The 72,089-nt window shown below is 37.7% G+C and overlaps 2 protein-coding genes across 22 annotated transcripts; one reads left to right on the forward strand and one right to left on the reverse strand.

The window, feature by feature from the left end:
• The first annotated feature begins 19,056 nt into the window (after positions 1–19,056).
• LOC114322351 (phosphoinositide phospholipase C 4) lies at positions 19,057–43,827 on the forward strand. Of its 21 annotated transcripts, none has more exons than XM_082882712.1 (8): positions 19,102–19,298; positions 21,272–21,367; positions 21,461–21,506; positions 21,743–21,830; positions 22,339–22,389; positions 22,805–23,025; positions 23,152–23,269; positions 43,647–43,827. In XM_082882712.1, the coding sequence occupies exons 4-8, from the start codon at positions 21,768–21,770 to the stop codon at positions 43,698–43,700; spliced, it is 507 nt and encodes a 168-aa protein (XP_082738838.1). In that variant the 5' UTR covers positions 19,102–19,298; positions 21,272–21,367; positions 21,461–21,506; positions 21,743–21,767; the 3' UTR covers positions 43,701–43,827. The 21 variants fall into 21 exon arrangements, 20 of the variants coding, with proteins under 20 accessions (XP_082738830.1, XP_082738831.1, XP_082738835.1 ...); XM_082882700.1 differs by lacking the exon at positions 43,647–43,827 and adding an exon at positions 42,987–43,223 and having other exon boundaries at positions 19,103–19,298; XM_082882705.1 differs by lacking the exons at positions 21,461–21,506; positions 21,743–21,830 and adding an exon at positions 42,987–43,153 and having other exon boundaries at positions 19,069–19,298.
• A 10,465-nt stretch (positions 43,828–54,292) lies between these two features.
• LOC114322347 (7-deoxyloganetic acid glucosyl transferase) lies at positions 54,293–56,923 on the reverse strand. Its single transcript, XM_028269623.2, has 2 exons — positions 56,200–56,923; positions 54,293–56,025 (listed from the first exon to the last, which is right to left on the reverse strand). The coding sequence occupies exons 1-2, from the start codon at positions 56,738–56,740 to the stop codon at positions 55,088–55,090; spliced, it is 1,479 nt and encodes a 492-aa protein (XP_028125424.2). The 5' UTR covers positions 56,741–56,923; the 3' UTR covers positions 54,293–55,087.
• Between the last annotated feature and the right edge of the window lie 15,166 nt (positions 56,924–72,089).

Here is a 72,089-nt window from a genome sequence, read left to right on the forward strand (position 1 = left end):
TTATTCTGTATTCTACTTTATCTGATAAGCATACTGATATTTGCTCTGCAGTTGTGGGTCTACGCCTACTTTCCGAGACTCGCCCCAATGCCAGACGTGGAGACCCCTCTTGGCGTGCCATTCTCTTGCCGCTTCGACATTAGGTGTGTGCGGAGACCGCGGGAGTCTTTCATCTTCTTCCGCCGCTACTTTGACACCATCACCCCCGCGGAGGTATGTTTAACTTTAGAGTCTATTTAAACTTCGCTTTATACTGTATTTTCAATAACAGTAGATAACAAACTACATGCCATTTATAGATCACCTGGCAGCCTTGGGCTCCATTGCCAGCCGTGATGCGAGAGTGATTTGCCGGTGCAGAGGAGACTGCACGCTTCAGGATCTTGCTGGAGGGGCCGGACTGTCGGGCTTGGTACCTGGGTGAGCATTTCCTATGCCAGACCCTGGGTTTGCCAGAGCAGATAGTCCTGGTTCACCCTCCCGAGCATATGAGGAATACCGAGAGGTTCACCCCTGAGTAGATGGTCGACTACACGATCGGCTTGGATGCGATACGCTTCAGAGGCATAGGCGACTACTCAGAGTACGTTCAGACGTATATCATGCGGCCTTTGAGCAGTGGCTGTCGAGCTGAGAGAGAGAGGCCTGCGGCGCCGGCAGCTGGAGTGGGAGCATCGAGGGTGGCTCGGGTCCGTGGCAGGAGTGGAGCTCGGAGAGGGCGGGGCGCTAGTTGGCCAGCACTACCCACGACGATGACGTGCAGAGGGCGGGGTGGGGCGACTTACCAGATCCCCATTGCTCCTCCTTCGGCTGATCATGAGTTAGTCGGGTTCTATGGCTTGCCTCTGGTATGTACTACTGCATTTTGCATTCTGCACAGTCATTCCATTTCAATTCATTTGATATTCCACAGAATACTGAGACTTCTAACTCTTTTGTAGGCTTCCTCCGAGTACACTCGCCAGTCCCTGGAGTTGACCACTTCGGTGATGGGGATGCTTCAGCAGAGCCTCAACCTTCTGGCCATTTACAGTATTCCGGTATGTTCTTCTGACCACGGTCTCAAACCATACATAAACTGTTTCACATAATCTGATGTACAACTCAACACTTGATACACGGCCCTCATGGCGTCTGACACAGTGTAGCCCACAGACTGTTCACAGCACTACTCACGGCATTCATACACTGTACTCATACACTGCATTCTGCACTGATACACTGCTCACGGTATTCACACACTGTATTCATACACTGCATTATGCACTGATACACTGCTCACAGTATTCACACACTGTATTCATACACTGCATTCTGCACTGATACACTGCTCACAGTATTCACACACTGTATTCATACACTGCATTGTGCACTGATACACTGCTCACAGTATTCACACACTGTATTCATACACTGCATTCTGCACTGATACACTACTCACAGTATTCACACACTGTATTCATACACTGCATTCTGCACTGATATAGTGCTCACAGTATTCACACACTGTATTCATATACTGCATTCTGTAGCATACTGATGCGTTTGCCATTTGTACTTTTCAGCCTCCCTTCTAGCTTCCTACTATATGAGGTACTTCAGCTGGACTTTCTGCTCCTACCTGAGACGGTAGAGTATACCCCCGCACCAAAGCGGGGCGCACTCATATTAGGAGTAGCTCACGGGCACCAGTCCCCGATGACGATGAGTCCGAGGCGGAGACGAAGGCGGAGGCAGATGCGGAGTCATCTGAGGAGGAGACCGGAGATGGCACTGACTCAGGCTCAGATGACGGTGCTGATGACGATGCTCCTGGACCTTCGTCTAGGAAGAGAACGAGGACAGACCCTTTGGCCTGAGGCTACTTGACATTGATCCAGATTTTTGCTGCTCTTCTTCTTCTTCTTCTTCTTTTGTACTTTTCTTTTTTTGCTGGGTAGCTAGAGTACCTTGTACTGCCGCAGGCAGGTTTTGTTTTTGTCCAAAACTTTGTACTTGAAAAAGATGATGAAATGAAACAAAGCTTTTTATCTGAAAAAGTGTTACATTTTGGTACATTACATTACATCACATCACATAACAATGTAAATGGAATTGATCTCTTGTCTGAAAGTCAAATATTTGTATTGTAATAACCAGGTAACGAACCGGCCAATGGCAAAACAACTCATACAACCCACTGCTTAGTTTGAACACTCGGCCCATACTCTGCTGGGAATTAATCTGCATACAGGCCATTCTGTTTATTCTGTAGACGGCAAACCCTGAACAAACAGTCCAATCTGACAAGACGAAATACAAAGGTAGAATCGGCTGAAGTTGAAGCACACTCAGATGCCCCAAATTTTCCCTTTCTTCTTTTGCTTCACATAAATGTGGAGAATGGCACAGCACTCTGAGCACAACATGATTAAAATTTTTTGAGATTGAAAAAGGGTTTTTCAAACCGGGGTATTGAGCCTACAACTGAACACAGTAAAAAAGACTCAAATAGAAAGTACACGACCTAATCACAACGAGACACGCTCGGAAAAGACTCAAAACAAAAGTTGAGGTAAACAAAACAAAAGACACGACATACTGACGTGTTTACAAAAATGAGAAACCTTAAATCACGAGGAGCCAGTTCCTTTGGGCATTATTTCTCACCCTTTCTCATTTGTGATTCTCACATCACTCGGCTCTCAGGCTTGGTTTTTTTTTCTTTTTTTTTTCTTTTTTTTTAAAAACCCTTTTGCTCACTTTTCTCTCGACTTACACCTCTCCATTCTTTAATCTCTCATTTTCCATCCCTTCCCAGGGTGGTTAGTAGATGAATAGGAAGTTGTGGGTTCACGCCCAACACTATTAGCTCTCGACTATTTCCTCCCGGGACGTCTAGTCGATGTTCCGGATGGAGTATCTTGATCCATTCCAATTTGTGCTTCGCACTTGGCTCGATACCTCGTTGCTTGGAGGTTGTTGAGAGCTTTCAGCCCTTTACTGACAGCTTCAGTTGTGTCTTCTTCTGGCTAATAGAGTGCCCTTCTGGCAAGTATTGACAATCGGGGAAAAGACAGGGAGCCTGACTCAACTGTGCCCCTAATTCATCATGTTGACCATTTTTTGTTTTGGTTTTCTATTAAAACAGTTTTGACAAATATGAGAGTTAGATTAACATACTGGTTCGATTTTTTATTTGAAAACCATGCAAGTTAGGCTATGAGCACTGAAAATTTTCCTTTCTTGGGTCCAAGAAAATGGTCCAGTTTTGGAAAAGATAGAATAATTTTCGAGAAAATAGTTAACCTTAGTAAAAATTCTCAAAAACTATTTTTGCAAACGGTCAATGCTCAACGAGCACGGAAGTTACTCTCGAGATGCGCAACCTCGGATCGGAGGCAATGGAAAATTGTCCCTTGCTTGAAAAGAGCTGTACAGTAATGGAAAGTTTCCCCTGGTTTGAATGGCGACTCATGGCAACGGAAAGTTGTCCCTTGTCTGGATGACGCCGCAGCATTTTGTAAACCGTCCTCATTGGTGATCACGACCGAACTCTTGGAGACGAAGATGGTCAAAACCAATATATGGACACAGTCACTTTGAAAGCGTTGGTGGTTGGACTTCAGGATGAAGTTGCCTACGTATCCCAAACATAGGAATCAAGCCTACGTGGTTCACGGTGTCACAACCGAACTATCGGATTCAGAGAAGGCAAGGATGATCAAAACCATTACATGGACTAAATTGCTTTGAAAGTGTTGGGGGCTGGACTTCAGGATGAAGTTGCCTACGTATCCCAAACATGGGAATCAAGCCTTACGTAGTTTTGGTTAAGGTACACTCGGGTATTAACCTTCACTTTTTAGGCTCTAACTTTTGCCAAGGTGCCCGTTGCGGGTTTTCGACCTTGTGAGCTTTGTTCTTCTTTCCTTTTTCAATTCTTTTCTTTTCTCTTTTTTTCCTTTTTTTTTTTATATTTTTCCCTTTTCATTTCTTTTGCATTTTTTTTTCTTTTTTTTTTGTATTTTCTCTTGCTCTAACTTTTGCCTGGGTCGCCCTTCCGGGTTTTCGACCCAACGAGCCTCTCAAAGGGTAAAAGTGTAACAAGTCCATGCCAAATGGTTTTGAGATCCTGAAGTCATCTGAATCCAGGAAAATGACTGTTGTATTGATTTGCTGAAGGACTCATCTTCGGTTCATCGAGCACATCGGACATTTTTGCCCCTAGTTGGAGGGGTGCTTCTGTTTTAGTTTCACAAGCTTCTTCTAATGAGATCTGATCTTCTTGATCTGACTTTGGTGCCTCTTGTTCGAGGGCTGCTTCCAATCTGGTCACGCAGGCCTCTCTTGATGGTCGATCGTTGAACACTCCGAATTGTGGTTCAAGGTTTTAAAGCAAGGGCTTAAGTCTTGAGGCTGAGAGCGATCCTAAGCTGCATAATCTCAAGAGCGGTTCCACACAAGTCTTCGCAGGACCGCGCAAAACATTTTGTTTTTGAAAGTTTTTAAAGAAGCGACAAATCGCTTGCGCCGAAGATAGTATGGAACCAGTCTGGATCAAGCCAGGGTCCTTCTCAGTACTCACGCTAACAAGCATGATTTCAATCATTAAGGGCTTAGCACGCCTCTCTTTCTCTCAATTTGATCAAAGTTTTGCAAATCCCGAGGAATTCCTTCCCCTTTGTTTTCACCGCAGTGTTCAAAAAGGTTTTGAAAAACTTAGGTCAATGCAATGATTTTCAGGGCACAAGAGAGCAGGTGGAATGTACTGCTATTCCATTCAAATCCTCTGGCACAACTAGCTCAAAATAGCAGTAAGCACGGAAACATGATAGCCGCAGCTGTTTCATTCAGATTCCCTGGTTGCAATTGGCTCCACGGCAGAGACAGACTTAAAAGAAAGCAAAAGGGTAATTACAAAACAAAAAGGTGTTCAAGGCAACAACCACGAAATCACCCGACATTCTATACAATGGGACTGACTCGACGCGACAAGACAGTCCCTTAAGCAAAAGGACTAACTCAAAACAAAGAGACAGACTCAAAACAAGACCACCGAACTGACACAACACCTAAGTCAGAAACCACAAAAATTGGCATTCGCAGATGCTCAAAAGTGCGTGCCAGACGCCATATCCGAAATGCACCGAGCGCCGCCCGCAGGTGGTCCAACCCCTGATCACAAACTTGCAGTATCCTTGAAGTCCAATAGCTCAGTAGTGACAGACTTTGCTGAGGTAGGTGGGAGGATGACCTCATTGTCGATCAAATCTTGCACTTCATGACGAATGCAGAAACAACCATCGGTGCTGTGGCCGGACTGTTGGTGGTATGCGCAGTACAAGGTAGCATCATGTGAGAGAGGGAGATTCTTCGGGAGAGGCCGAGGCTCGAGGGGTTTAAGATGCCCTTTTTTAGCCAAAATTTGAAATGCCCTAGACAAAGGCATGTAGAGGGCGTGAAAGACTCTGCGCCCTCGAGGCAGGTACTTCGAAGTTTGAGGGTTCTTGCTAGACACACTAGCGAAAGGGTCGGCAGGCACTGCCTTGGCTTTCTGATCTTTTCCTGGTGCAGGGTTGGGAATGAAAGGAACTGTCTTGGCATGACGGGGCCTATCATGATTTTTCGCCTGGCTTGAACTACCTTCGGTTGGAGTGGGGAAAGCATCATCCATAGCTTTAGTCATGACTGCGAACACTTGCTGCTTATTCATTCCGTCGGCTTTCAAAGCCTCGACTACTCACAGCAGTTGTCCAACGGGATCAGCATCTGTTCCCACTTTGTTCTTACCTCTAGCCTCAGCCTGATCAAGGGTTTGGGTTACTACATCAGAGCGAAACTCGGTTGTTGTTGACACGTCATTGCTGTAGCTAGAGGCAACCTCTGGTTGGCTGAGCTCGATCACAATCTGCCCTAATAGCGGGGGCTCCTATGGTACAAAATTCCAAGCATATGATGTGGCTGGTGGCGAAGCTGACATTCCATAGGCTAGATCGGCCACGGATCTCTGGAGGTCGCCGATCATTCCCATTAACTCAAACGTGGTGGGCTCACGAGGCTGATACAACTGGAGGGTCCAGATCGGGTGTGCAGCAGGCGACCTGGGCGGATGCGGTACATCAACATTGGTCTCATCTTGTAAGATGATCCCTTTGTCTAGCGCGGCTGCCATTACCATAATTTCCTCTGAACTTTGGGGCATCGTAAGTCCGTTGAACTGAACGGTGACTGACGGATCAGATATCTGTCTTGCCTCAGCGAAGGAGAACACCAAGTCTCTGAACCCAAATCTCTGAACTGAAAGGGAAAACAAGCAGTAGTTCAGCCCAGACGGAACAAACATGACTGAATAACTATACTCTACTACTGATCACTGTTCCCCAAAATCGCTGTCTCAAAACTGAGTCTGATACCCGCAGATATAACTGATTCCCCAAAACACTGATACTGATGCCCTCAGGCCTGATACTCAAACTTGCAAACTGATATGCACATTCCTTGTAGAGATACACTCCTAAAAGCACATAGCAAGTAAATGAGAACCAAAACACCCCTATGTTGGGGTAGGGTTTCCCTGTCCTATTTTGTCAGGAGCTAGGGTTTCACTACGAACGTAGCGGTTTCAAACAACCTATAATCGAGTAAGCAACATGTCCTAGTTTGGAATGGTCACTACGGATTCCGAATATGCACTAGGTCGAATGGTCAAAAGGGTGCCCCGGTAAAAACCGGGGTTTGTGTTTCCATACTGGTAGAGCCCGCAACCGGTCAGCCTTATGGTCATGCCTTGACAAGGCAAGCCTCTGGCAAACCGTTCAGGAATAGCAGATGGCCAACATGGTGTCCTAGGCGCACCAATGCACATGCAATGCAAAGAAACACATAAATGTAGTCAAAACAAGATATCATGAGTTTGAGTCAAGCTCTCTAAAGTCCCCAGCAGAGTCGCCAGAAACTGTGGACGCGCCCTCGGGCTTTATGCCACCACAGTTCGGACTCCTTTTTGTGTCACGGTTCTTAGTCTGAACCAAAGAGTCCAAATTCGGCAAATCGTTTTGAGAAAACAGATTTTTAGAAAAGAAGTGCCAAACATGGACTGCTTTGCCAGATACAGAGTCGCCACCTAAATATTTTTTTAATGAGGGAATTTAGGAAACCCTGACTCGTTTGCCTAAGGCCACGTGTCCGTCATTACCAAAGTTGTCTTGGCTCGGGAACTTGGGTACGATTGGAGAAGGTCAGCTATGAGCACCCCCTCTTGCCCGATCCGAAGATCGGCCTCTACTAACCATGATATCCAATTTTGAAAACGTTATGTGTTCTTATTCCGGTTAATTAGCTAGAATTACTATGTGATGCGCACAGCAAAACAAGTATAGACTAGATCGCCTAATTTGGAACAAAGCATCGCATATCCGTTTGTTTGGAAAATGTTTTGAAATTTGCTACTCGCGAGTAGGCTAAAACACGGATTTTGATGAGTTGTTCCAACTCTAGCAATCCAACCTTCACCCACAGGCACTCAGGCAGTTCATATCACATAAGCATCTAGCCACATGGTAAGCATGCTGTCATGTTAACATTCACACTCGTGCGACATGCTAAAGCACAAGATACTTACAGTGTACTCCAAACCAAAACAAAGAACTCGTTAGCAATCAATGTATGATCCAAGTCCATGTTAAGTGCCTAATGCAACGCATACAGAATGCAATTAGGATAGGCTCGGCTAATCCTAGGATGGCATGTGAAATGCAACCATTTGATGCACATATTCAAGTTAGATTTGAAATGCTATGCAGTTAGTATGATGCGCCGAACCCGATGCATGCAATACTGATGAATGATGCACGCATGCATAGCATAAAGATGCTAAATTAAATATGCCCTAGTACTTACCATCAAAGCAGGTAAGTAAAAGGGAGAAAGAAGTGGTGGTTGGAGGACATACACACACGCACCCACACTTATTACAAATTTTCCCTCACTCGGAGGGACCGAAAGAATAATACATATTTAACTAACCTACAAGCCAATTAACTATTACAGACCAATTAAACTAGTTAAACAAATTAACTAATCTAATAAAACAGTAAACAGCCTTGGGGAGAGGGCCCAATGCAATGCGTGCTCGGCTTCGCTCGAAAGTCCACTGCCATGCACAAGTTGCCTCGGTCCACACTGTTTTCCTTCTCTGATCATTGCAAAATTCCCAAGGTGCACTCTATGAACCCTGTGGGATACCACCGGCCAAGGGAAATGGTCACCGGCCAAAGGAAATGATCACCGGCCACTGGTTAAGCTATCGGCCACCAATTGTTGGTCGGTCGGCACTAAAGATGGTCGGCCGGCCAAATCTTCCTGCAGAATCCTGTTTTGACAGCAGCAGAGGGCAAAACATGGCATGGCAATGCATTTCAAGCACATGTGTGCACCAACACATCCCTTATCATGTTTATGACTCAAAGGGACATGGTTCTCGGTTCTCAGACTGCCAATCGCGCATTTCGATGCGTGATGGCCCAAGAAACCAAGTTATGCACTTTGATTTCAAATGAAATGTACATAAACAAGCAAGGAGCTCAACCTGTATCATACTCAATTTAAGAGGCTAAGCATGCATGTCAATGCAATGCAACCTAGACGTATGAGCTAGTATGCAACATGAGCAATGCGAACAAGCATACAAGGCATGTGACGATCATGCTAACCAATAAGTATGCCAAATACAATGGGGATGTTCAAGCATGCAAGCAAGCATGTGACTTCATTCAATCATGCCACAACAAATGGAGCAAACATGTTAGACAACCTAAACATGTGACAACACACAAGTATGCAACAACACACAAGGTGAGTATGCAACAACATGTGAACTATGGACTTAAACTAATTTGGGCAGCTCTATACTAAGCCCAAAACAGTGGCCAATATGCTCAAGAATGAAGGCAAAATGACATGCAAACATGCATGCACACAAAGACCAACACCTAGGCATATAGAAACAACTCTTAAGCACACTTAAGAGGATTTAAACATGGACAAATGGCATGCATTATAAGCTCTAAAAGTCATGTTAGAGAAGGTGCCAAACCAATCTACAATGCAAGCTAGGCATGCCACCAAGCCCAAGGACTTAAACCATGGCCATATGACATATGAAGCAAATGACCAAAATGAACTAAAACAGTCCTAAATCATGCAAAAGTAAGCCCCCAAAACCACTTAGTTGTCATCTAAATGATCTAATCCTAGAGGCATACACAATGGCACAAACATGGAGCAAGAAACACCAACCTTTTAAAGCATGAAAGGGGCATCAAATGCAAGCATACGAGCATATCATGAGGACTGAAATGTCATAACAAGTGGTTCCAAACCACTAAAATGATGCAAGGATGGCATGCTAGAGGGGTCAATGCTTAAGGCATACAAGAGAGGTTACATGGTAGCTATACGAAGCAAAGCATGGACAACCCAAATGACCAAAAACAGACATTTAGCATGCTAAAACAAGCATAAATGCTTCACAAAGCTAAGCCAAAAGCATGCTAGAAACAAGGCTCAAAGCACAAGGCATGTTAAGGCAATTCATGGCATTACAGGACATGTATGCTAAGCAAGCATGGTGTACCTAAACCAACTCACAAAAATGCTATATCATGGCAAGATAGTCATAAAAAACAGTTAAGGCATGGCCAACATACACTTAAACAAGGTGCTCACTAATGAGGCTTAAATGGCCATTATTGAAGACAACAAGGAGAGGGGGTGGCCCTCTCCTTCTTAGGAACTTAAACCACCATCCTCACCACTGAAATCTTGAGGGATTTCAGTGGTGAGGAGGCCCAAACAAGGTGGTCCCGAAGCTCACGAAAATAGCACAAAAATAGGGCCTAACAAGGCCTATGAGGGGTCAAACAATCCCAAAGCTCAAAGGAATCTTAAACAACTATTTTAAGCAAGTAAAAACAAGACTTTTATATGTTATATACTAAGCTCGAAAATAGGTGCAAGGTAGGCAAAAGGGCTAAGCAAGAATGGGGAACAAAAGGAGTAAGTTCTTTCCCTTGTTGACCCTCTTCAAGAATGATACTCCAGCAGCTTCTTTAAGCTCAAAACCACCCAAAAACACCAATAACAGCCTTCTGGTCCCTCAGCAACCAAGAGAAGGTGCAGGACTAGGTGTTTGTGTGCAATAGTAAGACTAAACACACACACAAGGCAAAAAGAGAGATATAGAGATGGAATAGATACAAACTCAAACTCTAATCTCAGAGCTCCTCTGAAAATTTTTGTCCCCCAATGGAGGGAGAAGAGGCTCCCTCTTATAGACCATCCCTCTTGTAAAGCTTTCCAAACAAGCTAGTCAAGAGGGAGATCCCTCCATATACGTGTATGGAGGGGAGCAAAGTGTATGCCAGCTAGCACAGCTGGCATAAAAAAATCAGCAAAAGCAGATGCACAGTGGTCGGCCGGCCAAAAATGCAATTTGACCAAAATAGATGGCCGGTCGACCATCCAGAGTGCCGGTCGGCCAAACATTTGGCCGATGGCAACAAAACACAGCCGGTGGCCTCAAGCCATGGCCGGTGGAGTGTGGGGATGGCCAACAAGCCATTTCCTACCCTCCAAAGCAAAAACACAAGTGTTTGGTGCAAACCCAAACACAAAACAGTCGAGTCCAGAGATCCTGAGGCAAGGCGCGTAGCCGAGACCTCCGGGAACTCAAGACGAACACAAACAAGGATGATCACCGAGTGTTCAAGCGGTGACGTCCAAGTCTTGAGGACGGTAAAAAATGGGGTGTCTACACACAGGATTTGAAAATACTTGTATGCCATTTCCTTGTGTCAGCCCAGACCCACCAATGTGCATGGTTTTCCTGGTAGGCAAAGGTGTGCTCTGACTTATTAGTGGTCTAAGAGGAGCTTCGTACCATGATTGAGGCATAGGTGATGGTCTCTCATGATTTTGATTATTAGTTTGACCACTAGTTTGTTTATTATTTTCTCCGTTACTTTGCATGTTTATCTCGAGCCAATCCTTGCTAAAGTATATTTATGTTCTCTTCAGCCTGTCTTATGATAAGTGGTTGATAAGAGCTCATTCGATCCAAAAAGGATGTTGCCTATCTTTCCATTATATACATTAATTGCTATCCCATAACATCAACCAATCCTCCCTATGGATTCATTGGTTGGGTAAATAGAACAATGGAATGTCCAGTTTCATAGCCCAGTCCAATATTTTGGTGTGTTGCATATCCTGAAGTGCTGGTCTCTTCGACCACTTGTGTAAGATCACTTGAAGCAGGCACATCCATATGATGTGATACTACATTATCCTCTGGGTTTTGTGTGTCTAAATCTCATTCTACACCTTCTTCAAGGCCCTCATTTTCTCTTTGTTTCCTACATTTAGCCATTATAAGAAGTCCCACTAGGCGTGCCAAAAATATATGTTGACTTTTTTCCCTTTCGAAGGTTAGAAATGTAATTAAATGTGAAGCCCCTAAAATATGTATTCACTTTAAAGACCCTAATGTTTGAATTATTTTCTTAAAGCCCCTCGGTTATTTGAATTATTTCAGATCTTGTCGGTTAGCATTTTATTTTATATTTTTTAACAAAACAGGAATTTTTCTACCCAGATTAGGTTCCCTAACCTAATTTAATTTAATTCTACATGAGTAAGGTTCCAACACATGTATTTAACTCCAAGCCCTCACTCTTTATTTAAATTGAAAATTTACCCCAAAGACTAGTATTTGTACCTTTGTACCATGAGTACCATCCATCAAGATATATATATATATATATATGTATACACCTTGAGGAGTGTGTCCTAGAGCCTAAAATTGATAAATAAATAAAAAATAGCCCTTTCACCCTTCCCTAGGGCCGGCCATTCTAGGAGGAAGTGAGGATACAATTTTCTAAGTCTATCATCATGAAAATCTAGAAACTCACAAACCTAGTACCCTAGACCTAGGATGCTAATTCCAAAACTAGTTTCATTACAGCTAAATGTTGCCTAAACCTATGAGTAAGCCTTCCAAATCATCTCTATTCCTTTAAAACTTCAAACAAATCCTAACATTTCTATCCATTTCCAACTAATGGGCTTTTAGGACATTTTACATCAAAAATTGTCTATATATACCAACACCCCCCTAGCTTGGCAAGCACAAATAACACACTCACACACACTTTCAGCTAGAGAGAGGGAGGAGAGAAAGAAAGAGAAGTCTAGAGAAGAAGAGGGAGGAAGAAGAGAGCCTTCTTGTGCAAAGCTTAGTAGGTAAGCCACAAACACAACCTTCTCTTTCATTTTCCTTTTTTTCAATACATGTTTCTAAGGGTTCTAAATAATGTTTTCAGATCTGTTATTAATGAGTTCTTATGTTAAAAATGCTAAGGGTTGAGTATTGATTCCATCTCTCTTGTATTTTTCCCGTTTTGGCACAAAACCATCTTTTTTTTATACCAATCTCTCAACTTTCCAAGGGCACTCTTTCAAGAAAATTTTCTGAGTTAAATATATGTTAGTTAGCATGTTTTCTTCACAAAAGAAATGAAAACTTTCCCTTGGTGGAACCCTTTTCTCATAAAACTTCTTGTTTTGGGCATGGTACCTTAGAATCTGTTTTTTGCAGCCCACTTCCAAAAATTCCAGAAAAATGTATAAAATTATTCTAGACCTCTATTTTATGTCAAAATCTTCCTTGAGGAGTTATCTTTCAACTAAAATTGGTTTCATCGAAAAACATTAAGCGGTTTGCAAGAAAATCAAATTTTCGTAACGGTCGACAGATCTGGACAGAATCTGGATAGCGCTGGAATGTTTTCTAAATAACTTGAAATCTAGAAAAGCAATCCCATTTCCGAAATATGTTCTAGAAACTAGATCAAATTCTCTACGAGCCATAGGAAGGCTGAGTCCGGTGGAAGATCTAAAATAGTCCATTCATTTTAATCTTTATGTGATACTAAATCTGGAAATTGTGTTATGTGTGGATGTTTTATACCCTTGAGTTCATAAGATTGCTTATTAGCTTATGATCATATCTTGGCATGATATTATATGTGTTGTGGTTATGTTATTTACCTTTCTCATCTTAAGAATGCATGCTTGTATGGATATTATTGTCTTATAAGTTGGACTAACCTTGATTTAAAACATTTAACTCAACGGGAAACCTAATGGGGTGGGTATTGGGTTTTCGAGCACTTGAGTAATGAAAAGATGAGAATATGTGATATATGGATTGTTGGGATGCATTCCCTATTTGGAAGTTAAAGTCTTGTGCAAATGGTTTCGAGACCCTTGAACGGAGCAGTTGTATTCGGACCCTAGGTGGTTTGGTGTAAGGAGGGATTCGAGCAAGGCCCTATTTTACCGTCTCTTTTGAGGCCCTGCGGTTGGTGCTACGGGGTACATAACCGTTGGTAGGCATCCGAGGTTAGTTCTGCAACAAAACAACAAAAGAGGGGGCATACCGAATAATCAGCGTCCGATTCTTGTGGTTGGGAGGACGAAATCTCTTTGGGGGATTTCTAGTTTGCTAACATCTAACTTAACCCTTTATTTATTTATTTGAGTATCATGCTTTACTACTTGATGTTACAATTGTGATTGTGTATTGGACTGGGAAAAAGGGACGGAGTGTGTGTATGTTTACTAGGCATTCAAAGCTCACGGCGTATCATGCCAGGTGACGAAGAGGAACTCATAGCTGGAGACAACAAGCCTGAAACTTTCGAACACTTTTGGCTATCCTAGAAAAATTAGAAGTTTCTTATTGGATATTTTGTAATGACTCATGTGAAGACTTAAGCTTTCTTTTGGGATGTAATGTAATTGGACCATCTTTTGAATTAAATATATTGTGGTTGTTATGTACTTATATTCTATGTATGAACCTTATCGTTGCTTATGAGACCTTGTGTCAATACCTTTTAAGATCTGTCAAAAGTGTAGTGCGTTGCCTAAGAAAGCCGGACTTAGAAGGGAGGCTATTTTGACTCCTCCGGCGATCTGGGATCTTACTTGGTTGTTGACCATAGGACTCATTAGTGACTCTCCCTTGACTGCAAGCAATAGTGTAGAATCGGGGCGTCGCATTAAACGTGCCAACAAAGATCAATAAGCCTTTACAAAGATAGTTAATGCCAACCAATTAGTCAAATGATTGCTTCGAAGTTCTTTTAGCCTCAATGAAGAGGATTTTTACTGGTAGCTTATTTTAGGAGAAAATTTAGAAGACTAATCCCAAAAGTAAAAGAAAGAAGAAAAACAGTGTTAGAAATCAAATTTCATTAAGTAAACAAAAGTTTACAATTGTACCTTCACATTTTTACAACTTCGAAAGGGGTTACAACAACAAACTATCTTAGAACTACTTCTAGGAAATAGAAATGCAGTGTAGGAAAATATAGGATTAGAAAATAAAAGACTGGAAAGAAAAATGTAAAGTAAATAAACTGGTTTCTGGATATGGTTATGGGCCTTTCACTATTAGCCTTCTCTTCTATTTATAGGCTCTGATGATAACCGTCGAAGTGGCTGATCAAAGTGGGTGATGTCGAAGTGATCTCCATGATCACTGGACATGGCTTTGAACAGTTTGCTTCCACTATATCACTCTTGCGGTTGGGCTTCCCCTCCCGAATTTGAATTTAAATTGTAAACAATCATTTAGCTACGTTACCCTATTCATCTTAACTGTTCCAATGTCTCGCAGATCCATCGCCACTGATACAAGTTGCCATGTGTATGTTGATGACTGGAAGCCTTCACTAATATCCTAAATTACCCCTTATGGACCATGTGTCAGGCTGTGATTAATTTGTACTGTTAGACTTATTTATTTTGATGATTTATTTAATTATGTTTTTAAGTTATTTAGAAGGGAAAAATAGAATTAAAATTTATTTTGATGATTTATTTGAAAGAGAAAAATAGAATCAACATTTATTTTGATGATTTTATGTTTTAATTTATTTGAAAGAGAAAAATAGAATCAAAATTTATTTTGGTCCATTATTTCTTACCTAAAACTTTTATCCTAAATGTTAGAATTTATTTAATATTTGATTAAATCAGAGGTTCAAACAGCCCAAAACAAAGGTTCAAACAGCCGAGCACAGCAGTAGGCCAAAAGGTTCAAACAGCCCAGCATAGCAGCAGGCCAAAAGGTTCAAGTGGAAGATATTCAAATGAATATAACGGCTATAAACGGTTATAAATTCAAATGAATACAACGGCTATAAACGACTATAAGTTTCATTATATATACCAAAGTCTCTAATGTAAACAAGTTACAAAAAAAATCAAAAAATATTATTTGATCTATAATCACTCACATCTATTCTCTGAAAAAATTCTCTGAGAAGTGTTCTTCAATTTTTGTTTACATCCTATTTCAGAAATTATACACTGAGACATATAGCTTTAAGCCCATCTTTCTTGTGTGAGGTTTACAGAAAAACCAGAGCTTCATTTTTATATCTATTTTTAAGAGATAATTCTTGTAACTTTCTGTGAAAGCAAAAGCACATTCTTTTCAACCTTGTAAGAGTGTAGTACACTTAGTGTTCTTGACTTAGAAAGTCTGTGCAAAATCTGTGGAGGATTAAAAGGTTGCTAGCACCCTGTGAAGGTAGAGTATAGTGGAAAATCTCAAGTGAAGCTTGAGGAGTGAACGTAGGCCGAGTTGAAGTCGAACCACTATAAATTTGTTTGCCTCTCTCTCCCTTATCTCTTTATTTTATTTAAATTGCCATAACTATATTTCACATTTTCACTGTGCTAAAATCATTAGTTGGCGTAGTTGTTAGAACACTTGTTTTAATTATTTTTATTTCATTAACTATATTTATCTATTGTGCTAGTCATAATTTTTATTAGGGTATTATTATTTTTATTTGTAAAAACTTAATTCACCTCCTTCTTAGGTTATCTTTTGGGTAACAATTGGTATCAGAGCCTATACTCTTGTTTTAAATTTAACCATCTGGGAGTTTTGATCCATGGCAACCGTAGCTGAAGCACAAGCCACAAATAGGCCACCATTGTTTGATGGAAACAACTATAGTCATTGGAAGAATAAAATGGCCCTATACTTACAAGCCACTGATTATGCCATGTGAATTATTGTCACTAAAGGTCCAAAAATTCCTACCAAATTAGTAGACAATATTAGTGTATCTAAAACTGAAGATGAATGTGATAAAAGGGATCATAAATTATTGCAAGCCAATGCTAAAGCCAAACTTCCCCTTGTTTGTGGATTAGACTCTAAGGAGTATAATAGAATTTCAAGTTGTGATTCGACAAAAGAAATTTGGGACAAACTTGAGGTAACGTATGAAGGTACAAACCAAGTGAAAGAATCTCGTATTGACATGCTTGTTCATAGTTATGAATTGTTTAAAATGAACTCTGATGAATCTATTTCAAGTATGTTTACTAGATTTATTGAAATTGTAAACTTTTTGAAATCTCTTGGCAAAACTTATACTAACAGTGAGTTGGTGAGAAAAATTCTTAGGTGTTTACCAAAGAATTGGGAAGCAAAGGTCACGGCCATTATAGAAGCTGAAAATCTCTCCACACTTGGATTGAATGAGCTTATGGGTTCCCTTATGACTCATGAGATTACCATGAAAGGACATGAGGATATTGAAAATAAAAAGAAAAGTGGAATTGCATTCAAAGCCTCATCAAATGAAGAAGAACATGAAAACTCCAGTGATGATGAAAGCTATGCCATGTTTAGTAGAAATCTCAAAAAGCACTTCAAGAAAAACAATTATGGACAAAGAAGACCTTTCAAGAAAGAGTACAACAAAGATAACAAGAAAGAGCCTATTATTTGCTATAAGTGCAAAAATCCTGGACATATAAAGATGGATTGTCCAAAATTAAAGAATCATGGAAAAGATTACAAAAGAAACAAAAAGGCCATGGTTGCAGCTTGGGGAGAAAGTGAATATGAAAGCTCAAGTGATGAAATTGAAAATGAAGTAGCCAACTTAAGTCTCATGACTCTTGAAAATGAAGACTCTACTCAAGATGAGGCAACTACTCTTTATGAAGAACTTGAAAGTGCATTTCATGAACTACAAGATGAACTTAGAAAAGTTTGTGTCAAAAATAATGTGTTGAAGAAATCTGTTGCATCTTTATCTATTAATGTAGAAGTATTAAAGAAAGAAAAAAATTGTTTTGAAAAATGATTTTGATACTATCTCTAATGATAAAGCTATTTTAAAAAACAATGATGATGATTTAACAAAAACACTTGAAAATTTTGTAAAAGGTAGAGATAATCTCAACATGCTTCTTGGAAATCAAAGATGTGTTTTTGATAAAGCGGGTATTGGATATGACCCTATTAAGGAACAAAAGAATCTCAATACAATTTTTGAAAAGACACCTCTCATGACACACCCTCATATTACTTGTCATTATTGTAGAAAGAAAGGCCATTATATATCTTATTGTCCATTCAAAAAGAATATGAACATGGGAATTAAAAAGATTTGGATTATTAAGGGACCTAACAAAACTAACCAAGAAGGACCCAAGAAACTATCGGTACCAAAAATCAGCACTTGATTGTCATCTTGTAGGTTTGCTTTAAGTCTAAAGCTAAACAAAGGAAGTGGTACCTTGATAGTGGATGTTCCAGACACATAACCGGAGATAAATCATTCTTTACTAAACTATCATCGAAAGATGGAGGATTTGTTATTTTTGGAGACAACACTACTACAAAAATAGTTAAAGATCACACTTTGACAATATATATATATATATATATCACTTATATTGGAAGTGTGATAAAAAAAATTAAATTGATATTTTAATCACACTTAATTTGATTGAGTGTGATAATATTTATTTTTTATGTCACTTTTCAATTAAGTGTGATTATATATATATATATATATATTTTTAATCACACATTCTAATTAAAGTGTGATTATATATACACTACTACTTTTTAATCACATCTTTTAAATAAATGTTATTATATATATATATATATTTTTAATCACACATTCTAATTAAAGTGTGATTATTTATATATATTTTTAATCACACCTTCTAATTAAAGTGTGATTATATATACATTACAACTTTTTAATCACACTCCCAAATAAGTGTGATTGTATAAAATATTCCAATTTGATTTTTATATAAAATATACAATTCCCAAATTCGCGCGTCTGTTCTACCCATGAATGATAGAGGACGACTCTTTCCATTCCCAACAAGATTGAATTTCACAAGCATACAGGTCTCTTCTCCTTGCCTTCTATTCCCGGTCGAGAGGATTGGCTGGTACTTGAAGAAGGGTCGGTATGCTCAGTGGGTCGGAACTAGAGGTCTGGTTTTCATAGCCGTTGTACTTGAATACCTAGCTACTGAAGTAACTCTCTCTCTCTCTCTTCTCCTTGCCTTCTATTCCTGGTCGGGAGGATTGGCTGGTACTTGAAGAAGGGTCGCTATGCTCAATGGGTCGGAACTAGAGGTCTGGTTTTCATAGCCGTTGTACTTGAATACCTAGCTACTGAAGTAACTCTCTCTCTCTCTCTCTCTCCCTCTCTCTCTCTCTCTTCAATACAACAAAATTGAGTTTTTACAGTTTCACATCAACAACATACAGTAAATGCAAGCTGTAATTTTTCACTTTTACGACTTACTTTTTTTGCATGTCATAAATAATTTCCCAACCACAACGTGTCTATTGCTTAGGTCGTAAATGCTAATAACGATGATTTTTTTACGACTTGCAATGTCAGCCGTAAATAATAAAACTTTCTATGACGTACATATGGTATGCCGTTAATACATCAACTATACACGACACGCGTACACTAACTGTTAAAAATATTGAACATTTCACGGCGCACAAAAAGCCAGCCGTTAAAAATTTCACTTTCCACGACATACAAAAAACTAGCCGTTTAAAATATTGTATTTTTCATGACACGCAAATGCTGTCGTGAAAGGTACAACCGAAAAAAAAAATAGCGCCAAAATAAAAATTTCGAAGCGCCAAACACCCAAAAACAAAATATTTAAAAATAAAAAATCAAAATCAAAAGCCCCAGCTCCCAACATCTATCTATACCTAACGGTTCTAATCATAAAGGAAGAACAAAGAACACGATTCAAAGAGGGAAAACGAGAAGAGAGGGAGAAGATAGAAGGGTTCAAAAGGGAAGGGAAGGGTTTCAATCTCTCTTTCTGGACACTTTGACGGTACGGAAAGACTGGTTTGGCGGCGGTAACGATTGACGGTACGCACTCATTTCATCTCTTTTCTTCTCCCTCAAACATCTGCATACCTAAACGATTATCAAGCATAAGCTTATAATCACTCCTTTTGATGAGGCTAAGGCTGTGAATGGCAAGAACGATCTCGCAGTGGAGGTGGTCGGCGTAGATGAGGTAGGTAGGGGCGTGGTTGTGGGTTTGTCGGGGTTGAGGCAGTTAAGGGGAACTAGGGGTGCCTCTCTGTCTCTCTCTCTCTCTCTCTCTCTCTCTATATATATATATATATGTATGTATATGATTGTTTTCAGATTTTGATGATTCTGATCTTTTCTACTAAAGGGGTTTCGTCTAGGGCTAAGGATGTAGTTAGGGATTCGAAATCACCAGCGTTATTGGTTTTAGGGCAAACGGAATCGGGTTTGAGCTTAGATCAAGGGGAATCGGTAATTTCCTCTGAGGAGGTTCATTCGATTAGTGTTAACAGATTGACGATGGGGCGTGAAGGGAGTCTTAGCCCTAGTTCAGGGTCGTTCGCTGCTTTGGTGGTGTGTTGGCCATTTGTATAAGTGAAGGAGTCCACCTTATTATAAGGAAAATAGATTATTCTTCCCATGACATTTTGTTGATGCATATTTACTCAGAAGTCTCTTGAAATTAGATGAAATTGTCCTAACTGATGGTTTCTCCTTTGCAACTAATATTCCTCTTTAACTGTACCCTTTTCTTAATACGACAAGCAAATCAAGGCCATTTGAGTACTTGAGGCTGACTAGCTTAGGCGTCATTGGTGCTTTGGTGAAGGTGCTTCATTATGCTGATATTAATTTTTACATCTTATGAATAATCTTGCTTTTTTTTTTCATATACTTCTATTTGTGGAGGTAATACATTCCTTGAAATAGAGTGGCAACTATATATGTTAGTAAGGAGTCCCTCTGCAGATAGCAACTTGTTTTCAAATTATAAAATTGAAAAACAAAATAATATACATAAAGAATTAAAATCTAATTCATGTCTATAAAAACAAATAATAAAACAAATCCATAGCTAGCATGAGTTTTATGGGCATGATCTTATCTCTTGAATGTTCCCTAAAGACAGAAATATTTTTGAAGAAGTTAATAAGCTGTTTAAAATGAATTTGCATATTCTCTCAATTCCAACCAATGGTAATTATTATTCTAACAATTTTAATTAATATACATTTCCTTAGAAATTCAAACTGGTTCATAATTTCAAGGAATGCATTATGTTATCTAGATGTTGGTTTTAGTTTTTATTCTCTTCCTTTTATTTATATATTTATTTTTGATCAGCAACAAAATGGAACTTTTATTAAAAAGAAGAATAAGAAAGAGATGCAAACAAAGGTGGACAAGGAGTCCTCAAAACAGAAAATAATAGAAGGAAAATCCCAGAAAAAAACAAATAAATAAGAGTCTGAGTCGCACACTGTATTCTCTTCCTTTTATGCGGGCACATATTAATTTAAATATACCTATGTAAAAAGTTTGGAAAAGAAATACTGCAGACTCTGTTTTTGATGGGCATCTGCATATATTGGAAGCCATTTGCAGCCAACATTATAGATTGCTTCTATGACCTTGAGGAGACCTATGATGAATTTTTTACCAAAACAGAGGTGTTGAATTTCTCTTTGATATTTGTTTCAACTGCTTTCTTTTTCTTCTCCCTTTTTCCCAAATTTTGAACCCATAAATTGTGACAATTTAAAGCAGCAAACAGCTGCCTAATCACACACAATATGTAATGGAGAAATTTTTATGTGTAGTATGCCTCTTTCACTTTGCTCGCAATAATCTCCTCCCTCTCTCATTGAAAAGGGAAGTTACATTCTTCGGAAGCTCGTGGTGTCCCTAATAACTAAGCTCTTGTTCATGAATCATTAAGTTTTATTTATTTATTTATTTATTTATTTGGGTGATTTGAATATCATGAAAATCAGAACTTGTGTTTTTTTTCTTTTTTCTATTAGGTTGATGATACAGAAGTTATTAGCTTCCTTCTCTCAACAGAAATAATTCCACTATGCCTGCGGACGATGGAGATGGGCAGTGAACTATCAAAAACAGTTAAGCGCACCTGAATCCATTGTATTAATTTTTTTTTCCCCAATGAATACCACCAATAATTTCACTGTTTCTTTTCTCACTATCTATTGCAGATTCATGTCTATTTTCTATCTGAATGTATTGCTAGCTATAGCCTAGGTATGCCTAAAGCTGATATGAGGCTAATGATTCAAAATTCCTCTTTCTTTTCGTAAAGTACTTTTTCAGATAATAAAAAACAACTTAATTTTTTATAGCTAGCATTTTTTATGGCTAAAAATTAACTTAATTTTTCGTAAAGTATCTTTTGCATTTTCTTTTCCGAAGAAGTTCAATATGTTTTCTAACTCTAAGAATGTTTGATTTGTTTCATTTTGGTGGCACATCCTACATAGAAAAATAGTGGCGCAGGTTCCCTGAATGTTTTTTAGTTTCATTGCAAATGCAACTGGTCATAGGATGTGGTTTGTTTCTAAGAAAATGGTGAGCTCTACGAATTATGTTGGGTTTTAGGATTATATACTATTGCTACCGTTGGTGATACCTTACAAAATGAATTGTAATTGTAGATATTGATGACTCTAGGCCTGGTAGAGGCTGCCTTATAGTTCCATGGTACCTTGTTATTGTAACATCAATACTCCCAGTTTATATCCTCTGTAGTTTGATAAAACACATTAATTTTTCCTAGCAGGTTGCAACATTCATTATTCAAAAAATTCTATTGGATGATGTGGACTTGTAATTAATGATAAGAGATTACGGATATTTTTGAATGGATATAAATTTCAAATCAAGCAATTTGAGATTACTTGAACCATGGGCATAGGCTATCGTGCAAAGCACGGTGCCTCGCAACTAGTACATATATTAAACTATATAGTAGTATTTCAGACTTTTGTAATATGTTGTTTTGTCTTCATATATAGCAAGATTTTGGATAGAAAGATATTTCACAAAAGTTTTAAAACAAATTAATTACAACTTGTAGGAGCCAAGCAAAGGGACAAATGGCAAGAAACATTCTCATAGAGAAATGCAGGTAACCTTGCACATTTCTCATGCTTGTACTTTTGGTTGCTTGCTTTTCTATTCAAGCTTTTGTCATTATTGCATATGGATCCCATCATCTATTAAATTTGAGTAAACAAACACTTCATAGGGTAAGCAAAACAGTGCAAGTGGTGAACATAGGGTGCACAGAGGTGGTGCTTGGAAGAATTCCCTTCACCAGAAGCCTTAAAGCATTGAATTATTGTTTCAACCAAACCACCAATAGAATATCAGGAAAGGAGTCACCAGACCTTGCAGCTTAGCTGGATCCTGATGACAAGATGAGCTTAGAAATAAATTTATTTCATCAGCTTATAATCTACAAATGAAATTTACTTCATTCTGTTATAATTTCTAAGGTTCTCAATTACTTTAACATGTTAAAATTTTGTTATGGTTAATAGGACGACATCGATCAGGATGATGAAGGCAATGATGACTGTGAGCAGAAATCATGCCAGCTAGGAGCACGTCAATACAAGCATCCGATTGCAATTCATGCTGGGAAACCAAAGAATGGATTGAAAGAGGCTTTGAGGGCTGGAATTGGAAAAATTAAACGTCTTAGTTTGTGTGAAACAACACTTGAAAAGGCAACAAAATCTTATGGAATTGACCTTGTGAGGTAGTCACTGAAGTTCTATGTGCTTGCTACCTCTAAGAATTATCTTAAAACATTTATATTTTTACTCCAGTGAGTGATTAGATCTCTACTGTTTTTTATTAATCTTTTCTTTCTTGTCTCCCTTAGGTTCACACAGAAGAATATTCTGAGGGTATACCCAAAGTGGACCCGAGTCACCTCCTCAAATTTCAATCCACTTACTGGATGGATGCATGAAGCTCAGATGGTTGCATTTAATCTGCAGGTTAGTTTTGAAGTCTTATGTCTTCATAAAATCATGTTATTCATGTTTTTTTGGTGAGCTTTGGTAATATTTTCTCTATTTCTTAATCTTGTGTGGTTTGATTAGTTAATGATGTAGAATGCAAGTTCAGTTAAAAAATGGCTTAAATATATGGAGTGGGAAAATATTACTTTTTAGGATTGATTTCTAGTTTTTTATTCTATTTTTGCTATTGACATCTATGTAAAGCTTGTATTATACACTATGGTCTCTGGATAGCTTGGAATTTTTCTAATTCTATCTTTTTCATTTTGTTAGTTCAATTTCATCCTCTTACAATGTAATGTAACAGCATTGAAAATAAAAAATAAAAAATGACTACATTGCAGCTTCTAGTAGTAGCATAATATTACATAGAATGTCAAATTTGAGTCACATGACGTGATTTGTTTAATGTTAATATTCTTATAGAGGTTAATATTCAACCAATATCTTGGGAATCTGGGAAATTCGTTTGTTTGTTTCTTTTCTCTTTATTTTTTGCTTTCCTTATATATAGATTTGACAGCAAGTCAAATGCAGGGTTCAAATTTGATGCCAGAGAATAGATACATATCCTTATAAATAGATAGATCCAACTAATTCTCTTTATTTACTGTTTCAATAGTTAGCATGTCGCAAAGATAGCTTATGAGAATCAATTTGTGATGAGTACTCAAGAAATTATGAAATTTCTTGAAAATCAGTTAAAAGCTGCACAGAGTCCTGTTGAACTCATGTTAAAATTGTGAATTTAATAAACGCTATTTTTAGACACTAAAAACAAATAAACATAATACAATGAACTAATCAAATATACGTCTTTAATTTTACACAGTGTATATAGCGATCCCGGTTTTACCCCGACCTTTATTGTGTTCCGAACTCGGGTTCCGTGATTGTATATTGTTGTCTATGTCTTGTTTCCTCCCTTTAATTCTTTGAATTTGAGTTTTGGGACTTGTTGGGCGAGTTTGGAACAGGTTGGTTGCTTTTTGATACAAATGGTTGTAGCCCAGAACTTGGTCCTTCCGCTCGAGTAGGGACTGTGTCTGCAGAAAATACTGGGAGAGCGTATTTCACGCTCGAGCGCAGGGTTTCACACTCGAGAGGGAGTCTGTGTCTTACGCTCGAGCGGGACTTTCCACGCTCGAACGGACCATGTTATAACAGATCGTGAAACTGACATTTCAGGTCATTTTTCTGCTTCCTCTCTCTCTCTCTAAAAGTCTCCAAAATACAAATCTAGAGCCTTTGTCTCTAGAAAACCATCTTCTTTCTTTGATTTCTCCAAATCCATAGGGATTTTGGCCATAGTTCCTTCATCAAAATTATGTAACTTCTGGAAGGTTTCGTTGTGTGCGGTGGAGATAGAGTTTCATCGTCATTGATTTTGGGGGTTTCAACTCTTTTCTTCTTCTACACTTGATGTAGGGATTTTCTACACTCTAATATGGTTTTTAGCTTAGTTATTTGCTATTGTGTATAGATGACGAGATATTTGGTTGTGGTTTGGACAAATCTAGGATTTGGATGAGAAATGAAAAGAGGGGTTTTTGATGAATATGAGGCAAATGAATATGAGGCTTGAATATATGATTATGCTATGCCAAAATAGTTGATTTTGGTGTTTGGGTTGATGTAGACCGCCTGAAATTCGCTCCGCGCGCGAGGGCGCGAATTGTGGTTCTAGCTACTACAGTTCGGACTCCTGTCATGATTCTGAATCTAATCTCACAAAGTGCAATGCAAGACTGATAAATCACCAAAGAGTCCAAATCCGGAAAATCATTTTGGAAAATTGATTTTAATCAAAAAGCACCAAACATGGACTGTTTTGCCAAATTTCAGAGTCGCCACCTAAATATTTTGTTTTTGAGAAATTTAGGAAACCCTGACTCGTGCCAAAGGCCACGTGTCCGTCATCACCAAAGTTGCCTCGGCTCGGGAACTTGGGTACGAGGGGGGAAGGTCATGAAATGAGCACCCCCGCTCGCCCGATTAAAGGATCGGCCTCTACTAAGCATGATATAATGTTTTTAAAAACACATGCGTTCTTATTTTGATTATTTAGCTAACTTACTATGTGATGTGCACAGCATACAAGTATAGACTTAATCACACGGATTGAAACAAAAAAACTCATGCTTGTTTTTTTTTGAAAATGGTTTGAAAATGCTACTCGTAAGTAGGCTAAAACGCGGATTTGCCACCCTCAAGTTGGCTTAGAAAAACATGATTTTGCCACTTCAAGTGGGCCTAAAACTCACAATCATCGAGTTGTTCCAATTCAGGCAATCAAGCCTCCACCCACAGGCATTCAAGCAGTTATAGCAATTAAGCACATAGCCTCATGGAAAGCATGCTAAATATGGCAACACTTACACGCATGCAAGGATGCTAAAGCATAAACACTTACCTAGTACTCCGAGCTAAAACAAAAGCTAGTTAGTAATCAATGCATGATCCTAGCTATGTCAACAATGCCTAATGCAACACATGCAAAAATGCAACTAGATAGGCTCGGCTATTCTAAGATGTCATGTGAATGCAACTAGATAACATATATTCAACTTGGCATTGAAATACGATGCAGTTTGTGTGATGCGCCAAGCCCGGTGCATATAAGATAGATGAATGGTTACACGTATGCAAGCATAAGGTATGCTAATTGAAATGTGCCCTAAATTAACCATCGAAAGCTGATAAGTTAAAGGGAGAAAGAAATGGGGTTGGAAGACATGCATCACACACACACACTTATTACAACATTTGCCATCTCGACGGAGGGTCCGAAAGAATAAGCTAAGCTAGCTACATTAAGCTAAGCTACTTAACTAATCTAATAATCTAATTAGACTAATTATTACACAACACAAATTGAATAACTAGTTACAACTAATTATTACAATGCTCTAATTAATTAACAAATTAATTAAGTTACAAAACCAACTAAGTGAGAAAAAGAAACTAAATTAGGCTGCCACAGCTCTGCCTCGGAATAATGAATGATGCATGCTCGGTTGGCTTCACTCGGAAATTCATTACCATGCCCCCAATTGCCTCTGTTTGCATTTGGTTTGATTTCAGAACACTACACAAACTCCAGAATGCTTTTTCTCTAACGCAGGGATCTCCTGGTGGGCTGCCGACTAAAAAAGGGTGGTGTAGACCACCTGTAGACCAGAAAAACTAGCTATAGATCAGAAAAAGTGGTCGGCCAGCTACGTTTACTGGTTTGTCGACCAGAAATTTTGCCAAACTCCAGTTTTGCTGCAGCAGAGAATAAGACGGGGCATGGCAGTGTATTTGCAAGATATGTGTGCACAACCACCCTCCCTATCATTTCTCAAGCTCAAGGAAGTGCGATACTCGACTCTCGGGCCATCAACCGAGCATCGCAATGCACGATGGCCGAGAAGCCAAGTTTGCACAATTCAATGTCAATGAATGCACAAATAACACATAAGGGCCTCCATCTCTATTATGCTTGATCAAGAGGGTCGGCGACTAAGAAATGAGCCGCGTTTCATCACTTCAAGTATGAAACACCCTCGTTTCTCGTGTTTGGATTAACAACCGATCAAAACACAATCCAATGCAATAACACTCCAAACATAATGCAATGCAACAACATGCAAACAGGATGCGATTTAACAACATGCAAACAACATGCGATTCAACAATGTTAATGTGGCATGCATAAGGTTCTATCACATAAACAATGCATGCAAGACATGTTCGGAGGCTAAAGCATCAAAGCAAATAAAGAGCATCATACAAGAGGCATGCTATACAATGCTCAATGGACTTAAACCAACCCCACATAAACCTCATGCATGCCTAAACAATGGCCAAAATGTGTTGAAACTTAAACACAAGAAGCAAGAAAAGCATGCTCAACTCATGGCTCGCAAGCGAGGTACAAAACTCAATCCTCAAACGCATTGAAAGAGTGATAAACATGAGAGTATAACAAGTCCATATGCTCTGAAATTATGTTCCAAATGATGCCAAATCATGCACATATCACAAATGAAGCATGCTAGGGGGCTCAAAGCTTAAGGCTAGCAAAGGCACTTGCACCATAGCCATATCAAGCAAGCCCCAAAGGGCCAAGGTGACTCAAAACAGTCTCAAGGCAGGTCAAAACAATGCCAAAACATGCATGGAATAGGGCTAACACGTGCTAGAATGTGAGGCATAAAGCATGATGCATGTAAGGCCAAAGAGGGGGATTACACTACACCTACCAAAACCAGGCATGAGATGACTTCATCAACAAAAATTAGAGTTGTAACATGGTAAAATAAGACCAAAAACACACTGAGATGGTAACCCAAAAAGCTTAGGCAAGCATGCATGCCAATTGGCTCATGATTGAGGCATAAAGCATAACCCTCCAAAAACATTGAAAGAGTGAAGCATGGGAGAGTATGACCACACTACACACACTGAAATCATGTTAGACATGAGGCCAAAGCATGCAAATAACTCAAGCAAGCCATGCTAGAGACTATGAAACTCAAAGCTAGTGAGCAAGATTGCACTATGGCTATACAAAGCAAGGCATGCATGACCAAAAACACTTAAAACAGAGCTTAAGCATGGCAAAACATGAGTAAAAGTTTGCTAGAGTGGAGCCAAAAACATGCTAAAATTGTGGTCCAAAGCATGATGTATGTTAAGGCAATAGGGAGGATTGCACTACAAGGTTATGAAGCATGCAAGAGTCAATCAAACCGACCCAAAACAGAGCTATATCATGCTAAAATAATACCAAAAAAATGCTGAGATGGAGCCTCAAGGAGGCTAGCATGATGGATCAAAGCATTGAGCACACAAGGCTAAATGGCAAGATTACACTACAAGTATAAAAAGCATGCATGGGATAACCAATCCAAGCCAAAACAGAGTTATGCCATGCTGAAATAGGGCCAAAAATAGGCTGAAAACAAGCCAACACTTACTAGAAAAACAAGCTCAAACATGAGGCCATCAACACAAGCAACCAAGACATAAGGAGAGGGGATGACCCCCTCCTATTTGGGGCCTCAAAACACACTTTCCACCACTGAAATTCCTCTGGAATTCAGTGGTGAAAAGGCCAAACAAAGGTGATCTCAAAGGCCTAAAGAGGTGGCTCAAAACAAGGCAAAACAAGGCACAAAAGGGGGGTAGACCACCCCCAACACCAAAGAGGCCTCAAACAAACACTTTAAGCACTTAAAAACTAAAGTTTTTTCAATTGAAAGTTATGCCAAAAGAAGCATGCAAAGGTGGCCCAAACTAAGACAAAAACAAGTCTTAAAGGGGGTATATGCTTACCCTTGAAGAACCACAGCAAGAACAACCACTTCTCTGAGCTCAAACCAGCTTTTGAGACCAAGCAAGACCCTCAGGTACCTCAGCAACAAGATAGTGGTGTTTCACTAGGTGCTTTAGTGCAAAAGTGAAGAAAAATCGCTTTAAGGCACAAATAACACAAATATATAGAGAGAGGGATATGCATATCTCTATGTAAATTTTTTTAACCCTAGAAATGGAGAGAGAGCCTCCCTTTTATAGAAATCCAAGTCTCAAGCTTGTTCAACAAGCTAGAAGGTTGGTGCAATCCCTCCATACACGTGTATGGAGGATGCCTTCTGTGCCCAACAGCTGGCACAACTGGGAAGGAAAATATCTGCAGGAAATGCAGGATGGCCGCCGACCAGTTAAAGTGGTCGGCCGACCACCTCCTCTAGTCGACCAACCAGAAAAAGTGGTCTACAGGGACAAAAACTGGTCAGCAAGGGAGAGGGAGGGTCTGCACAGAGAGTAGAAGGTGGTGGCAGGCTGCCGACCACCTTAGATGGTCCACAGACCTCAACCCTAGCTAGCCGACCACTAGAAGTGGTCTACAGGGACAAAAAAGTGGTCTACAGGGGGAAAAACTGGTCTACACCCCTGTTCCACTCTTTAGGCAAAGGATACCAAGGTTTGGTTCAAAAACAAACCAAAAATGAAGCAAGACAAGAGTCCAGAAGGCGAGGCACCCAGCCGGAGGCCCCGAAAATTAGTCTACGGATACAAAAGGGGGCATATGAGAGGGAAATGTAGTCTACGGCTACAAAAAGTGGCCTACAGGCCTCTGTTTCCCTCTAGGCAAAGGCAGCAAGGCATGGTCCAAAAATCGGGCCAAGAGGAGAAAGTTAAGAGGTCCTGAGACAAGGCGCTCGGCCGAAGGCTCCGGAAACTCAAAACGAGCACAAACATGGGTAATCATCGAGTGCTCAATCAATGACGTCTGAGTCTTAGGGTCGGTCAAAAATGGGGTGTCTATAGTTGCCCCTCTTTAACAGAACTCGGAAGTCATGAAATGACGGGAGTGAATGTCAAAGCCTAGAGACGATTCATTTTTGACAAGGTTGAAGACTTAGACAAACAGGCAAGATAACAAAGAGATGCGCCGGCAGGCAGGGGCAAAATGCAAATAACATGCACAATGAAGAACATAACTTATGATCATGCAAAGAAAGCTGTAATGAAGCATTTATGCAAAATAAATACATTATTTTAAGCGAAAGTTATGCAAAGAAACGCTACAGCAAACTCGTACATAAGCAAGTAAACACGAACCAAACTACATCTCATGTAGAAAGGATGTAAGAAAATTATACAATTCTCATTGCATCTCACGCGGAGAAGGCTAAAATCGACTATCGGGAACACCCAAAGTCTCAGACGAAACACCTCCTAGCGTATCAAACGCGAAAGGAGAGGGACTACGCAAGAAAGCGCAGCCATCCAAACGTGTGTCAAACACGAGAGGAGAAAGGTACGTCCAAACGCAAGTCAAACGCGAGTGGAGAAGGGTAACCAAAAGAGTTCGAGGGAACAGGAATGATCTCACCCAGAGTTCCTCTGACTGAAACACATACAACGTCGTCTGGTTGTGCCAGCTTCAAATGAACCGTACATACAATATCGTGCCTGCACAAAAGAAACTTTGACAGGTACAATGTAGTAGGAACACATGATCAACGCTATATCAAGATACAATTTCAACACAAGATAAACACGTGCACATATGATGCCAATGGAAAGGTGCATAACAATGCATGGGAGATGTACATAACAATGCAAGTGAAACGGTGCATAATAATGCAAGTGGATCGGTGCATAACAATGCAAGTAGAACGGTGCATAACAATGCAAGTAGAACGTACGTGACAACGCAAGTGAAGAGGTGCATAACAATGCAACTGAAGCGTGCATAACAATGCAAGTAGAACATGCATGACAACGCAAGTGAAGAGGTGCATAACAATGCAACTGAAGCGTACATAACAATGCAAGTGAAAAGGGTGCATAACAATGCAAGTAAAGCGTGCATAACAATGCAACTGGAGTGTGTATAACAATGCAAGTAAAGTATGCATAACAATACAATTGGAGTGTGCATAACAATGCAAGTAGAACGGTGCATGACAATGCAACTGAAAAGGTGCATAACAATACAACTGGAACGTGCGTGACAACGCAAGTGAAGAGGTGCATAACAATGCAACTGAAGTGTGCAAAACAATGCAACTGGAACTGTGCATAACAATGCAACTGGGACATGCATAACAATGCAAGTAAATTGTGCATAACAATACAACTGGAGTGTGCATAACAATGCAAGTAGAACGGTGCATGACAATGCAACTGAAAAGGTGTATAACAATGCAACTGGAACGTGCATGACAACGCAAGTGAAGAGGTGCATAACAGTGCAACTGAAGTATGCATAACAATGCAAGTGAAAAGGGTGCATAACAATGCAAGTAAAGCGTGCATAACAATGCAACTGGAGTGTGCATAGCAATGCAAGTAAAGTGTGTATAACAATACAACTAGAGTGTGCATAACAATGCAAGTAGAACGGTGCATGACAATGCAACTGAAAAGGTGCATAACAATGCAACTGGAACGTGCGTGACAACGCAAGTGAAGAGGTGCATAACAATGCAATTGAAGCGTGCATAACAATGCAAGCAAAGCATGCATAACAATGCAACTAGAATCGTGCATAACAATGCAACTGGAGTGTGCATAACAATGCAACTAAAAGTGTGCATAACAATGCAAATGGAGCGTGCATAACAATGCAACTAGAAGAGTGCATAACAATGTAGGTGTAACGTGCATAACAATGCAAAAGAAGTGTGCATAACAATGCAGGTGTAACGTGCATAACAATGCAAGTGAAGCGTGCATAACAATGCAGGTGTAACGTGCATAACAATGCAAGTGAAGTGTGCATAACATATTTTGTGCACAATAATCAATGCATATTCGATGCAATATGCTCAGTGAAAAAATGCGCATCTTGGCAAGACTGATTCAGTTGTGACCTCTGATTTATCTCTCGGAGGGGTTACAATGTATTTCAAAAGGATACACCTCGTGCATGCTAACTGACAATGAGCTACGCATCGAAGACATGAGTTGAAACTTCCACAGAAACATTTTGAGCTAAAAAGTGGATTCTTTTTGCCTTTTCTTGATTATACTTCCAAACCGCAGTTACTACCTTTCCTTCCTGGCCATGTTCACAATTTTTCCTATTTTCCAACGGGGTGACAGACTAGGTTGGTTCAGTATCCAGAATTAAGGTGCATACCCGCTACCTTAACCTATGGGGCTTCCATACAGATTTCAAGCTGGGGATTCACTCCTGGTATTTAAACCAAACTTTAGTCTCGGAAATCCCGAACCTTTGCATTCTAGGCATCAGCCATCCAAACTCTAGTTTCCACCGTCACAGTTGGTCTCCTAGGAACTCATTGCAAACGCAACCAAGATGCCTCTGACAAGGACTGGTACTCATGGATAGCACTTCTGATCGCCATTTTGGCATTAAAGCAGGCTTGAACTTGAGCTTGAGGTAGAGACACACTCATTCTTTGGAGCATTGACAAGGCCTAAGAAGATACATCCAGAGTAAAATCACGGAATTTTTTGAAGTTGAAACACACTCAGATGCTCCAAGTTTTCCATATTTTCTTTTGTTTCGCAGTCCGGAACCTATATAGTTTCAGATAGGTCCTTGTTCTACTGTTCTCACATGACCTGGGTTGAACCTTGCTGTTTTATGAAAGAACAAATCCTGTTTTATACATATATGGAGAACAGCACAGCACTCTGAGCACAAAACGATTTATTTTTAAAATTGGAATTGAGAATGAGTTTTTGATCGGGTATTGAGCCAACGACTAACCATAGCAAAAATGACTTAACAACGGAAAACAAATGTAAAACAACCTAAACACATCTATTGACGCCCGAAACGACTCAAAACAAGAATCAAGACAAACAAAAACACAACAAAACACAAGACTCAAATGTGTTCCAAAGGCGAGAGACCTCTCGATTGACGGGGAGCCCACAGCTTCTTCGAGTACTATTTCCCACCCTTTCTCATTTGTGATTCTCTCATCACTCTGGCACTTAATCTTTAGTTTTCTGAAAAAGCTATTTTCTCACTTTTTCTCTCAGTGCGCATCTCTCTATTCTTCAATCTCTCTTCTTTTTATCCCTCCCCTGGGTGGTTGATGGATAAATAGGAAGTTGCGGGCTTTTGCCCCTAGCATTCCACTAGATTCTTCTTCTTCTGCTCACAATAGTGAACTTTCCCACAGAGGGGTTGCGCTACAACTAGGTGTGTAGCAAATATGCAGCTGACATCGGTTGATGACGCCCTTGGCTAGTTCGGATGTAAGCAGACCTTTTCGAATAAAGGAGAATATCCTGCTCCTTTTCCAGTTTGTGCTTCGCACTTAACTTGATACCTCACTGCTCAGAGGATGAGAGAGCTTTCGACTCTTTGCTATTTGTTTCAATTGTGCCCTTTTCTGGCTGGTAGAGTGTCCTTTCTGGCAAGTAGAGTGCCATTTTTGGCAAGTATGTTGACAATGGGGAAAAGACAGAACACCTGACTCAACTGTGCCCCTAGTTCATCAATTTGACCATTTTTGGGTTTTGACTTTCTACTAAAACAATTTTGACCAATATGAGAGTTAGATTAACATACTTGTTCGATTTTTTGATTTAAAATCATGCAAGTTGGGTTATGAGCACTGAAAATTTTCCTTTTTGGGTCCAAGATATGGTCCAGTTTTTGGGAAAAAAAAGAGCAAATTTTCGAGAAAATTAGTCAACTTTATTAAAAATTCTTAAAACTTGTTTTTACAAATGACCACTGCTCGACCAACGTAGAATTTACTCTTGAGACGCACAACCTCAGATCCAAAACAATGAAAAATTGCCCCTTGTCTGAATGACACGGCACGACACCAAATCTAGCAACGAAAAGTTGTCCCTTGTTTGAATGGCAACTCACGGCAACGGAAAGTTACCCATTGTCTGAATAGCGCCGCAACATACTATAACCCGCTCTCATGATGAAGTTCACAACCGAACTCTTGGATAAAGAAGCAACAAAGATGACCCGTTCAATCTCATGGACAGGACAGTTGAATTTGAAGTGTTTTACAGCTGGACTTCAGAATGAAGTTGCCTACGTATCCTAAACATGGGAATCAAGCTTGACGTAGTTCCAGGTTAAGGTACACTCATGTATTAACCTCTCCTTTTACGCTCTAACTTTTGCCAAGGCCGCCCTTTCTAGGTTTTCAACCTTGCGAGCTCTGTTTTTCTTTTCTTTTCATTTCTTTTCAATCTTTTCTTTTCTTTTTATTTCTTTTCATCTTTTCTTTTTTTGTTCTTTTCTTTTCTTTTCTTTTTCTTTTTCTTTTTGTTGCTCTAACTTTTGCCTAGGTCACCCTGTCGGGTTTTCGGCCCAGCGAGCCTCTCAAGGGTAAAAGTGTAGCTTTGTCCATGTTGACTGGTTGTAGGATCTTGAAGCCATCTAAATCCAGGAGAATGGATGCTATTCACTGATGATGTAGGAGTCCATCGAATTGGGGGCTGAATTTGCCCCTAGTGTTGCGAATAAGAACTCGATTTTCCTTTAGCAATACTTTCTTCTTCCAGCTGCGGGAATTTGGCTTTCTTGCCAGTCTTTATTGGTTTGCGGAATGACTCATCTTTTGAATCTTCAAGCAAATTTGACCTTTTGTTGTCCCTAGTTCAAGGGGTACTTTTCATTCAGCTTTGCAAGCTTCCTTTGATCACATCTGACTATCTTGCCTTTAGTTCGAGGGCTGCTTCAAATCTGGCCATACAAGCCTCATTTGTGGTTGACCGTTGAACATTCTGAGTCCAAGTTTAAGGTTTGAAAGCAAAAGGGGTTGACTTTCGAGGTTGAGAGCGATTCCCATGCTGTACAATCTCAAGATCAATTCCACGCATGTCTTCGCAGGACCACGCAAAGTATTTTTTTTGAAATCCTTTAAGGAAGCGACTAATCGCTCGCGAAGACAGTGTAGAACCAATCTGGATCAAGCCAAGATCCTTCTCAGTACTCACATTAAGAAACATGATCTCATTCATTAAGGGCTTAGCATGCCTCTCTTTCTCTCAGTTGATCAAATTTTTGCAAATTCCGAGGAATTTCTTTCTCTTTGTTTTTACCACAGTGTTAGAAAAAAAGTTTTGAAAAACTTGGGTCAATGTAATGATTTCAAGGCACAAAAAAGACATAATTTTGGTCAAATACTGCCATCTCATTCAAAACTTCTGGCACAACTGGCTCCAAGGCAGAAACAGACACGAAAGGGTGAAAATCACTGTTGTTTCATTCAGATCTTCTGGCACAACTGGCTCCATGTCAGAAACAGACTCAAAAGAAAGAGTGTAAAAAACAAACACAAAAAGACAGTGATGGCCGAGGTAACACCCCCGAAATCACGCAACTCCGACACAACAGGACTGACTCGATACAACAAGACAGACGCAACTGACTCAGTTCAAAAAGACTGACTTAATACATCACAACAAGACTGACCCAATACCCAAGTCAGAAAGTAAAATAGATAGCATTCGCAAAATGCTCAAAACAGTGCGTGCCATACGCCACATCCGGAGTAAACTGGGTGCCATCCACAAGTGGTTCATCCCCCCGATCACATCACATTATCGCCCCAAGTGCACTGATCCAGTGCCGATCGATTTTGCAGAGCCTGGTGCGATGATGACCTTGTTATCAATCAGATCTTGTATTTCATGATGAAAATGAAAGCAACTGTCAATGCCATGACTGGTTTGTTGATGGAAGGCACAGTACTTCACCAGATCATGTTTAATTTGAAGGGGATCCGGAAGAGGCCGAGGCTCAAGGGGTTTGAGATGGCCTTGCTCTATAAGGATTTGGAAAGCTTTGGACAAAGCCATGTAGAGAGGATTGAAGAACCTGTGGCCTCGGGGTTGATGGCTTGAGGTTTGCACAGTCGTGTTGGATGTACCAGCAAAAGGGTTGGTAGGTGCTGACTGGGCTTGATGATCTCTGACAGATGTAGGATTGAAGTTGAGAGGGGTGTTTCTGGGTCGACATCCATTTTCGTTGTTTGCCGCTTGATTCAGGATGCGCTCATCGTGAGTAGCAAAAGTGTCATCCACAATTTTTGCAACAACTGCGAGCACTTGCTGTTTGTTTAGTCCTTCTGCTTTCAAAGCCTCAATAGCCTATTGAAGATGTTCATAGGGACCAGTGTCTACCCTGGCCTTTCTCTTGCTATTTGCCTCCACTTTGCCAAGGGATTGGCCTTCTTCAAATGCAGCCCGTCCCAAGATTGGGAAGCCTTTTGACATGAAATTCCCGATAGCCGATGTGGTTAATGATGGAGCCAAAACTCCAAAAGCTAAATCCGCCACTGTTCTCTGAAGATCTTCAATCATTCTCATCAGCTCAGAAGTAGTGGGTTCACAGGTTTGAGATAATTGGGGTTCCAAGACTGGATGTGGGGTAGGTGCCCCAGATGGGTGTTGCATTCCAGCATCGGTCTTACCCTGCATGGCAATTCCCTGGTTTAATGCTGCAACCATGGCCATAACTTCTTCCGAACTCTGTGCCATCACGGTCTGCTAAGTTTGCACAAAAGTGATGTGATTGGCGACTGTCGGATCGGATGAACCAGTGAGCCCTGACTGGCTTTTCTTTGCCTTGCCTCAGCGAAGGAACACTGGTTGCCCTTGAATTGAATCTCTGACCTGACAAAGTCTATCAACACAAGTTCAGTGTACTCGGGGGATATTGGAGCCTTCCAAAGCTATGGTTCCAAGACTACCTTGCAAAAGAGAAAACAGACAGCATCTCAGCCTGATTTCACTAGAACAAATACGAGCATAGCTGAATAACTGTGCTCCCTATAGAATTCGGCCTAAAAGTCTGCCTGTAAACTGATACCCTCAGGCCTACTCAGACTTGCAACTGATACATACCATCTGGTAGAGACACACTCTAACGGCACATATCAAGCAAGTGAGAGTCAAAACACCCTTATAGTGGGGTCGAATTTCCTTGCCCTATTTTGTTAGGAGCTAGGGTTTCACTATGTACACAGTGGTTTCAAACAATCTACATTCGGGTAAGCAACCTATCCTAGTTTGGAATGGTCACTATGGCTTCCGATATGCACTAGGTCGAATGGTCAAAAAGGGTGCCTCGGTAACAACCGAGGTTTGTGTTCCCATCGTGGCAGAGCCCGTAACCGGTCAGCCTTATGGCACGCTTTTCCAAGCAAGCCTCCAGAAAACTATTCAGGAATAGCAGATGGTAAACACCGTGACTTAGGCGCACCTATGCAAATGCAATGCAAAGAAACACATAAGTGTAGACAAAACAACATATCATGAGTTCGAGTCAAGTTCTCTAAATCCCCAGCAGAGTCGCCAAAAACTGTAGACCGCCCGAACTCCGCTCCACACGCAAGGGCACAAATTGTGGTTCTAGCTACTACAGTTCGGACTCCTGTCACGGTTCTGAATCTAATCTCAGAAAGTGCAATGTAAGAATGATAAATCACCAAAGAGTCCAAATCCGGCAAATCGTTTTGGAAAATCGATTTTAATCAAAAAGCACCAAACATGGACTGCTTTGCCAGATTTCAGAGTCGTCACCTAAATATTTTATTTTTGAGAAATTTAGGAAACCCTGACTCGTGCCAAAGGCCACGTGTCTGTCATCACCAAAGTTGCCTCGGCTCGGGAACTTGGGTACGAGGGGGAAAGGTCATGAAATGAGCACCCCCGCTCGCCCCATCAAAGGATCGGCCTCTACTAAGCATGATATTATGTTTTTGAAAACACAAACGTTCTTATTCTGATTATTTAGCTAACTTACTATGTGATACGCACAGCATACAAGTATAGACTTAATCACACGGATTGGAACAAAACAACTCATGTTTGTTTTTTTTTAAAGTGGTTTGAAAATGCTACTCGCAAGTAGGCTAAGATGTGGATTTGCCACCCGCAAGTTGGCTTAGAAAAACATGATTTTGCCATTTCAAGTGGGCTTAAAACTCACAATCATCGAGTTGTTCCAATTCAGGCAATCAAGTCTTCATCCACAGGCATTCAAGCAGTTATAGCAGTTAAGCACATAGCCTCATGGCAAGCATGCTAAATATGGCAACACTTACACGCATGCAAGGATGCTAAAGTATAAACACTTACCTAGTACTCCGAGCCAAAACAAAGGCTAGTTAGTAATCAATGCATGATCCTAGCTATGTCAACAATGCCTAATGCAACACATGCAAAAATGCAACTAGATAGGCTCGGCTATTCTAAGATGTCATGTGAATGCAACTAGATAACATGTATTCAACTTGGTATTGAAATACGATGCAGTTTGTATGATGCGCTGAGCCGGTGCATGTAAGACAGATGAATAGATGCACGCATGTAAGCAAAAGGTATGCTAATCGAAATGTGCCCTAAACTAACCATCGAAAGCTGATAAGTAAAAGGGAGAAAGAAATGGGTTTGGAAGACATGCATCACACACACGCACACTTATTACAACATTTGCCCTCTCGACGGGGGGTCCGAAAGAATAAGCTAAGCTAGCTATACTAAGCTAAGCTACTTAACTAATCTAATAATCTAATTAGACTAATTATTACACAACACAAATTGAATACCTAGCTACAACTAATTATTACAATACTCTAATTAATTAACAAATTAATTAAGTTACAAAACCAACTAAGTGAGAAAAAGAAGCTAAATTAGGCTGCCACAGCTCTGCCTCGAAATAATGAATGATGCATGCTCGGTCGGCTTCGCTCAAAACTCCATTACCATGCCCCCAGTTGTCTCTGTTTGCATTTGGTTTGATTTCAGAACACTGCACAAACTCCAGAATGCTTTTTCTCCAACACAGGGACCTCCTGGTGGGCTGCCGACCAAAAAAGGGTGGTGTAGACCACCTGTAGACCAGAAAACCTGGCAGTAGACCAGAAAAAGTGGTCGGCTAGATACTTTTACTGGTCTGCCGACCAAAATTTTTTCCAAACTCTAGTTTTGCTGCAACAGAGAACAAAAAGGGGCATGACAGTGTATTTGCAAGATATATGTGCACAACCACTCTCCCTATCATTTCTCAAGCTCAAGGGAGTGCGGTACTCGACTCTCGGGCCACCAATCGAGCATCGCAATGCACGATGGCCGAGAAGCCAAGTTTGCATAATTCAATGTCAATGAATGCACAAATAACACATAAGGGCCTCCACCTCTATCATGCTTGATCAAGAAGGTCAGCGACCGAGAAAAGAGGCTCGTTTCATTACTTCAAGTATGAAATGCCCCTCGTTTCTCGTGTTTGGATTAACAACCAATCCAAACACAATGCAATGCAACAACACTCCCAACACAATGCAATGCAACAACATGCAAACACAATGCAATGCAACAATATGCATGCAAGATGCAATGCAACAACATGCAAACAATATGCAATGCAACAACATGCAAACAACATGCGATTCAACAACATGCAAACAACATGCGATTCAACAACATGCAAACAACATGCGATTCAACAATGTTAATGTGGCATGCACAAGGTTCTATCACATGAACAATGCATGCAAGACATGTTCGGAGGCTAAAGCATCAAAGCAAGTAAAGAGCATCATACAAGAGGCAGGCAATACAATGCTCAATGGACTTAAACCAACCTCACATAAACCTCATGCATGCCCAAACAATGGCCAAAAGGTGCTGAAACTTAAACACAAGAAGCAAGAAAAGCATGCTCAACTCATGGCTCGCAAGCAAGTCACATAACTCAAACCTCAAACGCATTGAAAGAGTGATAAACATGAGAGTATAACAAGTCCATATGCTCTGAAATTATGTTCCAAATGATGCCAAATCATGCACATATCACAAATGAAGCATGCTAGGGGGCTCAAAGCTTAAGGCTATCAAAGGCACTTGCACCATAGCCATATCAAGCAAGCCCCAAAGGGCCAAGGTGACTCAAAACAGTTCTAAGGCAGGTCAAAACAATGCCAAAACATGCATGGAATAGAGCTAACACGTGCTAGAATGTGAAGCAAAAAGCATGATGCATGTAAGGCCAAAGAGGGGGATTACACTACACCTACCAAAACCAAGCATGAGATGACTTCACCAACAAAAATCAGAGTTGTAACATGGCAAAATAAGACCAAAAACACACTGAAATGGTAACCCAAAAAGCTTAGGCAAGCATGCATGCCAATTGGCTCATGATTGAGGCATAAAGCATAACCCTCCAAAAGCATTGAAAGAGTGAAGCATGAGAGAGTATGGCCACACTACACACACTGAAATCATGTTAGACATGAGGCCAAAGCATGCAAATAACTAAAGTAAGCCATGCTAGAGACTATGAAACTCAAAGCTAGTGAGCAAGATTGCACTATGGCTATACAAAGCAAGGCATGCATGACCAAAAACACTTAAAATAGAGCTTAAACATGGAAAAACATGAGTAAAAGCTTGCTAGAGTGGAGCCAAAAACATGCTAAAATGGTGGTCCAAAGCATGATGCATGTTAAGGCAATAGGGAGGATTGCACTACAAGGTTATAAAGCATGCAAGAGTCAATCAAACCGACCCAAAATAGAGCTATATCATGCTAAAATAACACCAAAAAAATGCTAAGATGGAGCCTCAAGGAGGCTAGAATGATGGATCAAAGCATTGAGCACACAAGGCTAAATGGCAAGATTACACTACAAGTATAAAAATCATGCATGGGGTAACCAAACGAAGCCAAAATAGAGTTATGACATGCTGAAATAGGGCCAAAAATAGGCTGAAAACAAGCCAACACTTACTAGAAAAACAAGCTCAAACATGAGGCCATCAACACAAGCAACCAAGACACAAGGAGAGGGGATGACCCCCTCCTATTTGGGGCCTCAAAACACACTTTTCACCACTGAAATTTCTCTAGAATTCAGTGGTGAAGAGGCCAAACAAAGGTGATCTCAAAGGCCTAAAGAGGTGGCTCAAAACAAGGCAAAACAAGGCACAAAATGGGAGTAGACCACCCCCAACACCAAAGAGGTCTCAAACAAAACTTTAAGCACTTAAAAAATAAAGTTTTTTTAGTTAAAAGTTAAGCCAAAAGAAGCAGGCAAAGGTGGCCCAAACTAAGACAAAAACAAGTCTAAAAGGAGGTATATGCTTACCCTTGAAGAACCACAGCAAGAACAACCACTTCTCTGAGCTCAAACCAGCTTTTGAGTCCAAGCAAGACCCTCAGGTACCTCAACAACAAGATTTTGGTGTTTCACTAGGTGCTTTAGTGCAAAAGTGTGAAGAAAAATCACTTTATGGCACAAACAACACAAATATAGAGAGAGAGGGAGAAATATAGAGAGAGAGGGATATGTATATCTCTATGCAAATTTTCTGAACCCTAGAAATGGAGAGAGAGCCTCCCTCTTATAGAAATCCAAGTCTCAAGCTTGTTCAACAAGCTAGAAGCTTGGTGCAATCCCTCCATACACGTGTATAGAGGATGCCTTTTGTGCCCAACAGCTGGCACAGTTGGCAAGGAAAATATCTGCAAAAAATGCAGGATGGCCGCCAACCAGTTAAAGTGGTCGGCCAACCATCTCCTCTAGTCAACCGACCAGAAAAAATGGTCTACAGGGACAAAAATTGGTCGACAAGGGAGATGGATGGTCTACACAAAGAGTAGAAGGTGGTGGCAAGCTGCCGACCACCTTAGATGGTCCACAGACCACCAACCCTAGTTGGCCGACCACTAGAAGTGGTCTACAGGGACAAAAAAGTGGTCTACAGGGGGAAATACTGGTCTATACCCTTGTTCCACTCTCCAGGCAAAGGATACCAAGGTTTGGTTCAAAAACAAACCAAAAAGGAAGCAAGACAAGAGTCTGGAAGGTGAGGCACCCAGCAGAAGGCCCCGAAAACTAGTCTACGGGTACAAAATGGGGCCTACGAGAGGGAAAGGTAGTCTACAGCTACAAAAAGTGGCCTACAGGCCTCTGTTTCCCTTTAGGCAAAGGCAACAAGGCATGGTCCAAAAATCGGGCCAAGAGGAGAAAGTTAGGAGGTCCCGAGACAATGCGTTCGGTTGAAGGCTCTGGAAACTCAAAACGAGCGCAAACATGCGCAATCATCGAGCGCTCAATCGATGACGTCTGAGTCTTAGGGTCGGTCAAAAATGGGGTGTCTACAGTTGATATTTGGAAAGAGGGGGATTTTGCCCTAATTTTGATTAAATCATTATTTTGCATAAATAATTGGGATTAACATTGAAATGTGAAATTGGAAGGTTGTGGTTATACATGGTGATATTGGATATGTATTATCTCACCTATATAAGTTTTGAATAAAATATTTTGTTTTGAGATTGAACATCTCTTATTGGGCTATCGGTGGAGGATAACTATGATTGTTGTAGAAATTGCATGAGGATTAGGCGATTTAATGTTAATCCATTGTTGGTGTCATTGAATATGACTATGTTATAAATTCATTGTATATGTATGTTTATTGGGAGAAGAAAGGGGATGTACTCCATATGTGGTTAGGTTTATGAATACATTACATATGTATATTTGTTTGGAAAGAGAAAAGGGATGGACTCCATTTTAAAGCAAGTTAGCCAGAGTGTCCTGGGTGAAAGACCTAAAATTTCATATATAAATGGGTGTCGGTTCCTTCAGATGAAATATCCGTAAAATGGCAAGTTTGAAGTGTTTATGCGTGTTTTGCATAATTGGAAAACCATTGAATTGTAGTCTCATGTTGGTTGTTGAAAGATAATAAATTTAACTCATGAATTGAGTAGCATATATGGGGGTGTTTGGCAAGAAAAAAAATAGCCTAGTTTAGGCTAAAATTCACAAAAAGACAAAATAGGCTAAAATAGCTAATAAGACAAAATATCACATCAAACCCATAATCATTTCACTTTTTCTCTCACAAACATCACATCCAATCATAAAAAAATTCAATCATCTTCCCAAATACAAAAATTTTAGCCTACTGAAATAGCCAAAAATTAAAATAGCCTACTAAAATAGCAACTTCCCAAACGAAGCCATGAATTGGAAATGAATTGATGGAAAAATGGAATAAGATTGGCTTTAGTGGCATATGGATATGCAGGCCTTGTAGATGCTTCCATATCGGTATTGTTTATGTACGTGGTATTTATACCTTTGCTAAACCTCATAAATTGTGTTAGATTTTTTCAACTAGGCTGTTGGCTCACCCTATACGGGAATATCATTTTCAGGTGCGAATGAGATGTTTCCTTCAAGGCAATAGCGTGGATGGATTTTCAGGAAGCAAGAGCTTCTTAATTATGTCTTGTGGTGTGTATGTTGGTATTTGTGAAGCCAAGGGCTTAAGATGTAATGAGCGAGACTCAATTTGTGTAACCAAGCAATGACTTAGAAAGATGTAAGTCTACATGACATTTAATTGGTTGTTAAATAGTAAACTCTGATGTATGAAAGTATGTTCTTTCTCATATTTATTTCATATATGAGTTATCTTTATTGTATTATTTTGGGGGCGTTACAGTGTAGGCTCATTCTTGGACACAATATTTTTTTTTTGTGTGTGCGACTAGGTAGTGGAACTCTTTGAAGAAAAGTGTGAGGTGTTCCCTATTTGTAAATTATTTTGTTAAATAATTAAGTCCAAATTTTACTATAACTAAGTTGTTGGTTATAGTAAAATTTCTGTTGAACTTGTAATTTCTGTGGGTAAGGTGACATTTTGTTTTTATATGCTTCATGTCATGCTAGAAGTATTTAATGTTAAGACATGTGAAGGGGTGTGATCAGTCAGACTTTGTCTTTTGTAAGACAAGAACAGTCTCTACAAAAATAGTTAGTTTATTCATATGCTTCTATCCGTTTCCGAATTAATTTCTGTTTTTATTTTTCAGGTCAGAAATTTCTTGGAGAGGTGCAAAATATGGTCAAAGAATTTAAGAACTTAGTTTTTTAAGTTTTTTCATTTTTTAATATATGTAAGCACAGTTTAAAACTTTTTATTTAATTCATTTGTATCTATTTTGAAACATATTTAACTTTCATTTATGAAATATATGACGTTATTCCATTCAATATATGGTTGTGATTCAAAATATAGTATATAGTGTGTATTGCATTCTTCAAATGCGCGTACTAAAATAATATTAATTATTCTTTAAATAAATATTAATCACGGGTTTTATTAGATATTAATCATACCTAAAATATGTGATCTAAATATTTATTATCACATGTTTTATTAGTTATTAATCACATTTAAAAGATGTGATCTAAATGTTATTAATCACACTTAAAAGATGTGATCTAAATATTTTTAATCACACTTAAAAGGTGTGATCTAAATGTTATTAATCACACTTAAAAGGTGTAATTAGAAATGACCCCTTTTAATCACACTTCCAAACATCACACTTTAATAAAACTTAAAATGTGTGATTAAATAACATAAATCACACAAAAAAAGTGTGATCTTTATCTATTTTTGTAGTAGTGCAACAAGAAAGGAAAAATCATCGGTATTGGTAGCATCGGTATTTTTCCTAACCCTTCTATTGAAAATATTTTACTTGTTGATGGACTTAAGTATAACCTACTTAGTATTAGTCAATTATGTGATAAAGGTAATTGAGTTATTTTTGATAAATCACATTGCACAATTGAAAGCACGAATGATCATAAAGCTTTATTCGTTGGTAATCGTCACGATAATGTTTATGTTTTTCATCTCAATGATCTCTATGCTAGTGATGTTAAATGTCTATATGTTAATAATGAAAATAGTTGGTTATGGCATAGAAGGCTTGGTCATGCTCATATGGATTTAATTGCTAAACTTTTGAGAAAGGATTTGGTCATTGGACTTCCAAAAATTAAATTTGAAAAAGATCATCTTTGTGGTGCTTGTCAACAAGGAAACCAAACTAAAACATCGTTTAAATCAAAATATCACATTTTCACAACTAGACCTTTACAACTACTGCATATGGATTTATTTGGTCCCTCAAGGACATCTAGTCTAGATGGTAAAGATTATTGTCTTGTTATTGTTGATGATTATTCAAGATTTACATTGGTTATGTTTTTAGCACACAAAGATGAAACATTTTCTTCTTTCACAAAACTCTGTTGTAGAATTCAAAATGAAAAAGGCTTTCTTATTACTAATATTCGAACCGACCATGGTAGAGAACTTGAAAATGAGAAACTTGAATTGTTTTGTGATGAGCATGGTATTTGACATAATTTTTCAACACCTAGAATCCCTCAACAACATGGTAGTAGAAAGGAAGAATAGAACTTTAGAAGAGATGAGCAGAACAATGCTTTGCGAAAATAATCTTCCTAAATATTTTTGGGTCGAAGCCGTTCACACCGCATGCTATATTTTAAATCGTGCATTAATTAGACATATTCTCAAAAAGACTCCTTATGAACTTTGGCATGATAGAAAGCCCAACATTAGTCACTTGCATGTTTTTGGTTGTAAATGTTTTGTGCATAATAATGGCAAGGATAACTTAGGTAAATTTGATTCAAAATCTGATGAAGCAATTTTTCGTGGCTATTCCTTAACTAGCAAAACTTATCGTGTTTTTAATAAAAGAACTCTTGTTGTGGAAGAATCTATACATGTGGCATTTGATGAAACTAACATCTTTGCTCAAAAACAAATTGTCAGTGATAATATAGATTTGGAACCAAATCTGGAAGATTCAAGTATCTACAAAGAAGAGAACCAACCATGTTAGTTGAACAAAGAGGTTGAACAGCCTATTCTCCCACCTCAAGAAGAAGGAGGAAATAATGATGATTTGTCAAGAGAATGGAAGTTTGTTCATAATCACCTCAAGGATTTAATCCTAGGTGACTCTACAAAAGGTATTGAAACTCAATCTTCACTTAGAAACATTTGTAGTAACTTGGCTTTTCTCTCATAGATTGAGCCTAAAAACTTTCAAGAAGCCGAATTCGATGAACATTGGATAATAGTTATGCATGAAGAGCTTAACCAATTTGAGAGAAACAAAGTGTGGGAACTTGTGCCAAAACCTAAAGATCATACCATTATCGGAACCAAATGGATCTTTCGAAACAAACTTGATAAATCCGGCACAATTATAAGAAACAAGGCTAGACTTGTTGCACAAGGATACAATCAAGAAAAAGGTATTGATTTCGATGAAACTTTTGCTCCGGTTGCTAGATTAGAAGCCATTCGCATGTTGCTTGCATTTGCATGTTTTAGAGATTTTAAACTTTATCAAATGGATGTAAAAAGTGCTTTTCTTAATGGTTTTATAAATGAGGAAGTTTATGTTAAACAATCCCAGGTTTTGAAGATCATGCTTTTCCAAATCATGTTTTTAAACTATCAAAAGTTTTATATGGTTTGAAACAAGCACCTCGTGCATGGTATGAACGATTAAGTAAATTTTTTATTGAAAATAATTTTTCTAGAGGAATGATTGACACAACACTTTTTGTTAAAACTAAAAATGATAGTTTACTTATTGTGCAAATATATGTGGATGACATTATATTTGGTGTTATTAATGAAACCTTGTAAGGAATTTGCTAAGTGTATGCAAGTTGAGTTTGAGACGAGCATGATGGGGGAGCTAAATTATTTCCTTGGGCTTCAAATCAAACAATGTAAGGAAGGAATTGTTATCAACCAAGCTAAGTATAAAAAAGAACTACTCAAAAAGTTTGGTATGTATGACTCAAAAATAGCTGGAACACCTATGAGCACATCCATTAAGCTAGACAAGGATGAAAAAGGGGAAGTCCATTAATCAAACAAAATATCGAGGTATAATCGGCTCACTTCTTTATTTAACCGCAAGTAGACCCGATATTATGTTTAGCGTTTGTATGTGTGCTAGATATCAATCAAATCCAAATGAATCATATTTTAGTGCTGTTAAAAGAATTTTTAGATATATTGTTGGTACTCAAAATTTGGGACTTTTTTATCCTAGAGGTGTTGCTTTTGATTTCATTAGTTACTCGGATGGCGACTTTGCTGGATGCAAGCTCGATAGAAAAAGCACCAGTGGCACTTGTCACTTTCTTGGTAACTCATTAGTATCTTGGTTTAGCAAAAAGCAAAATTATGCTGCTTAATCAACGACCGAAGCTGAATATATAGCTTCCGGAAGGTGTTGTTCCCAAATACTTTGGATGAAACAACAATTCGAGGACTTTGATTTGCATTATGATCATATCCCTATTAAAGTGATAATACTAGCTCCATCAATTTAAGTAAAAATCCGGTTCAACACTCACGAATAAAACATACTAAAATTCGACATCATTTTTTAAGAGATCATGTTCAAAAATGGGATATTGTACTTGAATTTGTAAACACTGACAAACAATTGACGGATATTTTCACAAAACCCCTAAGCGAGGATCGCTTCAATTTTATTCGTGGCGAGCTTGGAATGTTGATTTCTACTTAAAAAGTTTTATTGTGACTGTGAAACTTGAATTTTTGTTAAAATGATATATGTGTATTACTACATTGATATGGAAACATTTTATCAGTTAAATGCTCTCAAGTCCTTCATATAGTTATTCTCCTTAATAGTTTGTTATTCTCAACTGCGTAATTTTTTTTGGGTTCTGCATCTTGAGGTAAAATTAACTTTCCATACATTATTTTTTTTATACCCCCATGGTATTTTTTTTGTGTTACCATTCCAGCAACACCAACGTCCCATTAAGTTTAATTTCTGCTGGTATTATTGTATTTAATTTAATTTTTTTTATTGCTATTAGGCTTAATATCTTTTACTTTTTTTAATTTATTTTTTGTTGTTTTACTACTAGGCTTCATTTCCTTTATTATTTTTTTTTCTTTTTTTCTTTTCATTATTTTTTATTTTTTTTGTTGTTTTGCCCTGAGACTTAATTTTGATTTTTTTTTCTGCACTTTACTTTATTCTTCAAGTGATTACATTAAACATAAAATAAAAAAAAAACACCCTTCATTTTTTTACGATCATACGCCGATCAAAATAAACATATTTACATAAAATAAAAAAAAAAACCCTTCATTTTTTTTACGGCCATACGACGATCTTACTTACTCGCCTCTTCCATCATTTTCTTCTTCTTTTTATCACATTGGGCGACCTTTGACGCCCTTGCCCCCGTGCTTTCGTCGAGAGCGATGACTCCTCACTGACTATCAAAGGCCAAGAACGACGTTGCTCCAAATCGGACCATGGAATTGGTCTTCCGTTTAAGCTCTTTATTTTCAGCCTTCAGTGTACCTATATCTGCTCGTGCATCCTTGTACATGCGCTGGAGCTGAGAGAGTTGGGCGTTGACTTGATGGAGCTCACTCGTCCTGTTCTACAATCGGTAAGCCAATTTTGTGACTGCAGTCACCGTCTCCATACAGGACGTTAGTGTGAAATGATTGGCTTGAATGCTTGATTGAGCTGCCATTATTTGCTCAATCGACATCATAGGAAGGTTGGGAAGAGTAGGAGCCGGGGCACTCGGCCCAGCAGTGCTTACGGGATCATTCAGGTCCGGAAAGAGAGTAAAGGGATGGGACAAGGCCATGTAGTAGACAAGAGCGATGCAATCGACTGGAGGGTAGTTTTTGGCAGCCTTTCTGCTCTGATCAGACTCTCTGTTCTATCTCTCTCACGAAGTAGAAAAAAGGGCTGGAAGCGAACGAGGAAGAAGAAGGAGACTGAGTGATTAAGAAAAAGACGGAGGAGAAGAAGAAGACAAGAGGGAGCGAGAGTTGAGGCAACTGATTAACCCGTCTCGCTTTTGTCGGTTGGCTGACGCAAAAGTGAGGCCGCGTGTCCGACGCGATTTTCGACGAAAAACAGAGACGCGAGCGAATCTTATATATATATATATATATATATGTTTTGATTATCTATTCTTTGATGTCATTTATCACTATCATTTTCCTCCACCGCCTCTAGATTCTGACCCTTGATTTCATTTTGATAATGTCACAGGGAGAGAAATTATATGATGTTATGTATTATGGTATTATTTGAAAACTAATCTGATGATTATGTGTTTATAGTTTGATATCTTAGTCTCATATCATGTCTCTAATTAAAGCTTATTTATTACACATGTGTTAACCTATATATTTAGAAATGAATTCAAGGAGCATGACTTGAGAGAGAGCTTTTCTTACTCCCAAATCAAATCAAATCAAAACATCATTGTGTGCCATCATCAAAAAAGGGGAGATTGTTAGACTTATTTATTTTGATAATTTATTTAATTATGTTTTTAATTTATTTGGAAGAGAAAAATAGAATCAAAATTTATTTTGATGATTTATTTGAAAGAGAAGAATAGAATCAACATTTATTTTGTCCCATTATTTCTTACCTAAAACTTTTATCCTAAATGTTGTTAGAATGTATTTAATATTTGATTAAATCAGAGATTCAAACAGCCCAAAACAAAGGTTCAAACAGCCCAGCACAGCAGTAGGCCAAAAGGTTCAAACAGCCCAACACAGCAGCAGGCCAAAAGGTTCAAGTGGAAGATATTCAAATTAGTAATGATGGAGTGAAATATATTCAAATTAGGAACGATGGAGTGGAAGATATTCAAATGATGCAATGACTATAAACGGCTATAAATTCAAATGAATACAACGGCTATAAACGGCTATAAGTTTCATTATATATACCAAAGCCTCTAATGTAAACAAGTTACAAAAAAAAAAAAAAAAAAAAAGAAAATATTCTTTAATCTATAATCACTCACATCTATTCTCTGAAAAAATTCTCTGAAAAGTGTTCTTTAATTTTTGTTTACATCCTTTTTCAGAAATTATACACTAAGACGTATAGCTTTAAGCCCATCTTTCCTGTGTGAGGTTTACAGAAAAATCAGAGTTTCATTTTTATATCTATCTTTGAGAGATAATTCTTGTACCTTTCTGTGAAAGCAAAAACACCTTCTTTTCAACCTTGTAAGAGTGTAGTACACTCAGTGTTCTTGACTTAGAAAGTCTATGTAAAATCTGTAAAGGGTTGCTCCATCCGTGAAAAGGTTGCTAGCACCCTGTGAAGCTAGAGTATAGTGGAAAATCTCAAGTGAAACTTGAGGAGTGGACGTAGGTCGAGTTGAAGCCAAACCACTATAAATTTATTTGCCTCTCTCTCCCTTATCTCTTTATTTTATTTAAATTGCCATAACTATATTTCACATTTTCACTGTACTAAAATCATTAACTGACGTAGTTGTTAGAACACTTGTTTTAATTATTTTTATTTCATTAACTATATTTATCTATTGTGCTATTCATAATTTTTATTAGGGTATTATTATTTTTATTTGTAAAACCTAATTCACCCCCTCTTATGTTGTCTTTTGGGTAACATGTACAAAATATATCGCCAACACTACCATACACACCTTTTGCCGGTAGGCTACTCTCACCCACTTCATCTATTGTAACAATGCTTTCTTGAGATAGACTGAAAAAGCTAGGAACTCTTTTGGAGAATAAATGTATATCAGTTGTGATTGAGAGCTCTAAAGGAGTAGCTCTAATGAGCTGGCATGGAGTAAAAAAAAATACATCACATCAACAGTGAGTGAGACCCACTGCCCACTTATTAGAACTGGCTTTAAAGCTAAAGAATTAAAGCTCTAAAGCATTTTTCAATATATATGATTTCTTTCTTTTTGTATGGTAAGTCAAGTCAAAAAGTATTTTTAAAAATTTTAAATATTTTTTTTTATTAAAATTAGAAAACCAACCAATCTACAAACACGATATTTATTAATATTTTTTACTTATTTATGACAAGACGATGTGACTTGATTAAAGAATCTTCATATTAGAGAAAATAACATCTATAGATCCACTGCCTTAGAGCATCTCCAATAGAGTTGCCAAATGAGCTGCCAAAGCTATAATTTGAGAAGAATGAAAAAAATGGGGTCTCTAATGGCATGCTATTCCTCTTGCCAAATATAGCATATGCCATTTCTGCTGTCAAATTTTGGCAAGAGTTTTGGCATTTGCCAAACATGCCACATCATCAAAGATTAACAGAATTTTGGCTCCAAATTCACAAATTCATCTGTTTTTGTTCTTCACCACAAATCCACAAATTCACAAATTAAAAAACAGAATCCCATAACTGTATGCAAAATCACAAAACTCATAACAAATTTTCACAATTTTCACAACTCTCATAAAAAAAATTAAAAAACAGAATGATCAGTGAACCCAATTTTCACAAATCTAATAACAAATTTTAGTGAATAACAAATCTGAAACAAAATTTACCTGGATCCTAGCAACCCTTGATGAGAAAATGATGATCCTAGCTGGATCGATGATGGATGGTGGTTCTACGGTGAATTGGTCAGCATCTATCAAAACTCCCAAGTTTGTGCTAAAGGAATGGGCAGAGACCCACAAAATCCCACTCTTCTCAAGCCTTAAATATCTTTCTACCATGGATGTAGTGTGTGAAAGAATCGGTTTTACGAAGAAATGCATTTAGGAAAGGTTTCAAAATCAAATCCTCTGTAAAGGATGTGAAAAACTTGGTTTGGACATCGAGGGATAGGGATAGGGGCATGATCTAGTGGTGGTTCTGGGGAAGGAGAGAGAGAGAGAGAGAGAGAGAGACGACTTTGGAGTGGAAACAGGGGGAGAAAGAGAATCGATGAGTGTGAGTGAGAGAAAGGGGGTCGGTGATGAGGAATGAAGAGGGAATCAGTGAGCATGAGTGAGAGAAAATGAGTCAATTAGTTTGCACCGTTAGAGAGTCGGATGAAGATGGAGAGAGAGAGAGAGAGAGAGAGAGAGAGAGAGATGTTACGAGTTTTGATGGGCGGTTGATCAAAATGGAGATGGAGAGAAAGAGAGTAAAGGTGATCAATTTAGATCCAAAGATTTCAGATGATCAATTTCAATTGTTGGATTATGAAAACATCCAACGATGGAAAAAATCTTGGAATTTTGAATTTTCTCACAACGGCTCCTTTTCCTATTTCTTATTTTTTTATATAGAACACTATTATCTCAATGCTATAAATGAATGTAGTTAATATTTTTATTTTTATTTATTTTTTTAATTTTGTAGTGATATATGAACGGTGGGGTGAATTATATATATATATATATTTTTCTAATTTTTCAATTTTTTTTTTCAATTTTTATATTTGTCTAGTCGGGAATAATATAAATATATAATTTTTTTTTTATAAATAGTTAAAAAAGGTTACAAAAGACAAAAAAAAAATAAAAAAAAAATAAAATCATAAAAAAACATATATCCAAAGAATACCTACAAATTTGGAAAAAAAGTTAGTTGAGATTTGCCAAAATAGCAAATGATAATTGGAGCACCATTGCTATAATTTGGCAAAATAGCACTATTTATTACCAAATTATAGCAATAGCAATAACAATGACAATATAGTAATAATCATTAGAGATGCTCTTATGAAAGAGACAGTAAGAAATATAATATACAATAATATTTAGTACCTCTAATTTTTTTGAATGGTTCAAATGTATCAAAACGATGTCATTTTAAAGATAAAACAATGTTATTTTATTATATTCGAGTCATTCAAATCACACAAATTCAAATTATCAATTATTTTTCTATAATATAATTCTAATACACAAAACGTCAAATAATCTTTTATGGAACCAGGAAATATATATTATTTCTACCATTAGCAGCGTCTGGGAAATAACCTCTTATTGTGCATCGTCAACACCGATTAATTTGAACAAGTCCACTCTTCTTAATTCGATACAACCTTGAGGGGTGTTTGTTTTGGAAAGATTGGGCATGTGATTAGATTATTAGTTTGGATCGGTTAATAATTTGTTATTTGTTTCAAAAGTTTTGTTCCGGTTAATAGTCCATATTTGTGGGACTATGCTATTCCATGGGGGTGGGATAGAAACCTGTGGGGACATAATTTTTGAATGACAACACGTGGCCGAGGTGTCACCGAAGTGCCAGCCGAGGTGCCACGTGTCCTGATCATGACGCCGAGGTAATCTTGGCTAGGCCGAGGTTATCTGTGAGAATACCGGAATCCGAGATAAAACGGATAAGGGACAAGAGTCCTAGAATGAGAGAAGACTACAGTTTGGGAAAAGATGAGACTCTTAGAGAGTTTATCCTAATTCTATTGGGAGTCCAAGATTAACAGTAATCATAAGTTCATTAGAGCTAGGCTTCTATTGGGACTAGGATTGTGTTGACTATAAAAGAGAGGCACCCCCATGGGTCTAAGGTGTGCTTTTAGTATTCTGTCTAGTAAGTTAAGCATTATTGGTTATCTTTGAGAGATATTGAGTACTGACTTGATCGTCGGAGTGTCCCCGGGTGGACGAGCCACCGCTGGAAACTCTTCTTTCTGTTGCAGGTCGTTCGGGCTTAATCTATTCTACTGGTGCTCTCCAGCTGGGTACCTGTTTGGCAATATGGTCAGAAAATCACCCACACAAAACCATAGGATAACTCATCCCATGGGATTAGCTAATAAAATTACATTTTTGCCCTCTGATATTTAATTATATATTATATTTAGTAAAATTCAATAAAATTTAAATGTCTCAATTTAAAAATAAAATAATTTTATTTAAGGAAAATTTACCCATAAGTCCTAGTTTCTGAAAAGTTGAACCATTTAGTCCTAAAAGTTTTCTTATGCACCATTTAGTCCCATTTGCACATCAATCTAATGTTTGAAACATTAATCTGATATTCGAAATCTAATGTTCGAAACATTAATCTGATGTTTGAAACATTGTAATGGGACCTTTCAGTCTATAAGAAAACTTTTAGGACTAAACAGTGTATAAGTTATTAATTTGGGATTTATTGGTGCATCCCCCTTTATTTAATTTTTATTTTCATTTTATTTATTTATTTAGAATAATTTTTTATAGATATTTTATTGATGTTTTATTTTAAAATTTTGTTTACATTTTATTTAATTTTATTATTTAAATTTTAATAGATGTTTTATTTTATTTCATTATTTAATTATTATTATTATTTAAAATAAATTTATTTAAAATTTTAATAAAAAAATAACATATATTTTTATTGATATTTAATTTTTTAAAAATAAATTTATTTAATTGTGCAAAAAATAAAATAAAATAAATTTTTATTTAATTTAGCTAAAAATAATTAAAATATTAAAACTATGTTTAATATTGCTATTACTTAATAAATAATTGAAAATGATAAAATAATCATTTGAGCATTTATCCTTTTCCATAATATCCCAAACAAATATTGAATTCACTAATCCGTTTGGGAAGTGGGTTGACTTTTTGGCTTTTTCACTTTTTGGCTATTTTAGCCTGGGACTAAAAAACCTGGTTTGGAAGGGCTTTTTGGCTTTTTTGAATTTTTTTTGTGAGAGAGGAGTGTAATGATTATGGATTGGATTTGATGTTTTATTTTTTGTGGCTAAAATAGCCTATTTTGTTTTTTGTGGCTATTTTAGCCCCTAACTCACCAAAACCAACTTCCCAAACTAAAAATAGTTAAATCTAGACATCTAATCCCATGACTAAACAAATATAAAATACAAATTCAGCCCAACCAAATACACCGGAGACAATGTATCTCAAGCCTAATAATCCGATGAATTACAATCCCTCCTTATCTAATCCGTCCAAACAAAATGTTGTAATGAATCATGGAAGCGGGTTTGAGAGTTTGACTTTTTAAATAATATTTTAATTTTTTATGAAAGAATAATATAAAAAATAAAAATAAAAATTTGATAATTTATAATAATTTTAAAAAATTTTAACTATAAATCTTGATTTCCAAACAAGGCCTAGAAACAGGCTAAAAATTATTTTTAAAAAATCAAAAAATAAGCAAATCTTTCGTGTATCACTAAAAAAAAATTTAAATATCACATCAAATTTTTTTATTTACTTATTAAAAACAGTTTTTTTTTTTTTTTTTCCGGCAGCATTAACTAAAAACAAATACTATAAAAGAAATTAAAAAAAAAAAACACTAAAAATAGTCACAAAAAGATATAACTTAGCCTGACAAAACCAACTATATATAACTTAGCATTTGTTTGGCCAAAATTAAAATTAGATTTTTTTATGAAAATAATCATAAAAAGATAAAATAAATTTTTTAACCAAATAAAATATAATTTCATATCTAAATTATAATCATTTTATTTTTTTCTCACAAAAATTAAAAAACTTATTACAAACAAGATTTTTTAACCTCAAACCAAAAAAATAAAAAAACTAAAAAATCGACTCCCATATGAAACCAACCCTTGTTAAGCTGTGGGACGCTTACGATTGGCAGCTCATAGATCTTATATCCTCAATCAAACGGTCCAAATTAACAGAGGAGAATCCACCTTTGCTCACAGATTGTCTGGCCAAATTAGCCATCCGTTCGGCCGACCTCGAAAACTCCTCCTTCCTGACGTCCATCACGTCGTTGACCATCTTCTCAACAATGACTCTATCGCAGGTGTCCTTCATGTCCAACCCAAGCTTCCAAACCTCCCCAACAAACCTACTATTGATCTGTTGATCCACAAAGTATGGCCAACAAATCATAGGCACTCCCTCGAACACACTCTCCAGTGTCGAGTTCCATCCACTGTGAGTCAGAAATGCCCCAACAGATGGGTGTCCCAGGACCTCTTCTTGCGGTGCCCAACCCACTATGTACCCTCTCTTCTTGGCCTCCTCCCGGAGCTCCGTCGGAATCTGACTCTCCCACTCTTTTCCGGCCATGGAGTCCGGCCGTATGACCCATAAGAAGCGCTTCCCGCTGTTGACCAGGCCGACCCAGAACTCCACCAGCTGCTCCTCTGTTATTGTCACAAGGCTTCCGAAGCTAACGTAGACCACCGATTTTGGTGGCTGCTCGTCCAACCAGGTTAAGCAGGTTCGATCTTCTGGCCGGAAGCTGCTTGAGGAGAAGGAGGATACGGGGGTTGTGTCGGCTGCCAGTCGGGCTTTGAGGTGGGCGTGGAGTGGTCCGATGGTGTAGAGATTTGGGCAGAGAGTGCGTATCTGAGAGAGCAAGGGTCCTTCCAGGTCTTCAAATGTGTTGAGTATGAGGCCGTCAGCTCGAGGGACTTGATGTCTCTCCGTCATGAAGAGTCGGATGCTTGGGTCATCCGGGTCGCCGCTCCGACAGAAGCTCGGAAGATCTCGACGCCGGAGAACACCTTCCATGCCCGGCACGCTCGTTATCAGCACATCCAACTCATTTTCTACAGTTAATTTCCATACATATGTATAAATTCTCTGAGTAAACCTAAGTGGATAATAGTTCGTTCAAAAAAAAAAAAAAAAAAGAAGTGTATAATAGTTATAGGATTGGGGGATTTTGATTTGCCATGTAATGAAGAATATCATAGAATGTGTAAAACATATAGGAGGAGTACCTTGGAAAGGAAATTCTCCAGATTGAAGGAGGATGGGAAGGCAGAAGAAAATCCAGAGAGCACAAGGGCTGAGAGTACGGCAGCAAACGATGGGAAGACCAATCTCTTTAGCAACATCAATGGTAAAACTCAAGATTCCATCTGCTATAATGAAAGTGACGGGAGGACGAGGAGCAATCGCGGAAGCTGGGAGCAGAAGCATCTGTCGAAAAAGAGGCTTGGTAACAGCTTGGAAAGCATTGAACATCTCCATGAATTGGTCACCCAATCGAGGGTGGTCTTCGGGAAGGCCATCGGAGATGGAGTCCAAATGGAATCCGGGATAGCGACTGAAATGGTATTGGATGTTGGTGAAACGGAGGAGACGACCGCGGATGTGGTTGGTGACCAGGAAGGTGACGTGGAGTCCGGATAGGCATAGAAGCTCTGCTAGCTTCAGCATGGAGTTAACAGGCCCCTGGAAGGGTAGGGGGAATATGAGTACATGAGGAGGAGAATGGAGTGCCTGTTGCTGCTGCGGCTGCTGCTGCTGATCCTCCATTGTCCCTGCTGCTGGATACTAGCTGCTCTTCCTCCCCAGTTCTTGTTTTTTGACAAGTTTACAATATCAGCAATGCTGATATCACGAAAATCTATTCATAAAAATAATTAATCCCACTGGCCACTGCAACCTAATCCCACTTCCAAATAAAGAATAGTAAATGATTGATCCTCTCTCTCACCTAAACGTGTCCACTACTCGACCCTCACAAAAGAAGTGAAGAGTGAGTTTTGAAATTTTTTTTGATTTGTTTAGTTGTATATTTTAAGAATTTTGTTTTTTTAGAGTTTAGGATGATTTGATATTTTTAGAAAATTTGAGTAAATGTGTGTGAGAGAAAAAGTGATTGAGAAGGAGAGAAGAGAGAGAAAAAGTAATTGATTGATGTGTAAGAGAGAGAAAGTGGTTTTGAAATTTTTTTGAGAAAAACTCAAACCAAACAATTTAAATTTTTTTTTTTTTTTTTCTAAAATTCATCTCCCAAATACAAACCAAACATACTTACAAACTTTTGTTTTTATTTTCTTTACTTTTAACAATATAATAAATATTATAAATTTTGTAAGGGATAAGCTTGTCTGTGGATTGAAAGTGAACTAGACTGTCGTTTCATAAAAACCAAAGAACTAGACTGGGCTATTCAGGCACGTATGTAATTTAAATCGTTTATTTTTTAAATTATAATATATAAATTATTTATAAAAAAATTAATTGGATTCGATAACTGTAATCACATCAATTTATTACATTTATTTTTTAAAAAATCATAATTTAATTTTTAAATAATATTTATCTCTTTTTTTTAATAAATAAATGTGATAAATTAATATTATTAATAGATTCCGTACTGAAGTTTCATTACTGCATGACTATTTTATAGGGGTGCAACTCGGGCGGGCTCAACCCGAGCAACCCGAGCCCAGCCCGAGTTTTTTTAGGGCTTGGGTAACTATATCTTGTAATCTGGGCGGGCTTGGGCAGATTTTTGATGCCCGAATTGCAATTCGGGCCGGGCTTGGGCAGAACCAATGGCCAACCCGAGCAACCCGAACCCGAATTCAATTTAATACATTATATAAATTATATAATATATAATATATATATAATTTAATAAATTATGTAATATATATAAATTAAGTAAAAGAGTTAGTCTTAATTTTTATTTATTTATTTATTTTTGGTTAGCCTTCTATTAAGTAAAAGAGTTAGTCTTAATTTTTATTTTTTATTTTTTTTGGGTTAGTTTTCTACCATTAGATTAGCATCTTTTATGTCTACCCTTAGATCTACCTACAGGTTTCTGAACTCGGGCAATTCGGGCAACCCGAGTTCAAAATACAAAGCTTGGGCCGGGCTTGGGCAACAATGTTCGGGTTCATGGTCGGGCTTGGGCGGGCTTGGGCAGTGCCAAATACAATTCGGGTCGGGCTTGGGCAGACCCCCAACCCGACCGAACCCGCCCGAGTTGCACCCCTACTATTTTATGAGCATTGTTTTTGAAGTCAAAAAATTAAATTTACGTTTCAATTTTAATGATATAATAATCAATTAAAATATCTAACATAACACACTCTTTTATATCTTTTATAATCATCAATTAATAATATTACTTACAAATTATTGGGTCTAAAAAATAAATTTAAAAGAATGAGTTTATATATCATTTTTCTTTTTTATATTTTTTAGAACATTGCTATTCAAATTCAAAAATTAGACCCACTTAGTTTGTAAGTTATTGCTATTCAAGTTCAAAAATTAGACCTAATTTTTAAGCCATGTGGTAATCAATTAGGAGGAGAATTCTATTGTGGGATTTAAATTGTAGTTTTCAATCTTTTTTATTTTTTTAATTTTTTTAATTTTTTTTTTCATAATTTGTATATAAAAATCTAACTATTTATATTATTTTATATAAAAATATGTTATTAATTTTTTCACATTCCATGCATAGCACAAGTTTACCACTAGTTATAAAAAACCCAACAATGATATATATGCTCACTAGCTAAACTCATTTTCTAGACCTAATAATGTGTATAACTAATATGATTGATTGATGATTAAAAAAAAATATAAGAGAAATTATTGTCTTAGATATCCTAATTGAGGAAAAGACTATGGTACACACCCTTTTATCTATCAATTTTTAATTTGTCACAACTTTCAACATGTAACTTTCAACCTGTAACGGCTCGGACCGAGATTCGACCCTTGTAATTATTTGTATAAAGATGGTTGTATTATAAAAGTTTTTTGTCAATGATTGGACTTAGCTTGAAAATTTTTTAAGTGTAAGAATTGGATTTTTCAAAATTTACGATTTAGAAAATAATTTTTGGCTGTAATTGTTCTTTATATATATATATATATATATATTAAATATTCTAATTTGATTTTACGAGATTTTTCTACGAGGTATTAACCACTTTACTTCAACGCTAAACTTAGAAATTTCAGTTGAAAAATTATTTTTGTGCTAAAATTGGGAGAGCCACTTTTTGATTTAATTGCATTTTGATTTTTTTTGCATTTTTCTTTGAATCCAAATGGGATGTATTTTCTTATTTACATTGTAAACTTAAATAAATTAAATATAAATGTAAGAGACTAAGCATTTACTTAAATGGCTACAAATGAAAATAAGGTTAATATGCTCAGAGTGCCTTAGGAGCTGAGCTGTATGACTTGCTGTGCCTTGGGTGACCGCTCGAGCGGTGAAGAAGGTGCATCTAGTATTATGCTCTGCATATTGAAATGGTGAGAGCTTGAGTTCAATGCTCGAGCTGTCTGGACGATATCAACAACTTAAAAGTTGCATTTTAGATCATTTCTTTCATTTTTTCTTTTCCTCTTCCTCTCCTCTCTCCTCAACTTCGAAAATCCTAATTTTCTCTCTCTAAATATCTCACTTTTCACCAAGATCCGAGCCTAAACTTCTTGCAAAAAATGAAGACTACTAAAGATCTTCATTTTTTACTGATTATATTGAGGTAGGAGACTCTCTTAACTCCATATATTTATGATTTGGTGTGATTTTTTAACATTTTGCGGTTATGGGTTGTTCTGAGTTAGAAAACTTTGATGGAAAGTTGTTAATGGACAAAAATGGAGTTTTCACTCAAATTTTTAAAATGTCTTGAATGTTTTAACATACCGACGAATAATATTTGATGATTTTTAGATTTGACGAAGAAATAAGGAAAAATCCCAATTTTCTTGAAACCCTAGATTTGGGATTTTTAATTTAAAAGAGGGTTTGAACTAATTGGTACTTTATGTTAAAATTTCAATTGATTTTCCTTGAATATATGTGAGTGGGATGAATTTTTGATTTATGATGATATTATTGACGATTCATGGAAGTTGAATCGTGTGGAAACTTGGGAATGTTGGAAGGATATAAAGTTAATAGTTTGCATGGAATTATTGTTAGTAATGAGAAAGACTTGGAGTCGTAGAAAAGAGAATATTTTATTAGTTTTTACTTGTTGGATTCTTGTGCAATTAAATTGAATTTTAGATAAATTAGAATATTTTTAAATTCATGCATCACATTGTATTCTCAAAGTTTTGGACTAAGTGTCTGGTGATTTAAAAGTGGGTGTGTGTTTTAGGTATACATCGTGTGTGTTGAGGTGCCCAATTTTCCTTTCATGTTTGTAGGTTGAAAAATGTGAGAATATTATTAGTATATTGTTAAGGTGCCTAATTGTCTTTCCATGCTAAACGCCGGTAAATTTAGGGTATATGACTGAATAGATTGTTGGGTGTCCAATTGCCCCTCTGTGCTCGGTGGTAAATGTTGGATATTTTCAAAATGAAATAGGTGTCCAATTGCTTCTCCGTGCTCGGTGGCCTGTAAATGTGATGATTTTTTCAAAAGTAAGAGGTGCTCACTTGTCCTATTGTGCTTGGTGGCCAGTAAATGTAGAGAGTAATTGAGATATGTAACGTGAATTTTATTACAAAATGAAAGGTCCTTGGTTATGTTAAAGGTTAAAGAGTTGAGTCAATCATGAATTTTAAATTATACATTAAGCATTCGAGTTTCAAAACAAAGAAAATGTCTTAAGCATGGCATAACATTGCATGAACATAATCATATCGAACATTTATATATTGGGTTAAGTTTATTTCCTACTGAGCATAAAAGCTCACTCCTTTTTTTGGGCTAGATATCCAACATTCCAAGTGATAAAGACGTGCCTCCAATTCGTTGAGAAGCAAATGGATTATACATAGAGCACTGAAGCTCGTTTTGATGTTGTTTGTTTACAGCTATTGAGCTTACTTGCCAAGATAGAATTTTATTTTGTTGTGATCAAGGCCTTTAGTGTTGAAAGATGTGAGCCCTTATGGAAATTTGATATATAGTTTATAATTCCACGTATCGTAATTCAATGTAATGAGCTTGATGTAGAATCTATGAAAAACTGGTGAGTTTTGGCTTATAAATTTGTTGTTTTTTGTTCCTTGTTCACATTAATGTTCTGGAATTTGGTAACAGTAATGGATTGGTAATCTATAAAATGGTATAGAAATATCGGGGTGTTACAAGAGGTGCGTGGTGTTATGGGTTTGTTGGCTCAGGAATTGGCGGGTACACTTTGAGAATCTACGAATATTTTGAGGGCTAAGAAAGCAATACGGGCCACCGTAGGAGAGACTAGATCCTCTTCTTTAGCAAAGGAGTTCTTTAATTCAAAACCTATGGAGTTTTATGGTTGGTCTAACCCGCTTCAAGTGGATAAATGGCTAGAACAGACGGTGAAGACATTTGAGGTGTTTCACATTGTTGATGATGAGCTTCGGGTTCCCTTGGAGGCCTTCAAATTGAAAGAGGACTCAGGTCAATGGTGAAAATATGCCAAAGTCCGTATAGTGCACACATGAAAAACATTTACTCACGCCTTCCAAGAGAAGTATCTTCCACCCATGGCCAGGGAGCATTTGAGGAAACAGTTTGAAGAGTTAGAATAGCTCAACACACCCTTAGTAGAGTTTGAAGCAGCCTTTATTAGCTTGTTGAGGTATGCACAAGAGTTAGTGACGACTGATGAGCGTTGTTGTTCGGAATTTGAGAAGAGACTTAGGTGGGACATCAAGATGAAGGTGGTTGGTAGTATGATTGGGAGTTATGATAGACTTGTGGAAGCAGCCGCACATGTGGAAATCACCTTGGAAAAGAGGAAGAAATAAAGGGGTAAAAGACAAGGAGGACATGAGTCACAGAGTGACTCGGGGACATCCAAGAAGTCGAAGGGTATCACTAGCACTCAATCGCAGTTGCAGCAGACCATGCCTTGGGCTATGGTAACGGAGATGAGTTCAAGGAGTACTAGTCAAAATAAAATGACTTGTTTTTGATGTAGCTAGCAAGTTCACAAGGCTTCAATTTTCCCTCACAATGAGGGAAAGCAACTGTAGTAATGGCCGACTCATTCTCATAGCTAGTTTCGGAGTAGTGGTTGGATGTCCACCTGCTACCAGTGTGCAGAACCAAGGCACATGAAGAGACTTTGCCCACAGTTGATAGGGGTTCCTAGTGCTTCAGGATCCTAATAGTCATATAACCTTCAATAGGCTTTGGGTCAGAAACAACTTCATTTGTTAGTCCAATTACAAGATAAGAGATCACCCACTTGTTTTAAGTGTAATTAGCCGGGCCATGTTAAGCATAATTGCCCTCAAAGTGGACAGAACCAAATTAGTAGTTCAAGCAAGGACAGTGATGTTATGAGGAAGCAGCGTGATGTTTTGTTGTTTTGGTATTGTAATGCTATGGTGTTATAGGTGGGACAGTGTATTTACAAATGTTGCATATGTATATATATGTGTGTGTGTGCTTTTCTAGGGGAATTAGATTGTAATTGTAACAACCCCGACCCATGATTAACGTTAATCCATGCTTAAGTATGCCTAATAAGTAATTAAGAAGAAATCATGAGTTAAATACGTGTGCATTGCATTATTTGTGTTTATATCTGTTTAACGTAGGAAGATCTGTTCATGTTTTTGTTTCAATTTGCGAATTAAAGGCCTTATCAGCATTCGATTTAGAATTGACTTGATTTATGTGTTATTTGGAATTTTTAGAATTTTATGGTAGATTTAATAAAAATTCGATTTAGAACGATTAAATTAGATTAATTTAATGCCTATTTGATTAGCTTTAATGAACCACCACTAGGTAAGCCTATATAAGGCCACCCTCATCGCCTCTTTTATACTTTACACTCTCATTCACTCATATCTTTGAACTCAAACGTAGAAAAGAGAGAGAGAGAGAGAGAGAGAGAGAGAGAGAGAGAGAGAGAGAGAGAGAATGAATGAATTGAGATCAAGAGCTTGAAAAGAGAGATTTGCTAGGAATTGTTGAAGAATATGAGTAAATTTGGAGATTGAAGCTTTTACACTTATGAATCTAATGCTCTAGGTAAGAATTCTAGTCTTTGGCCTTGTAAAGTAGTTGATTAATGCATGGAAACAAGTGAATTAGGTGAATTCATATGGGAATTGAGCTAGAATTGAAGAAAGTTAAGTCATTCCATACATGCATGCATATATCATAACATCTTGAGTTTGAAATCAAAGAATTACCACATGCATGTGTCTATCTTGACTTGGTATTGAGAAATCATCACATTTCTTACCATTTGACTTTAATTAATCATATTTTAAAAAGCCATAGTTCAAGAAATTTACATGCATGTTATATCTATATTATGTTTTCATAATTCAAGTTTGAGTTTACTCATTTGTCAAGTTTAGGGGCCTTGATTTCATGAAAATGATCCTTAATTCTTAATATTTTACAAGTTTAGACATGTTTCCTTGAGTTTTGGCCCAAAACAATAAGGTTTGTGGTTTTGAAATTAAGTTTTGAGCTTGTCAAGAATTCTGCTTCTACGCATGAGCAAAGAAATCCACGCTCAAGCGACCACTTTGAGTGAGTGCAATATCGCTCGAGCGACCAGAAATCCGCTCGAGCATGAAATGCATGCTTCCAGAAGTTCTTGTGTTTTGCAGATCGCTCGAGCGACCAATGTTGCGCTTGAGCAGGAGCATGTCTCTCACGTTTGAGCGAGCATCGAGTAAGCATCAAGCGAAAAAAGAAAGCAACCAACACTTTTACAAAAGTTCATAGACCGCTCGAGCGACAGATCTTGCGCTTGAGCAACCACTCACATTTTGCATGTCTACTCGAACGTAAGAAGTTACACTCGAGCAAGGACCCTATTTTCAACAATTTTTGTTAAGTGTTTTCAAGTACATTTTTCTATCCTCATTCCATCATAGGCATACCTAGGCCAAGTTTAAAACATCATAATGAGGATAAAGAAGTAGAAACACACCGAAACAAGAATAAACCAAGTTGATGATTCTGGGTGTGTAATTCAGTACGTATTCGTTCTGTATTTGTGTAGGTCACATGCTGCAAGATATCTGAATTGCCTACTCTGTCCGTTTACTTGGAGCTATCTGTTATCTATGAGTAATAACTTAGTAAAGCTAGATTCAAGTTAATTATTTTTTGTATATAGAATAAGATCTGTTCTATGAAATACTATGTTTAATACTATGAATGATTGTCCAACACTGACAAATGTTTGTGGTATTTATGCTATGATTCAAGTATGTTGTCTGTACCCAGACCGGAGGTTCCTTTATAGAACTGACAAGTTATATGTACCCGACTAGAGGTTTTTTTATGGAACTGACAAGTTATCTGTTCCCAGTCCGGAGGTTCCTTTATGGAACTGACAAGTTATTCGTACCTGGCCAGAGGTTCCTCCATGGAATTGACAAGTATGATCTATGATGCTCTATAAATGATCTATTAGCGCTAATAGATGAACTATGTATAATCAAGCATGAATTCTGATTTCTGTGTATGAATTGATTAAGAGTACGAATATGAACCTATTCTATGTACAAACTTAGTTATGGGACATCATTCATTTAACCCCTTACTCTGTTATTATTCATTAGGCTCCCGCTCACTATTTATATTATGTATGTAGGTGATCAGGCATGTGACCAGGCTCAGAGTTGAGGACCTGGCGTCTTAGTTTTTGTCAGCCAACCTTTGTGCCTCCCAAGAAGGTTCCGGATTAAGTTAAGTCTAATGGCTGTGTTATACGAATATATAAGACTGCATTTCTTTTGCTCCTCAAACAAGTTTTTCTATTTATGTGTACATGAAATGACGTGTAACTACTGTATCTTTTGACGTCACTTGTAAGTTTATGAAAGTTAAAGCTTATCTGTCTCATATATGTCTTCACAGCTCGATGGACTATGTATGTTTCATGTATTTGCTTCCGTAGCCCCTAATTATATATTATTATGTTAAGAGGCCTTTGGTAATCCAAAGATTACTGGCCGGTTACGATACTAAAACTATAGGGACGGGTTTGGGTCGTGACAGTAATGAATTGTAATTCTATATGTTTTGATGAATCCCTGTTAAGATTGGTAATCTTAATCTTGTGCAAAAACGCTATTGCCTCATATAGTTGAGCATGCAATGGCTTATGAGCCTTATACTTGATTAAAACTATGCTGTTAAAAGTTTATAACATTATGTTTTGCGAGGCTCATTTGGGATGTTTGAGAATGAAGTGACTTTATTCTAGGTGTGTATGGTTTGAGGGTAGTATAACCCATTAAAGTCTTATAGAATGGGAGAGAGTTGTTTGGTGTAGTGTTAAAGAGGTTCCTTGAGAAAGTGTGAGACTTGTGTCTCTTGATGATGAGAGTAATGGTCATGCTTGTGGTTCTATGTGTTTGGGTCGTGTGATTGGTGAGGTTGTCGTCAACGATATCGGTCACTTGGTGGTAGGATGAGGTGTGTGAATTGCTATATAGGCATAAGGGTTAGAGTGAGTCAACTTAAGAATGATAGTTGGGGGATTGAGTTTTAGAGGAGGAAATGTTCGGTGTGGTAGGTTATAGCGTGTGTGATCTTAAGATGTCTGTCGCAGCGTCGTAGGTTGTGTGAAATTATGTGTTAAACCCCATGTAGGGGTGAACAGTACTGGGTGAGTGTCGGTATTAATTGAGGGTTGTGGTGATAGTTGGTTGATGTCAGGTAAAGGGTCGGCGAGTACTCACCTCGGGAGTTACTTTGGCTTTGATCAAGGAGTATAATGTTAAGAGATACATTAGAGGGCACTTGTGAGAGTGAAGTCTTTTTTTTTCTTTTTTCTTTTTTGTGCTACATTGTTTAGACAGTCAATTGTGCTAGTGATTGTGATGGGAGGGTGGAAAAAAAAAGAAAAACGGTGAAGTATTTGTACTTTTTCGTTGTTTGTGCTCCAACATCTTATTGGCATGATTATTATTACTATAATTATTATTATAAAAATGTTATAATCGGGTTGTGATATCACCATAGGGGTGATGGGTAATGTTGGGTGATGGTTAAGAATCACTAGGTATGTTGTTGAAAGAAGAATTTGGAAACGTTTTCAAGATAATGAAAATTTTTCTTTTTGCAAGAAAGAATGATTAGTTCTTATATATTGCTTAGTTGTGTTGTGTTGATTTGGGCACGGATTGACGGATTTGTGTTTGGACATGTTATCTTAGTGAACTAGAATCATTCAAATTCATTGCGGTGTAATTCTTCCCTTTTGTTCGTAAATCAAGTTTCCTGAGTGAACTCCCTTTCAGTTATGAGAATTAATTAGAGTTTCTCATTGTTAATATGGTATCACCCTTGGGTTTGAAGTGCGACTAATGGAAATTACTAACTGTCTTGTCTTGAGTAAATTAACGTCGTCAAAGCCAGGGGGCCGGATTATTGTTTTATGAACCAAGTTTTCCTTGGTGAACTCTATTCTTTTGTTAGTTGATTGAGAGCATCTTGTCGCGAGTAAGTGGTACTATCCTTGGGGGCTTTGGATACTGAATGTTCAGTTATTGTCGAGTGCTAGTGTGCGATTGAGGTGTGGTTAATATGCCTTTAGGTGTGTGGAAACCAACCTTTCTAAAAGGTGTATTTTTTAAACATTTTTCAAAATAAAATTCTACTGAGAAAACTTAAGCATATTGCTTTTGCTTTTGTTCATTAATATTAAATTTTTATTTAATTTATTATTTTAAAATATAAATTAGTAAATAATTTTATATATTTATATATACAAATTAGTTTCAATTACTCATGTTATTTGGTCTCTCTGCCACAGTCCACCAAATTTAATTCAAATTTTTTTAATTTTTACAAAAGTCCTTACCGAATTAAAATTTATGTGGCCAAATCTTAAAAAAATTTCAGGCATGACTCGAATTGCTTGCGTTGAGCTCGCCCAAGTTTGCAACTCTAGCAAAGGGGTTGTGTAACACTCTGATATTTATATACCATTTTATAGATTACTAATCTGTTACTATTACCCAATTCCATAATATTAACGTGAATAAGGAACAAAAGATAACAATCTTATAAACCAAAACTCACCATTTTTCGTAGATTCTTCATCGAGTTCATTACATTGATTTACAATACGCGGAATTATAAAATATACATCAAATTGCAATAAGGGTTTACATCTTTTAAGGCTAAAGGCCTTGATCACAACAAAATAAAATTATATCCCAGTAAGTAAGCTCAATAGCTGTAAACAAACAATATCAAAAGGAGTTTTAGTGCTCCATCTAGAATCCATTTGTTTTTCAACGAATCGGATACACGTCTTTATCACCTGGAATATTGGATATCCAGCCCAAAAAAAGGAGTGAGCTTTTACACCCAGTAAATAAATTTAACCAAATATATAAATGTTAGATATGATTATGTTAATGTAATGCCATGCCATACTTAAGACTTTGACTTTGTTTTGAAACTCAAATGCTTAATATATGATTTAAAACCCATGTTTGACTCAATTCTTGAAGCTTTATCATAACCAAGGACTTGTAATAAAATCCACGTTACACATCTCAATCACTCCCCACATTTACCGGCCACCAAGCACGGTAAGGCAACTGGGCATCTCTTATTTTTGAAAACATCTTCACATTTACCGTCCATCGAGCACGGAGGGGCAATTGGACAATCATTTCATTTTAAAAACATTTCCACATTTACTGGCCATTGATCACGAAGGGGTAATTGGACACTCAACTATCTATTCAACCATATCCCCTACATTTATTGGCATTTAGCACGGAAATGCAATTGGGCACCTTCATAATATACTGATAGCATTCCCCACATTTTCTGGCATATAAGCACATAAGGGTAATTGGGCACCTTAACACACATGATGCATTCCTAAAACACACACACTTTTAAAGCACTAGACACTTAGTCTAAAACCATGAGAATGCATTGTGATGCATGAATTTATAAATATTCTAATTTACCCAAAATTCAATTTAATTGCACAAGAATCCAACAAGTAAGAACTAATGAAATATTCTCTTTTCTATGACTCCAAGTCTTTCTCATTACCAACAATAATTCCATGCAAAATATTAACTTTGTATCCTTTCAACATTCCCAAGTTTCCACACGATTCAACTTCCATGAATTGTCAATAATCATCATAAATACAAAATTCATCCCACTCACATATATTCAAGGAAAATCAATTGAAATTTCAACATAAAGTACTAATTAGTTCAAACCCTCTTTTAAATTAAAAATCCCAAATTTAGGGTTTCAAGAAAATTGAGGGGTTTTCTCATTTCTTTATCAAATCCACAAATCATCAAATAGTATTCATCAATATGTCAAAACATTTAAAACATTTCAAAAATTTGAGTGAAAATCCCATTTTTGTACATTAACAACTTTCCATCAAAGTTTTCTTACTCATAACAATCCATAACCCCAAAATGTTACAAAATCACATTTATATTTCATTTACTTAAGTTTACAATATAAATAAGGAAATAACCCCCATTTGGATTCAAAGAAAAAAAAAAAAATCAAAATCCAATTAAATCAAAAAGTTGGTCCCCAGATTTAGTATAAAAATAAATTTTCGATTGAAATTTTTAAATTTAGCGTTGAAGTAAAGTGGTTAATACCTCGTAGAAAAATCTCATAAAATCAAATTAGACTACTTAATATATAAGGAACAAGTACTGCCCAAAATTATTTTCTAAATCGAAAATTTTGAAAAATCCAATTTTTACACTTAGAAAAATTTCAAGCTAAAGTCCAATCTTTGACACACACACACACACACACACACACACACAAAAACACTTTTTAAAACAACCATCTTTATACGAACAAGAATAAGGGTCGAATCTCGACCTGAGCCGTTACAATCTCCCCTACTTAAAAATTTTCATCCTCAAATCTAGGCAACTCAAGATTCAAGACACCGACAATGCTAAAAGGAGCCAACATTTGGACTAACACTCGTAGATCAATCGTACCTAGTTTGTGGTTGACAATGGGTTTCAAGGGGAAGTTTCCCTACACAAATATTTCAAAGGCTATTTTAGTCGGAATGGACAATTCCCATTATATATGGGTTCCCGAGCAACAACTCTAATACATAAGGTTATGGATAAAGCTATGACCCATAAAACTTAATGGTGTCCACAAGGCTAAAATCTCACAGCACTTTGAAGTTTTGCCGAAGATAGATGGAAACTCACCGGAAAGTTCAGTTCGACAGACGAAAGTTAGAGGTTGAAGATAACGCAAATTTTATGTAATAGATATTGTCTTTGCAAAATATAAACAACAAACCTTTGGCTGGCCAGGTTATTAAGTCTTTGGTCTTTCCCTTTGGTCCTGAGTTCAACTCCTTGCAATAGCAAATTGATTTTTTTTTTTTTCCTTTTTGTGAAGCATGAGGATGATGTCAATAGATGGAATATTTCTTGTCATAATAGAATATTCTTGGGGAGTATTTTTAGTGTGGCCCTCGGAAGTGTAGCAAAAGGTTGGTCTTAGCTAAATGGACCGTTCTGAATGCAATCGCAAGGTCAGAATGGTGAAATTCAAAATAATTTTTGAAGTTTGCCAAAAGTGTAAGTTTGTCATCTTCAATAATTGGAGAAAGGTTGTCGGATGTTTCAGAATGTTGCAGATTCACTGAGGTTAGAATGGGAAAATTTTGACTAGATTGGACCACTAGACAGATTGAGAGATAAATCATTAGAGACTAGAGGAGATTAGGCTTGATCAAGTGGCAGATCAAGGGAAATCAAGATTGGTCAAGGGGCGATCAAGAGGATTGCACATGATTATCTTAGGATCAACAATGTTTTGAAAAGTTTTGTCAAAAAGACACTGTCTAAGGAGATTGGTTCTTAAGTGGGATTGATTGTGATCCCACCAGTCTTTCTTAGGAGCTTTCTTGGTTATTGAGTTCAGACGATAGAGAAATCTAGTTTAATTGGAAGAAGACCATTTCATAGGTAGACAGATAATTGGCAACCAGTACAAACTCAGGGAAATATTGTTGCGGTTGGAGCTACTATCAAACAGAATACTAGAAGTACTGGTGGAATGTGAACATGGAAGAGCAACAACTACAGAAGTGCACACATAAAGCACGGGAGCACGTGGCTACGAGAGCACAGGTGATACGCTGGAGTGTCGTACAAGGTGCAAATGTACAACAGTGCAAGAGTACACAGTAAAGTCACACATATGTGCAGTGTAGAGGATTTTTGCCTGGAAATAGCAACCAGTTGCTAGAAGTTCACAGAAGAAAGCTCTAGACAAAGAAATTGAGACGGATAAGAAGCGATAGTGCACACCCAGTGAGAGGCAGATCTCTTTATTTGTCCTAAATCTGGTTCGTGGCAGTGAAGTCACGACTGGCACCCAGAAAGTTTGGGTGGAGTCACTTCAACAGGGAAACAATAAACATTCTGTAACAACCCTAAACTGTGATTAGTCACTAAACCATGATTAAAAATGTCTAATAAGTAATTAAAGGGAAACCCAAAATTAATTGCATGTATATTGTGTTATTTGTGCTTATATCTGTCTGACGTAGGAATATATGTCTCAATTTTTGTTTCAATATGTAAATTGAAGGCCTTATTGGCCACTGAATGCAAAATTGACTACGTTTATGTGTTAATTAGAATTTTTAGAATTTTATGGTAGATTTAATTGAAATTCGATTCGGATCTAAATAATTAGAATAGAATAATGTTAATTGATTAAGTTAAGCTAGGATTGATTAAACCCCACTAATCAAGCTTATATAAGGCTAATGGACTCTACAACATTTCATCTTTATTTCCTTGAGAGCAAAATATGGAGGGGAGAGAGGGAGAGAGAGAGAGAGAGAGAGAGAGTTTGAGTGGAAGAGCTTGAGCTCTAGAGAAAGGAAGAAGAATTGTAGAGAATTGAAGGTTTTGATTTGGAAACTCAAGCAATTGAACATCTAGAATAAAATTAAGTCTCTAAGGTAAGAATTCTAGCCTCTAGTTTTGTAATTTAGTTGGTTAATGCATGAATTCAAGAGAATTAAGCTATGAGATGCATGAATGAGCTAAGGATGTAGGAAAGAAGAGTTAACCATGCATGCATGTGTATTTCATGAAGCTTTGAAGTTGTTCCCAAAGAATTCTCACTTGCATGTGTTCATCTTGACTTTGTTTTGTGAATTCATCACATTTCTTGACATGTTATCTGAATTGATAATGTTTTGAAGAAATGAAATCATGTCAATTCTTGCTTGTGTTTTAACTCAAGTTTCAAGTTTGGTTTTGCACAATTGAGTTAACTCTGGGCTTTGATTTTGTGAAATGATCTTCAATTCATAATGTTTCACAAGTTTAGACATGTTTTCTCAAGTTTTGGGGGCCAAAGGATGTGTTTTGAAGCTTTACACTTGAGTTTTGCATCTTGAACAACAATCTGGAAATTCTAGAATTCTGTATCATCGCATGAGCGATAGGACCTGTGCTTGAGCGATCACTCTTTGTTTTGCACTTTCACTCGAGCGACAGAACCTACACTTGAGCGACCACCCTTATTTTTGATCCTTCACTACATAGGAAGTTGAGCTTGAGTGTAAAATGAGAGCTCTCGAAAGTTTTGTAGAGTTTTGCAAACAGCTCAACCGATCAAAGTTGTGCTCGAGTGAAGACCTTGTTTTCAACAAATTTGACTAAGTGCTTCAAATTACATTTTGGCATCCGCATTGTATCTTAGGCATTCCTAAGCCTTAATTAAGACATAATAATGAGGGTAAGGATTTGAAACACACCGAGGTAGAAAAGAAATAAGTTAAGTATTTTCTAAGCGTGTGTTTCAGTGTATATCCATTATGTGTTTATTTAGGTCACGCGTCATAATCTGTCTGATTTATTTGCTCTGTCTATTCTGTCACTGGAGCTCTCTGTGAGTAATAACTTT

Source organism: Camellia sinensis, chromosome 8, assembly GCF_055761805.1.
Source record: "Camellia sinensis isolate YWXY chromosome 8, ASM5576180v1, whole genome shotgun sequence".
NCBI lineage: Eukaryota > Viridiplantae > Streptophyta > Magnoliopsida > Ericales > Theaceae > Camellia > Camellia sinensis.

What these genes read in the sequence shown, in the direction of transcription:
- LOC114322351 (XM_082882693.1), top strand. Translation starts at nt 20,819, where the DNA reads ATGGGCATCTGCATATATTGGAAGCCATTTGCAGCCAACATTATAGAT. An exon ending in AATTTTTTACCAAAACAGAG is followed by an intron (nt 20,918 to 21,271) that starts GTGTTGAATTTC and finishes TTTTTCTATTAG; the next exon opens with GTTGATGATACAGAAGTTAT. An exon ending in GCAGTGAACTATCAAAAACA is followed by an intron (nt 21,368 to 22,338) that starts GTTAAGCGCACC and finishes TACAACTTGTAG; the next exon opens with GAGCCAAGCAAAGGGACAAA.
- LOC114322347 (XM_028269623.2), bottom strand. Translation starts at nt 56,740, where the DNA reads ATGGAGGATCAGCAGCAGCAGCCGCAGCAGCAACAGGCACTCCATTCT. An exon ending in TGGAGAATTTCCTTTCCAAG is followed by an intron (nt 56,026 to 56,199) that starts GTACTCCTCCTA and finishes AATTAACTGTAG; the next exon opens with AAAATGAGTTGGATGTGCTG.